The following is a 60,948-nucleotide window of genomic DNA, read 5'->3' as shown; positions in this document are numbered from 1 at the left end:
TCTCTTCAGACCAAAGCTTGACAGGAATTCTTGTTAATATGTGATCAATTTGCAACAGGAAAAAACTAGCTCAATATTCGTTCTTCCTGTCACTGTTTCTTCTCAATTAGTAGGCCTATAGCCTCTCTCGATCTCTATCTCTATCTCAGCTCCCAACTGCTTTTGCAGTTTTTCTACATTTACAGCTGGCTCTTCTCGTCATTCTTCCGTATGTTCATCAACTGAAGAATCTCTTCAATAAGCCTCTTCTGTTCTCGCTTCTGCTCGCAAATTTCGACTGACAGGCGTAGAATCATCTGCAATAATAATATTCTATTTGGCAAAAACACTTATAATACGGTTCTAGGGGCTGTATCAAAATTATACTTGACAGATAGTCATATTCAAAATGAGAGAGCTGTAGCCATAATTTCCGCAATATCAATATCTTACATGGCAAAACAATGATTCATCTACATCAATACAGTAGAGCAAAAATATTAATATCATAGGTATGAATGCCTGTTAGGTTTTCTGTAATTGAGAGAGTGAGAAAACGACAGCAAAAATTTTTCACATTTTTCCTACAAAATCAGGACAGAAAAGATTGAAGTGTGGGAGCAAGGTGCAGATTTTCAGAGGGGTAGGTTACAGTCATATTTTACTTTTATTCTTAACCTTTTGATGACGATCCGAAAGTTAATCCTTCCCAAAAGCTGCTTAAGACAAACAAAAGCTTGCTTTAATACAAGATAAAGTTCTCTTACAAATTATGATGATCTACTGCTCACTTTAAATTACTTAAATGCTAAGCTTATTTATCAAGCTTTCTATAAATTATTAGATTTCCAGAGTCTTAGACCAACCATAGGTTAACCCCCTCTACACCAATCTCGTGTAAAAGCAAAATTTATATAAATACCAAATCCATGTTGTATGGTACCCAGCTTTATCATCAACATTTAATCCCCTTAAATAAACACTTATTGGTAGATTTTCCAAAGGTAAGTCGTGGCTTCAAAAAGCGTTGTTAAATCCAAGGAGTCAGAATCCTTAGCAAAACACTGTAGCCTACACTCTGAGGAATAAGAAAAAAAATATTTATATGGGAATTAAAGATAGCCTATGCACACACGAGCACTCCCCATTCGCCTACACCACGGTCTATCAGGCCACATAAAGACAAAGTCAAAGAAAAAAACTACGACGGCGAAAAAACATACACACGACAGTATAAAGATAAGAAAAAATATCCTTAATCCTATCTTACAACGGTAGATGTCCATCCATTTAAGGCAGTTTCTTATAATATTTTGGTTGCGCGGATTAACTTCCCCTGAAGTCCATCCAATAAGGGGGTTTCAGAGCATCTTCACAAGGCAGAGCACGGCTACGTCTGTTTCGAACGGTTCATAATTATCCCGTCCGACAAGTGCAATAACTTGTTAACGTATGGGTACCGCCCCCAACTCCCCCGGACCAGTACTACACACGGCGAAGGGACATTCCATTTGGCCGACAACAAACAAATGCACCGCCAGTGTCAGAAGCCCTAAAAGTGTAGAAAAAAAACAGTTTCCAAGGTATTGTACTTGCCGGACGGGATAAGAACCGTTCGAAACAGACGTAGCCGTGCCCTGTCTTGTGAAAATCGCGTATGGAAACCCCTTGTTGGATGGACTTCGGGGGTTAATTACAGGTTAATTACAGCCGACGCCCCAAAAATAACATTAAATTGTAAATAAGCAATCAAAATACTATAAGAAACTGCCATTTCTCGCTAAATACCCGCCGTGTATCTATTACTTAGAAATACCCTTACAACAATCAAATACCTAAACCTAACATAGTCATAACATCAATGACGAATATATAATGCTTTAACGAAAAGTATGTATATAAATCCAACAGCGCAGATTACCATCGGTAACCTCCGTAGTGTCCGTAACAAGACAGCGTTAACAATCAATCAAAATATAATTCTTAATATACGCTTACCGGAGGTAAAGTCTCCTTACGGCCACTGTAACTCTCCACAACAGCGATGAATCCAATGAAATTGCCGCGAAGGTCTAAAGCCTTGGTTGCCGCAAGGTGAACACCGTGATCCATAGCTTCCGCTAGAAATAACTGTGCCCTCATGCGGCACTAGTCTCAAAAGGTTCAGGCACAGGCGAAGAATCGCTGAGTATTGTCCTGCAGGCAGCAGCAATCTCAACAAAGCTGTAATATTTGATACACCTGCCGCAAAGCACAAAATGAGCAGGCAACGGCCAAGATAAAGTGGAATAACTTGGTATTCCACGAACCACACACAAGGACAGGCAACGGCAAGACTGAAAATGCAGCTGACCATTCGCTCAAAACACTGGGGATGGACCGTGGCCACTGCGGGACTGTTGGAGGTTGACGAATGGACCATATACTGTAGACCATACCTCCGCTGAATCACCCAACGACTCAAAAATATGAAAATAAAAGAGAAAATTATCCAACATGAGTGCGTTACCAGTAACAAGCGAAACATCCGGTGGTGGGGAAAAAATTACAGCCCAAACCCTCATTATGGGCAAAAGGTAAACAAAACTTATGTTAACAGTTACATTGCTGGGCTAAAAAGATGTACGTTAACTTTTCATGGTAAACAATAGGAATATATTTGTGTTCTCTGCTAACAGGAACTTTGATTCTTCTTACAAGAGGAATTGTTTGATTATTGAAAATCGCATGATGTTCAAACTGATAAATTTTTTCCATACCTTTTGAATTTTATTTTTTGTATTTTTGAGCACTATTTCCAATATCTTTTCTAAATTTTACTGAGTAAAGTAAAATACCGAAAGCAACTTATTTTTTTTAATTAGTAAATCAGGAATTAACAGTCTGCGCTGACACAATATCCTTTTAACGAAGACCAATAAATATGAAAAGTGTGTTCACTATGCCAATTGTATTTTTTTTGCATCATATCCATGTTAACAGATAAATTTTCTTTTTGCCTAGTGAGCGCATAAGAGAGAGAGAGAGAGAGAGAGAGAGAGAGAGAGAGAGAGATACACTTATATTCCAAGAAATTTTTTGGAAAATTTCTAAAATATGCCTTCTGTTGGCAACCAGAGGCACAGCTGGAGACTGGCGTAGGTATTTGTGACAGGATGGGAAGAGGACAGACTCAGTCTTAAACTCCGAATTTAATATAGAAACTATAATAATAATATATCCCAATAAGGCAGTCCATTCTTGGGCTGCCTTCCTGGGAGCGAAGCAGGGCTCCTACCAGGCCAAAAAGCATACCCATAGTTGTGCCTCACCACAAGGGTTGGGGGAAAGATCTAGGGAAGGGATCCCTTGAGGAGCATCTCCATTACCTATAGAGAGAGCCATGGCACCCACAGCAGCAGCAAGATCCATCTCCAGGACTACCTTCCCAGGAGGAGGGCGGGGCTCTGCCAGAATGGGAAGCATCCCCAGAAGTAGGCCTCATTTCAGTGATGAGGGCCAAGGCTTCCTGGTGAACATATCCCTTGAGGAAGTCTTCCAAAAGAGAGGCAGCTCGCCCCTGGATGGGAACCCTCCTCCTGGAAGGATTTCTGCCAGGCTGGGAAGCATCACTAAAAGAAGCTTCTTACCAAAGGTTTGGAGCCAAGGTTTCCCTTAAAGAAGGTCTCTAGTTATTTCCACAGGGATGCCTTCCCAGAGGAAGCCAGGGCACTAGTGGAGGGGAGACCCCCCTCCAGAGCTGCATTTCCATGGGGAAGGCATGGCATCCCTTGAAAAGAGCCTCCAGTCCCTGCCTGTAGGTGCTCTCTGAACCAAGCCTGGAGGAGGGCCTCTTAATTGGAGTGTGGGCCAAGGCTTCTTAGGGAAGGCATCTTCCCTTAGGGAGAGCCTCTTCCACAGCTGCCTTCCCAGTAGAGTGGGAAGGCCTACCATACCAGGAAGCATCACCAGAAGATGGGGCCCGGGCTTTCTGGAGTCTCCAGTTCCTCCTTAGGGATTCATTCTCAGAATAAGCCGAGGCGTACATGCCAGGGAAACCCTTCTCCAGGGTTATCTTCCATGGGAAGGCGTGGATACACAGTTTCCTAAGAAAAGCATCTCTTTATGTGGGTCTTTAGCTCTCGTGGGTGTCCCAGGTCTCCTTTAACAAGGCAGTCAAGGAGGGAGTCCCCTGTTTGGCTGGAGAGCACCCCTTGGCTTTGAGATGAAGGCAGCCATGGACTTCCAGCTGGTTGGGGTATCTAGGCTCTCTAGGGGAAGGCAGACCTGAAGTAGGACCAGTTGGTTAAGTAGGCACCTTGCGATTTAATGGGAATGCAGCCCATAATAAAGGCCTCCTAGCTGGGCAAGAGCACAGGGCTTGCATGGGGAAGGCTGGCCAAGTAGAGGGCAATTATAGTAGTGGGCTGAAGCACTTTCAAAAGGTTACATGATGCTGTTTCATTGCGGGCAATTACTTCCTAACAGGCGTTCTGACTCTGATCAGAATACTTTGTCATTAATAATATTATGTGCCGTTTACTTCCAGTTTTGATCAGTTCATTTTCCAAAGTATGATTGTTCCGAGGAACCATCAGAAACTGACAGACAACGTAGTATGCACAGACATGTTCAGAAGTGTTGCGACATGACTGCATAGGATTTTGTTCAAAATTCACTAACTGGCAACTAACACGCTGCAAATTTATCGCTTATTTCAATGCGAAAACACAATCATATCTTAAAATAAGGCCATAATATGTTTCAGAACAGTGAAATCTGTAAGATATATCAAAACTGTAAGAAAACATTACGGGCAGCCAAATTTCAGAAATATATCTATTCATAAAAAGCAAAAATGTTTCAGTAAATGACGCTATATTAAATCTGGTACAACCATGCTCAAATATCATGCAACATGATTCTTTTTGTATCGTCCAAAATCTCAGATGCAACGGAAAATGTTGTGTGTTCCCAAGTAGTATTAAAACTTTTTTTTTTTTTAAATTCCAATGTCATATATGTCAATTCACAGCTACCATTATTTGCTTTATGGATTAATAGACATGATACTTTTATGCCCAGATATCATTTGTAAGTTACGTGAAATGATTTATTATACTCCTAATTTTTATTTGCACTGCTGAACTCAAAGCATAGTGTGACAAGGTTAGCAGCGCTGCCAAAGCCAACTCGCACAACTTGCCACAAGGCGTGGCCATCATATCTACCTACATAGCACATAACAATAGACCTGTAGGCTCAACAGTCATAACAAAATTTTCTAAATAGAAATAGAAATTACAGATATCTTTCTTAGAAATTTGGAGTCTTACGCTATGTTCAAACTGCCCATATGTTGCACTAATAATGTATAGGCGTAATAAAAATGTCTAAGGCTTCTGACATGCAATCTAGTTTACTAAAGGATTTATTTTTAGAGACTACTTGTTCTTTAATAATAATAAAATTATATCAAAAAGATAGTTATTGATTTAAGGTTATTAGTATTAATGTCAAGGCCTATGCAACAGCGTTTTTTAAACTCATGAAGAATTTTATTTTATTAAAGGTCCTCCTTCTCGATTTTGGTATATAATTGATTCATGAAGAAACCTGAAGTGCGAGAATACGTAGATAACTTAATATGCTTACCCGCCACAAACTGTTACTATAGAGATGTGAATGTTAAGAGTAATGTGTATTTAGCAAGCAAAGAAAACTAACACACAGGCCTGGGAACAAAACCTTGGCGTTAACCAAAGTGTAAGTGCAAAGATGAATTTTTCCTATAAAACCATTGTTTTTGAAGTAGTTAAGAAAATACGAATATTCCCATAACAAATATTGAATAAATATAAGCAAGATCATTTCATTGTCTTCACACATTGTAGACCTATGTTCCAGGTGGTTCATGTTGCCGCCACTCAAATGGTTGCGTCACACAGGCCATCCCCACCCGCTGATACAGCCGGTGATGATAAAGAGATCGTTAAGACACACATTTCCAAGCAAGCAAATTAATCATCTCTTGCTAACAAAATCATGACAATCATATTAAATTTCAAAAATTGCCCTTGAGGGTAATTCCTACTGAAGTTGACTGCAAGACACCGAGAAATTTTCTACGTTAGAAATGAACCTCAAAGTGCATTAAAGATAAATTGTTGTCATTTATATTCTTCATACAAAATTAACCAATTAATGATAATCCCAGAATAATCAATTACAGTTATCTTTTGTCAACGGAGGGAGGAGAAACAATGGACCAAGTGCTCACTCCCTGCTGGCTAGACCTATATGTGGATGTTACTTCTTCGGCAACATTAATGAAAAGTGAAACCGCTAATAAATTTGTCTCCTATTATATTGAAAGCACTTGCCTGCGAGGATCAGTAAAAGGAGTTCTATAAAAGTTGGTTGTTAAGGTACTCTTACATAATTATGCATATGGAACAAGCGCATTTCCCTGCGTACCAAAATCAACATGTAAAAGTGTTGCAATAAAAAGGCAAATATAAGATAAGAACGAATTTAGAGATAAACCCGCATAAGAGGAAAATGTCAGTGTGCCATCTCTGATTTGATACAATTCAGACTTCTGTGAAATGCTTAGTTTATAGCTCGGTCTGGGCAGTAACCTACGAAATTATCTCTTTCACGCGATAACAACTTGATGCTCTTCGCGCTGTAGGTTAATTTTGTCCGTACCTCTATTTTGAACGAAGGCTGGACGATGACATTTAGAATTCAAATTGTGATCTATAAAATTACGTTATATAATGGTAAAAAAAAAAACGAAATGTAATGGAATTTTTACACCTATGCCTCAATTTCACTCATATTCTGATGAAATTAGAAGTTTTCTTTCATCACTTAAGTAAACAAATTAGACCGCATTGGTCTAACTTGTTTACAGTAAGTCGTTTATCTGGCTGTTTCGTGAAAGACCGAGCGGATATTTGTGATTGGTGATTACTTTTTGGATATCTATTTGTTTTGTCCAAATGGGTGAGAGAGAGAGAGAGAGACTTATAACACATCACTCAAACTGGCAAATTTCCTAGTTCCTTTCAATAATGACATAACCAGCTAACATATTCCGTCAAGAACTTCAGATCTGATAGATCCAGATTTCCCTCCATTCAACACAGCCATCTAAACATCTAAATGTTTAGAAAAAAATCTAAGCATAAATATTAAATTATATATTTAATTCTATATGAATTCTATTTGCCACAAATGCTGCAATTCCTAGTCAGTAATGGCATAATATAGGTTTGGATTTCCATCACAGAGATCGTCTGCTGGCTGGCTTATTACGTTCTCAACTCTGTAGTACTTCGATCTTTAGAAGAGGAATATGGTAATTTAATCATTTATCCTGGTCCATCAGATTGTGACTTTTAAGTATGGTTTATCTAACATGACATTAAGCTGTCCCATTTCTGACAAAATTTAATATTAATCTCACTAAGCAGCAGTGAGATACTGGCCATATTTCAGATTGACATTTTCTTTATGCTACTTTGACCTTTCATTATTAGTATCAGGTGGAATACAAATTGCACACAGGTATATATAGTCACCCAGCCACGATACTTTGCCAGAATTAGTACTTCGTCTCCTGAAGTGAGAGTGGTAAGCCTTGGCTCTGCCTGTTGTTAGTCTCTTCGTATCTAGTGTCACTTGTTTTACGCGAGGTGGCTCCATTGCTAATTTCCATCGCGTTGACTGGTCGCGTTTCTTTCTCTTTTCCTTTATGTAAATGAAAATACTTAGCGAAGGTATTTTCTACTACTCCATAGTTATAAAAATGACATATTAGTTTGTACCATTATTTGCTCTTTCTGAACTTTATTACCCTTAACTGAACTAAACTGGAAGGATGAGATTCTAGGAGCAAGTGTTTTAGGAATGAAGAGTAACTATATTGAGAGGCTGGTCCTTTAGTCATATTTATCAGAGGAATTAATCTCCTATTTTTTATGTACCCCTACCAATGGTGTTTAGAGCGGAGCCATGACCGGCCTAGTACCATCGGGGGATCTGCTAACTAAAGGGCATTTCAACTGATTCAGTAGCAACATCTAACCCCGAGGGGACAGATGCCACGAAGAGTCCGAACTGGGGATGTTCTTGACAATTCACAGGCACGATACTAGAGAAATATTTCCAAACTTTAAGACTGATCTAAGCCTGTCTGAGTATATTTGTCACACACTGCATTGGAGGGCAAACATCCTTGAAGTTGAAACATGTTAGGAAGTAACAGTTAAGAGATTCTATATGCCAGGCGTTTGTCTTTGTTTATTCGTTTAGAATGAGAACAAACTTGATTTTGCAAATGTCATCACATTTTTTGCAAGGTCGAAGGCTCGCAAAGTGTACAGTGTCAAATGTAACTATTTGTAATAACATAATTATTATCATTTTGGCAGTTAATGGTAGTTGGTGGATTGATTTGGTTTATATGCTCCGTTGTAATGTGAATTTTGAAGTAACAGATGAGCCGTGTGACTGAAGCTTAAAAAATAAAAGTACTGTTTTCAATAAAAATATGAAAACCCAGTATTCTTGTTCGTTTGAACACTTTTACATTCCATGTACAACGTATTTTACAAATCAATCCCAGCATAACGTAAATCATAGTAAAAAAACGTTCCCATTAAAATTAATAAGAAAGACCAATCAATCAGATTACAATAAGAGCACCGCATATCCACGGGCGTCAATCCCACACACCATCAATCTGCATCAGACCGCGCTAGAAGAAAGACCGCAATACAGGTCATTATCATTCTTTAGACCCCTTATACCGTTCAGCCACTTGGCGGTTCAGGCAATGATTTCACTGTTGTTTCCCACATTTACTAACAAAATCCCTTTCTGAAAACTGTCAGTGGATTCATTAACATTGTCTCAATTCATCCAAGTCAGTTCGTGCCCATTCCATTCGCGATTAGCTTGCTATTTCATGAGTAATATATCATTAAATTGGAAAATTATTACCAAGTCCAGGTTCCTGATACCAAAACCAGATATTTACAGAAGTTGGAAGCTCATCAGAAAAGTAAAGCCTGACTTCTTTCTCAGCTGGGGTGTCTCTAGTACACTGTTAATCTTTACCACCCCGTCACTTCTCATTTCTTCGTTTTCTAGCTTCTCACGCAGCAAGATCCCCAAGACCACCTAAGCATCTTTATTTCTCTCGCTCTAGCTTTTCTTCCTTATCCTTTCTTAATGCCTATACGAGTAGGCCTATACATGGGTCTGATTACAGAGAATAGATCTTCATTTTCAATTTATTTGGCATTCTTATGCAACACACCTCCCCGTCCCGCCACCTCCCTCCAATTCCCCCAAGCTTTCTTTATCCTACTTTCATCCTCAGCTTCACTCCTTCCTTCCTGGCTTAAAGTAGATCCTTAGTATTGGAAACTCTCAGTCTGTTTTGAATCTAGGCCTCTTCTATCCTGCATAAATAACGTGTCTCTTCCATGCTTGCTGGATACCATAACCTCAGTTTTACTGACATTTACATTCATACCACCCAAGCCAAGAGATTCCTGCCACTCTCTTACCCTTCTTTGCAACTCTTCTTCTGTCAATGCCCGTAAATCCCAAGATCATCTGCACTTGACAATTCCCATAGATTTCCATTCATAATCCCTTCACCCAGTGCTTCCATAATAAAAAAAAAAAAACAGAAGTTGACTAAGTACCGATCCTCGATGTAAACCAACTTTAGCTTCACACACTCCTGTTTGCTGTTATTACTGCCGCCCTTCTTCATTTGTACATTGTTTCAACCACCCTAACCAACTTTTGCGACCCTTTCGTCTTCCTTAAACACCAAAACACTACCACCCTTTTTACCTCAGACCCACGCCCTGAAATGTAAGGCTGACTCAGTGAGATCTTACAAGCGACTTTTTGATTATATATTTTACTGTAGACCTTTGTTATAGCAAAAGAGGTCCTCAGGGCTGAGAGAGAGAGAGAGAGAGAGAGAGAGAGAGAGAGAGAGAGAGAGAGAGAGAGAGAGAGAGAGAGAGAGAGAGAGAAGGATCAGTAGATGTAGTGACAGAGTATAAAATTATTATATATAACAAAAATGAAGGCTCTGCATGATATAGCGGAAAGTTGCTTTCTTCATCATATTTGATATCTCAAAGATTTAAAAACCAAAAAAGTAAAGCCTGACTGATGGATAAACCTTCAAATATATTAATATGGTGTCTTTTCCTTTGAAATGTGAAAATGTACATCCTGAGAACATATATCTCCTTTTATACGAAAACACTTTTAGGAATTTCATAAATATGTCTTTCTTTTGCAGTAAATGCAACAATGACTCGTGGTATTCACGTGTTCCTAGTGGTATCGCTGATAGCGGGTACATTTTCGACTCTCCTGCACAAAGATGTCCAGGAGAAAGCACAAGATCATGTGAGTGCACCTGCCAACTAGCAAGATAAGTTTCCTTTCCCTGGTAGACTGATGCCTATAGTTTTAGTTTGATGCAAATAACTTTCCACTCTTGTCGGTCCACGATTGATCTGCAGTCACTATATTTCCAAAGTGTCAAAAAGAAAGAAGAAGCGGTCATCACTAACAGTACATTTTTGATTGAACCACTTAACTATCAGTAGACAGATTGGGTTAGACTGAACAGAACATTAGGCCAAGAAAATAAAGGAGGGAGACAAAATGAAGCATTGTTGAGGAGTAAATCGCAGATCAGACTCATTTGCTATATCTTATTACCCACTTTATGGCCATTAAAAATCAGTTATAAAAAATCACAGTCACATGAAGCCTGGAGAACTTCATTTCGTTGATTAGAATTTGGAGGTATTAACCCGGTATGTATACACCGTCACCTCCGAGGTGCTAGCACTAAACATGGCGGAAGCTCAATGGGACCCCGTGTTTAGTACTAGTCCCTCGGGGATCAAAGATATCGTTTATTAATATAATTTGTCGACCACACAATATAGAAATGGGTGTAAATAATACTTTGATCCCCGAGGGGCTAGTACTAAACACGGCGTCCCATTGAGCTTCCGCCATGTTTAGTACTAGGACCTCGGAGGCGACGGTGGATACATACCGGGTTAATACCGAATCTGGATGCTTCAGGCTCTCTGCTTTTCATGAACTGATGTTGAATATACAATTGTCACTTCCTTGAGGAGGATTGTTTAGTCTAATTCATAGTTACCAACCCCTGAATGTATGAGGTCAAAGTTTCGTATGATGGAAAGGAGTCGGAAGAGTTTACTGTAAATTGTGATGCGAAGCAGGCAACTGTGCTGATACAACATTATTATATTTTCCTACGTGTTACATAATGTATATAAAGGTAATAAGGACGAAGTCTACCAGTGTTTTACAATTAATGGTTGAATTTTGATGTCAGGTTTCAAATAAAGACAAAGGTCACCGATTTATGTGACTTTTATTTTTGTGCTGGTGATGCTGCTAATGTTACACCAGATACCACATTCTTACAAATGCCGCTCAACGAAAATTATCGGAGGCACGCGAAATCTTTGGCATCAATCACCATCAGGTCTACAAAAACAGTTGTTATGCAGCGGGGAGTGGATTAGAGGAGGAATTTTAGCCTAGATGACGAGTTCATCAAAATTAAAACTTTTTTTTTCTTGCTATCTTGTTTCTATTCTATCTTCAAATCACAGTCTTGAGGAAGGAGTATCTACCCCTAGATATAAGTAATCACAATAGAAAATGAGATGCACAACGTATTGTACTAGAGAACGATTATTCATTCAAAGGTAATGGCCTCTTCTTGATTGACTCCCTTTCTAATTGCCTTTTCAGATGCTAATCTTTCTCCACATGAAAATAATCAACATATTTTCTTGACTACCAGGCTGAGGAGCACTGACATTATTGCAGTAATAATATCTTCCTTTTTCTCACAGTGTACCCGTATTAGTTATGGTTATCATTGTAATTGAAACTGAAAATACCAAACACCCCCTAAAATAAAAAAAGATTTGTATGATTAATATTTCTAATAATTAATTTCGTACAAAGATTCCTTGCAAATGATAGCTGAAACCAAAACTTAATTTAAAGATCAGCTCTTCAGCAAATTTATCCATATTAAAAAATCCGGCATTCACCTCCGCAGTAAACGGTCAGAATAAAAACGAAAACTCGCCTTTAGAATCTGCATCTATGGCATGGAAACTAGAAAAATATATTTTTCGCACCGTCTTCCTGTACTATTTGACATAACCAGATAGTTTGTGTTATTAGTCTAGTGATGTGATAATTTTGTATTTAATATCTACATGATGTCTGGTGACATCTTAGATGAAATATAGTATAAAGTGATTTACAAAGAGGAGTACAACTCTGAAATCTAAAATAACGCATTCATGAAAAATAATTAGAATTATCTACAGATTTCGTAGAGTATAGATAGGCCTAACATTCTGCATTTTTAAAATCGTGACTAGAAAACAAATTCTGTTCAAATAGCATTCGTCTCAGTGCTTTCAGTCATAAACTGCTTCCCTTCGCCCCAGAAGGACGCCGACACGACCTTTGGTGACTCGGAATCCCTACAGGAGGAACTCCAAAGACTGAGGAACGAAGTTCAACAGCTACAGGAAGAAAATCAGGACCTCCTGAGCGCCAGCTCAGAAGTCAACAGGTATTAAATACGAGCTTGTTGGCGCGCACTGCGTACGCTGGAACCCGGCGCTGCTGTCTCCCTTACCCTCCCGATCCCCTTCCTACCCAGCCCCGCCCGGGGCGAACAAATAGGTTTGCAGGAGAGGGTGGGTGTCTCCCCTACACTCCCATTCCCCTACCTACCCCGCCCCCATCTGGGGAGGACAAATCGGTTTGCAGGGGGTGGGTGGCTGTATCATGTCTCCCCTTCTGTTGCCCCGGGCGAGGACAAACAAAATCCACTCGGATTTTATTATTAAAGATTACTTGACTATCTCTCCATCTGCAAGGAGTTAGTATGAACACTAAACAAAACTACCATTTTTGGAATAATGGCATTTTACGAAATACAGCTACAACACTACAATGATTTACTGCAGAGTAGTAATACACGGAATCGACAATAGTATCCGAAGCATGCCTTCAGTTAGGTACGAATAACAATTCATCTATGAGCCTAGCTACTTAATAACTGGTCCGGAAAAGACTGAGGAGAAAATGAGTGAGATGCAACCAATGGGGCAAATCCTACGCCTCAGGAAAAACAGAAGCAGCATCAAAAGTGATCTCATGTTGGCTTGTCAACCTCGCACTTTCACTGATACGATTACTATCTTACGCGAAGATGCATTTTAAAGAAATAAATTTCAAATAGCGGTAGCTTGCATTCCACTTTAACTTTATCAGTAAAGACCTCAGTTGCCAAATAGTTCACTTATCTCAGCTGTGTGAGAGCCACGTCTTAAAAAAAATTTTTTGGCAGTGCGCTTTTGTTTGCTCCAGTAAGCCTATCCTAAAAATAAATAAGTAAACAAAACAAAAACTAAACAAAAACAAAACGCGAATAATCTTAGTTTAAAAAATTTGTATGTTGAAATATTTCGCTTTTTTCAATCCAGACATTTAATTTCAGAAGACTCTCCCGAGAGCACTCAAGATATCTGACAGGATATAACGATATTAATGGATTCCGAACCTTACTCATTAAAATTCTTGGGCTTTTAGAGTGAATGTATGATCAATTATTTTGATGTTAATCTTCGAAACTAACGTATTAAAAAGATAATTATTTAAATATCATTTCGACTAGAGAACAAGGATTAAATGTTGCACTTTTGGTGTTCAAGTTTGGATTCTATTTTCAGTCGTGATATTGTGCATTACTTTAAGAAGGAACGTGTCTAGATTCGCTTTCTTTCAAGATCAATAAGATTAGCTAGTAATTTAAGTGATTAGTTTGTAATTTAAGTTATTACCATTCACCAGGGAGTGGAACATACCCCACTTGAGCTAAAATCGGTCTGAACAAGCATTAGCTAGCCGGGGTAGGGGCGTGGTTGGAAATACATAAAAAAAAAAAAATCAACAGAGAAGTAATTTATTTCTGTATTTATTCAGTAGATGAAACCTATTCATATGGAACAAGGCCACGGGGCCATTAACTTGAAATTCAAGCTTCCAAAGAATATGTTGGCTTCAACCTCCCACCATAGACTCCACACCGCGGCAATAACTGATCATGATAGAGCCAGCGATTTTTCGTCTACCTTGGGGAGATGCGATCTCATGACATCTGTGTGGCATGCCAAGACACTAACAACTACACCAGAGACCAGTACTGGTCGTGAGATATCCAATAAATGACTAAATTCTTCATCTGACAGCCAGTGGCTTTATTATCTAATAGAATTAGATCAACTTACTGTAGAAGACTGAAGTGTTACAGATATCTATAGATAATCAGAATACAAGAAAAACGTTTGCCCTTTATAATTTAGTACTATATTAATGAAACTAATTTTTACCCATTTTTGTCCACAGGATACTTGCTGTTGATGAATGGAAAACGAGAAATGGAACCTCATTAAGGCAAGTTGCTACTCTCTATATGAGAAAAATAGCAAGGAAACAAAAAAAAAAAAAGGATTTTCCTTAAAAAAAGATCAGTTCCTCACTTTATCTTTACACACACACACACACACACACAAACACACACACACCACATAAACACACACATACACACACGGGCAAAGACACTAGGAGAGAAATTAACTTTAGTTTTCGCTCATTAAATTGTCAATTACATTAACATCATTACTTATTCCTTGAAATAACGGGTTTACAGTGTCATGTACACACACACATTTTATACATACATACAAACACACTCACACACATATATATATATGTAGTATATATGCTATAGGGAATATGTGAAATACATGGATTTCACGAAACTCGCTTAGGAACATTTGATTCCTGAGAGCTAGTACTAAACACGGCGAAACAGTGATTCATCTACAGTTTCGCCGTGTTTAGTATTAGCCCCTGGGGGGAAAATGTATTTCGCCATGTTTAGTACTAAGCCCTGGGGGATCAAATGTCCCTACGCGCATTTGATCTCCTAGGAGCTACCACTAAACATGGCGAAACACATTTGACTCCCAGGGGATAGAACTAAACACAGCGAAACAGTGTGGATGAATCACTGTTTCGCCGTGTTTACTACTAACCCTCGGAGTTCGAAAGTTCCTAAGCGAATTGGTCATTTCACAAATTCCCTAGGGATTTCGTGAAATCCCTGATTTCACATATTCCCTGTAACATATACACACATACATATATACAGTATATATGTACGTATTTATCGTGATAACAGATATCTTATCATGCCTTACATACTCAGCCCACACTTTGCACATCGTAGCATTTGTGACTTTACGGAGTTAATGCTGCAAGTTCTTAAGAATGACATTTTTTGTAAGACTTTTATAAAACAGGTATATTTTTTGTAATACTGTTTTTTCATATGTCATATATTTTTTCATACGTCATATTTTTTCTAAGTGAATTTGATCCGTGAAATCTGACATGCTGGTTATGAAATTTCCACATGCCAGCACATGCAGTTATGAAATAAACTAACCTAACATAATTCCCAGATTCACCAGCATATATATATATATATATATATATATATATATATATATATATATATATATATATATATATATGTATATATATATATATATATATATATATATATATATATATATATATATATATATATATATATATATGTGTGTGTGTGTGTGTGTGTGTGTATGTGTATGTGTAAATATATATATATATATATATATATATATATATATAATATATATATATATATATATATATACAGGAAGTCCCCAGTTTACAACAGTGGTTCCATTCTTGCTCCACATTGTAAACTGAAAATCGTCGTAAACCAGAACGACGGCATACGAAGCCAGAAAAATGTATAAAAATTTAAACAAAAGTTATGAAAGCCTTACTGTGAATTCTTTGGGTATACTGCATGTTGTTTCTTAATGTTTTACTTACATTCTGATGTAGTGTGTATCCAAAAACTGGTGGTTCACAAACGTAAAAATTTACAATTTAGTACAAAGTATGTTACAGTAGTGCACTGTACACTAGTAATTGTAAAGTCCTGTATGCAATAAAGTATGCAGTACTGTACATATACTGTACAAGAGTAAAATACATTTTGTTATACAGTAACACAGGTGTACAGTACTGTAATTTATACAAAAGATAAAAAAAAGTGAATTCCTTACTTTTATTTTTGAAACTCCATGCTGCTTAACCCTGGAAAAATGTTGGTGTGGCCACATGATTCAGGGGATTCTGGAATGTAAAAATTTTCTATTAGTGTACACATAGTCCTGCATGCAATAGAGTATAAATACTATTTTACAGTAGAATACAATGTATAAAAATTATAAAAAGTTAGGAATTCCTTACCTAATTTCAGTGATTTTCAAAGCTGTTACATCCGCAGGCTAGGTTGTGGGAGATGGAGGTGTGCATGTGTAGGGAGCCTGCAATGATAAGGATAAAATTACAGTGCTGCAGAGTATGTGTACAAGTACACTGTTCAGCATTAGTTCAGGTATTTCACAAACCTATGTTCAACGGTACAAAAATATCCTATAAAAATAAAAAAAAAAATGAATTCCTTACCTAATGTCAGTGATTTTTAAAAGATGTAGGCTAGGATGAGGGAACTCTAGTAAAGGTGCTGGGCAGTCTGGAATATTAGAATAAAGCTGTACAGTAAATTACTTTACATTTTATCAAATGTACTGTACATATAACAATTTATAACATTAAAAACAGTTGAGAATTCCATACCTTTAGTGATTTGAAAGACGTAAGCTACACAAGGAATGGTATGCACAGTTACAGCAGAGGTCAGGTTAAAGGTGCATGTCAGTCTGGAATGATTATGTACATGATAAAGGTTAGAATAAAGTACTTCTGTACAGTATAAATATTACATTATTTTATAAAATGTATAACAATTCATAAAATAGAAAGTGTTCTTACCAAGTTCTAGTGGTTGGCTTGCTTACTGGGGTGGGCATATGGTAGATGAGAACAGGTGGGCTATGGTGTGGAATCTGCAGGTGCTTGGGAGTCTGGAATGAACATACTAAAGCAGTTCTGTACAGTATGTACAAACAATTTCATGCATAAAAATGATAAAAATGAAACACTTAGGAATTCCTTACCTGATGGAGCTGGAAATGCTGCTGGGGAGGGTACAGGTTCAGGTTCAGGTTCAGGTTCAGATTCAGAGTCAGGTTGAGGTTCAGGGGAATGAGGATTGGGCGTCACTTCTTCAGTGATACAAATGATAAAATTTATTGGGTCATGCTGTGTATGTACAGTAAATATAAATTGCAGTAAAGTGTACACTAACAATTTTATAAAATTTATTACAATTTATGACATTTTATATTACAGCAGTAAACAAAAATAAAGTTGAGAATTTCTTACCTAGACTAGGAGTGGCAGGTGGTGTTGGAGACTTCTTCTGGAAGAAAGTGTCTAGCCTAGACTGCACACTTCTCTTCAACTGCTTCTCCTTCAACGTCTTCTTGTAGAACGTTGCAAGATCCATCATCCCTTTCCGGATCTTCTCAAACCTGGCAATGTTAGGGTCCTCGGCCTCAAAAGCTGCCAAACATTTCTCCAGGTGAGCAAAACCCTCTGCCAAGCCCTTGGCTGTTAATGCTCTGATGTTTGGTTGTGGGGCCTCTTAGCCCTCCTCGATCATCTGCTTCTCCAGCTCAATGAGGTCCTCCGATGACAATTCCCCTGTGTGGGATGCCAGCAGCTCGGTGGCATCCTCAGATTCCAAGTCCAATTTCAGCCTCTTGCTCAGCCCAAAAATTTTCCTTGTCACAGCCTCTACATCTTCTGCCTATTCAAACCACTCAAAACTGTTCACAAACTGCGGACACAGTTTCTTCCATGCCCCATTCAAAGTCATCACTTTTACTTCGTTCCAAGCACGTGCAATATTCCTCACAGCATCTGCAATATTGTAGCCATTCCAAAATTGCTTTAGAGTCACTCCTTTTTACCTTCAACGGCCCTTAAAGCAGAGCGTATTGTCCTCCTCAGGTAGTGTACCTTGAAGTTAGCAATGACTACCTGGTCCATAGGCTGTATCACTGATGTAGTGTTTGGTGGTAGATACACCACCTTCACATTAGGGTGTATTAATCTAAGGTTTGCCGGGTGACCAGGGGAATTGTCTAAGACAAGCAGGACCTTAAAAGGTAGACCCTTCGAGGCACAAAACCTTTCCGCTGCTGGCACAAAGTGGTCATTAAACCAGTCCTCGAAGACCAACAAGGTAACCCAAGCTTTCTTGTTGGACTTCCAAATGACAGGGAGTTGACTCTTGAAAATGCCCTCAAAGGGCTTAAGCTTCAAATCACCACTAGCATTGGCCCCAATGAGTAAAGGCAGTCTCTCCTTACCAACTTTATGGCCTGGTGCTGACTTCTCCTCCTTGGAAAGGTATGTACAATTTGGCATTCTTTTCCAAAATAACCCTGTCTCATTTACATTAAATACCTGGTCAGCAGTGTAGCCACCTTCCCTAATTATTTCAGCCAAACCACTGGGGAAACTTTCTACTGCTATGCTATCAGCACTAGTAGCTTCACCTTGCAACTTCACATTGTGCAAATTTGCACGTGACTTAAAGTTGTTAAACCAACCTCTACTGGCGGAAAATTCTTCACTAGCACCACCTTCCCCACTCTTCTTCACTACTGCTCCCTAGCCTTTTCCTGAATCACACTTAGGCTCACTGGAACAAGTCGTTGGTTCTGGTCTTCCAGCCAGATCAACAATAACTTCTCCATCTCCACCACGTTCTGACCACGTTGCTTCACGTTAACTACCGCCGCCTTCATTGGTGCAGCATCTTGCACATGCTTCAGAACACGCTGCTTGTCCTTCACTATGGTCACAACCGTCGTCCTGCTAAGCCCCAAAACACGACCTATCTCGGTGTTACTCTCTTCCTCCTCCGAGCGTTTAATTACGTCGTACTTAACTTCCATGGCGATGCTCTTCCTCTTCTTTGATGCACTAGCATCAGACGAAGTATTCTGCCATTTTGGAGCCATAGTGAAGGTACAATAACGAAAAACTGCAGCAATGAAATGCAACAACAAAGTAGAGAACCTAGCGCCGCGAAGGCAAACACGGAGTGAGTGGTTGTTTGGTATTGTTACATGCGCCTGCGTCATCGACCCAGGAAGGTCATTGTCCAGTCAACTACCAATGCGGTTAAATACAGAGTGCAGCTACGCTAAGAAAACTAGTTCCTCTTACGACGCGGCGTAAAAAGCGTCGAAAAAACGTCGTAACCTTGGAATGTGTTTTATATTGTAACCAGAAACTGATTTTTGATGAATACTGTTAAACCAGAAACTGATTTTTTTATAAATATACGTATTCGAAAAACATTGCAAACTCTGAACGTCGTAAGCTGGCCGCGTCGTAAATTCGGAACAAGCATCATAAACTGGCCTGGATTTTTTTATGAATATATTTGAAAAACCATCGTAAACTCAGAACGTCGTAAGCCGGAACCGTCGTAAACCAGGGACTGCCTATTACATATACTGTATATACATCTATTCAATTATTTTCTATTTTCAGACCTACTGACTGCACAGACCTTCTGATAGCTGGCGTAACAGAGAGCGGTATTTATCAGATCTATCCATTTGTGTAAGTAAAATAAGTTTTCCAGCTATGTTACTCTACTCTTTCACTTTCCTTTGTCATTTTCTACAGTGGGAAAGCTTAAGAGGTCATTGCACGATGCTTTGTGTTATTATGATTTTGCCTTTAAATCTTACTCTTTCTATTTATTCCTTAACCCTTCACTTCCAATATGACAGATGGCAATTCTTCATATCATGAGCATGTAGTCTGGACATAGCTTAGCCTCCCGCAAAGACTGTATTTAAAATAAACTCACAGTGAAGTTTTGGCTCTCCCGATTGGCATTTTTATTTCTGTTTGCCCATTACCTCTCTCTACCTGCCTTCCTTCTTATACACGTAGAGTAATTTCATTGGTTAACTAACTCTTTACACAATTATATGTTTCGCTAGTACCTCCATGTCTCTTAATACGCTTTGAATGGCATACTTATGATAATTTGTGGGCCACTAAAATTTTCGCGTTCCTTTATTCAAGCCTTTTGCTAAATTCTTTTTTGTTGGAATTTTTCGTCACAAAATGTAAATGGGTTTACAAAGTTTATTAACACTTGATTTTTTTATATGTGCAAAATGCACAAACCTCGTTAATTTGTCATTTGAAATTGATTCAATTGCCCTTATATTTTTGGTAGATTGTTAAACTATTAAAACCTTTTGATTGAAAGGTTCCATCAAGCATTGCTACTCACCACACCTTGCTTCCTCAACACCTCAACACCCTCTCCGACATTGTCTCCAAAGCCTCTAGTCACTTTCTTCTCAATTATTTATTTGCAATGATATACAATAGGCTCCTAAGAATCTGAGTAATGAAAGGAGGGCTTTCAGCTTTTCTCTTCCCTGTTTTTAGTTCTCAATATAATGTTTTCTTTAGCCAGAAAGTGCTCTAACGTCAATCTTTTACCTAAGTCTTTCATTATTCTGCGAATTGATAAAAGAAGTCCAGACCTTTCAATTCCAAAGCTTAATCATCACAAGATCAAGAATAATTTCGAGGGACTAAGCTTTTTCAATCCTCATTTTCTGTGGCCGTCCACCTGTGCAAAAAGCAAGTCATCCCTAGATGGGGCTGCTTGGCCACTTCAACAGGACTAAAGGTTGTTGTCACTCTCCCAAACCAATGATCATCAAACTGAAAGCCTTTGTACGGGCTATGGAGACTGGAAGTTGCTATAAGCTATCCAGTCTGACCTTTAAGTGGAACTACCTTCTTCAGAAACAGGGAAATCTGGAGAACTAAAGAACAGGCTCATTGTGACTTCCACTCTGACGGATTTGAGGCCCTCTATTGTTTTCCCGAAGTATCCACAACCGTGCCATTGTTTCGGATTTGGATGGGGACTGGGGGCGGGAGAAGTCCCTTAGCCTTTGTCTAAAACAGCATTCAGTAAAATAGTAGAGCTGCACTCTTTCTAGGGAAGCTTACAGCTTGAAAACCGGGCCCTAGGATGACCCAAAAGTAGCTGCAATACAAATAGGTAACTTCCTAAACTTTAGCTGAAACTTTGCAACCGAATGCAGTTTATTCTGATGTTCAACCTGAAAAGAAATAAAACAACACCGGAGTGCAAACAGTATAAATTGAAATGTATTTTGTCTATAAAGCTTCATTCTATGTTGTATGAAGTAAAGAAGTGTTAATAAAAGAAAATAAAGTCTTTCAACAAGTTTTGGGACCCCAGAAACAACTGGCTTCTGGAAATGGATTCCATGTAACTCACCTGGCATGCAGAGGTTAATATCCATCCAGAAACAACAGGTAAACTAAATAATGGCTGTCTCTTCAGATGCTCCTGCTCATCACCCATCTACGTCTATTGTGACATGGAGACAGACGGAGGTGGATGGACAGTAATTTTAAACAGACAGTCACAAGACTTACGCCTGGACTCCGGCCAACTGAATTTTAATCGATCTTGGGAAGAATACAAATATGGCTTTGGTTCCATAAGCGCAGAACATTATCTAGGTAAGGAAACTGTATCATAACTTTCCCATGACTGTCTGTACATTGTAAGCTTTAATAGTATTTATTCGAAGGGATATGAAATTTTTGTCATTAAATTAGCATTACACTAAAAATTATATGAAAATTGCTATTCTATTGCTGTTTAACTGAAGATCATAAAATTTTGCCATTTAAGAGTCTAGTTTCTTGTAAAATGCTGAATGTAAAAATTTTCACATAATGTGCTTACCGCAGATTTAGAACACTTTTAAACTTTTGATGTAATAGCAACAAGGCAGTCCAGCAATATCTGGATTTTTGGAAACATTAGCCTACTGTGTTTTTGTTTGTGGGACTATCTTCCTATAATCGTTTATTGCTAATAATAACCAAGCAAGGTCAGACAATCATCGTAATATCTGTTACTAATAGACTTGTCATCCTTATGAATGTTAGAACACTTTTGTTTACTATAACTGTAACAGTTTCAATACCTGTCTCCAGACACTCAAACTTATCTTATTGCCAGTGCTGGAGAGGGTGGTAAATTTGGGTGCTGTCTGCAAATTATAAAAGTTGGGGCGTTCTTGTATTGAAACCCTTGAAGAGGCTGTTATACCTATTAAACTAAAACATGATCAATATCCTGATTATTCTTCAAGGTAATATAGGCACAAACTCTCCAGTCTGTATTTTCGTAAGAGACAAAAGAAAAACCAACAACGATATAATCATATTGTTTATGTCCTTTGCAGGAAATGAATTTATTCACCGTGTGACGAACAGTAGGGCTTACACATTTCGAATGGATATGTTTGTTGCTAATGGTGAATTCAAAACCCTCGTGTATGACAACTTCCGAGTAGAAAATGAGGAGTCAAGGTAAGATAATAAGCCTTGTGTAAGAATTATAACTGACCCACCTGAGCACAAATTTAAGTGGTGGGCATAACTAAAAATATTACCTCAGCGAACCTGATCTTTAACACAGTCCTTACCTTTACTTTGTACGGTGTTTTGGTTAATTCTGGCATTATAAAACAGTGCATATAGTTGATACGAAAAATAAAACAGGTATCGAGACTGTTTCTAGTAGTGTTGTGATGTGTGGTTTTATTTCCCAATGACCGTACGTGCCTGATCGTTGTCTCATCGCCAAAGTAAATGTCATAGGATTTTCGACTGTAAAAATAAAGATACTGTCACTAGTCACGTTTAAACATATCAAGGTTAAAGATTTTTTTAAATTATGACTTTAAGACATTTTGTTAAATAAATTAACAATTAGATACCACTTGAGCGCATAAATGATCGCCGACCTTGCATATTAACTCTATTATGGCAATACCCTATCCATTATGTAGAATGAGATGTGGATTTACAATTATATAACAAAATTATATTTGTTTCTCCCTTTAACCTCTTATCTCTATATCTCTTCTGTCTTTTCTTATTTATATTACGAAGCCATTAGAAATATTACCCATAACTCTGACTAAATTTTTAACTTATGCTGAATCATGTCTAAGGACCAAATCCTATTCACCGAATGCGTAAGCATGTTCCATTTCCACTTCACACTTGACTTAATTGTAGTTATTCGAATTCAACAGTCGGCTTGTGCTCACCAGCCTGACAAGCAATATCATGCGCAGTACTCATTATAAGTAAACCAGTGATTGCAAGTGACATAAACTACTTTTTCCCATTGTGCTGTCCTCATCATGTGACAATGAAGCAAGTCATCCAAGTAAAGGTATAAGTTTCAGGTATTTTTCACAAATTTATCAGCAAAACGATTCATCCAGGAGAGTCTGGCCGAGCGCTGATTGGATGGGGCCAGATCCTGGGAGTTCTGCTGATAGGGCACGCTGCCTGAAGTAGCAGGTGGCTGAAGGGATATCTCAGGGGCATGTCTTACTGTGCTCCTGATGGTGGTAGGCAGAAGGGTCTCCTGGCTCACGTTCGGTGACAGTTTCCATTGGAAGAATGCAAGGACCTCCATATATCAGAATTGGCAATGGTTGATGTCGCCGACCAGTATTTTTGTGTTCCTTACAATCTGCTAGTACAGGGGGCCACTGCCCTGTTCTCTAATGTAGTGCTGGTAGACTGCATTTTCATGCTCTACGTAGGTGGATGGTGTAGGAATGGCAAAATCTATTCTCAGGGCACAATACTCAATACGCCACTCCTCTCCTCATCATGAGATCATTGCTATCAATGGGATTGTTTCTCATGAGGTATTGGGCGGTCTTCCAATCCTTGTAGTAGATCATAAGGTCAACTTTTATGTAAGCCATGGAGGGTTTTATACGGGATTTGATAATATTCTTCAGTGCTGCCTCATCTTTCTTATATTTAGTGTTCATGTAGTCCTGTAGAAGAGTCTAATGGTCCTCTCATTCTCGCAAGGGGTATGGTCCTCTTGATGGTACCACCTGTCGATGACACTTCTTACCACCCTGGTAAACCAACAGTAAGAGTATCCATTCTTCGCCATGGTTTGGGTGACACGTTTGAGCTTGTCGGAAGTTGTATACAGAAAGAATAATGTGAGAGGGCACAAAAAAGCAGGCATTTAAGACTGAGGATTGGAATTTTTCTGAACATTCACCAACGCCGTCGAGGCAGAGCCCAATGCTGGTTGGCTTATGGTGGGCCTGCGTGTGAAAGCCTTGGGGGAGTGCTAGCGACACAAATACCCAAAAAAGGAATGGTGCCATCTACACTTTTCTTACGCAGGAAGTGGAGAACTGATTCTTCCTCAACAGTGCTTGTAGGTGTCTCCAGCTCATTCTCGCCAGCGACATTAACGAAGGTGTCATCGACATACCAAACACATACAATTGGTCTGGGGATCCTGCTGAAGTCATGCTGCCATGTAAAAGTTGGCGAACATGTCTTCAGCGGGATCCCCAGACCAGCTGTACATGTTCAGTATGTCAATGATACCTTTGCCAATATTGCTGACAAGAATGAGCTGTAGACACTTCAGCTCACATTTGAGGAATAACCAGTTCTTTGCTTCAAGCGTGAAATAAGTGTAGATGGTACCATTCCCTTTTTTGGACATCCATGTTGCCAGCACTCCCCAAGGCTTCCACTTGCAGGACCACCATAAGCGAACGGGTAGTGTTTTGGGTTAGTAGTTTGCGACGCAATTGTTGGCCCTGAAGATATGTCTTCAGACAATGCAACTCTTGTTGTAGTTCTTCACTCTGTAGTAATGTAGAAAATAAAGTGGCTACAGTACTATCCTTTATGGAGACTTAGAATGGATTGGTAAGTTTTATAGTAAGCTAAACAAGTAGCACCTTACTAATTCTTGAGGTGCAGGCGCTACCGTGGCTATTGAAAGTGCTCTACTGAAATATAACTTCTGGAAGAGGACCAAACAGAATGCTTCCTATTATGTCCTAAATGCTAATTCCCATTGCTAGAATAGAAAAAAAATGCAATCACCATACTGAGTAATTTTGCTTAGAACCTAAAGATCCTGGGAGCCTGTAGACAAACACGAAAACATATTCAGGCAATAATGAGATAAAAAATTTGAAGCAAGTCACATTAACGTCATCATCTCTGTAAATGTAAGGAGACTAACAAACAATACCAAGCTTTCTAGTAATAATGTATTGAATATTAAGTTTCTTAAGCCCAGTGGAAAGAAGATTTTGAGCATTGAAAAATCTTCAGAATCAACTTCAGTATTACTTAAACATAGTGAATCATAAGGTATGACCACAGTGCAAGACTGGGTGATCAATATGAATTAAACTTTGCTTGAGTTTGGCCTCATTCCCAGGTGACTGTACCACTGATCCATTTTAAATCTCTACAAAGGACAGCAGCAACATTAAATCTGGGAGTTCTTAATGCACAGTTCTCCTATTGTTTCTAACAGGTGTTCGGTTCATTTGGTCAGAAAGAACATTTCCGAATGTCCAGAAATATGACTGAACGAATTACTGGAAATCTGTAAAGATTAACATAAATGGTTTCATGTTCTGAGGTTGTCACGCACTAAAATCAAATTTCCATATTCCTTCAGGTACAAGCTTATACTAGGTAACAAGATGGCTGAAAGCTCAACCAGTTATGATTGTTACTACTACAGCAAGAATAAGTATTTCTCTACTTATGACAGGGACCACGATCACTGTAAGTAAATCTCTGTCTCTCTGTCTCTCAATCATTTTGGAACATTCTCTTCTTTGTATGCTATATTACGAAGAGTATTTCTTGACAACTGATCATTCTGCCAGGCCACAAATGTCACATTCATCACTGCCAGGTACGTTCTACGTACACAATGTTCAACTACCCACGGTTTTATATAGCCTACCTAGTAACCTTACATCGTTTCAAATGGAAATCACCACCTCTTTTGAAACAGACTGAAACATTATGCATAACCAGGTCAATTAACTTTTTATTTAGAGTGGAAAGAGAAGTTTCTGATTCCCATTTTTACCTTTAAATATGCAGAAATGCCAGAAAGTTTTGATAATTATAGTCAAAGAAGAGTAACATTTAACTAGTGTATATGGTTTTTCATTTGCCCACATTTATGATTATTATCCTTTGTATCATTACCGATTTCCCAAGTTTGTCCTTGAATTTTCTAATGGAGGACAGAAGTACAAGGATGTAAACATCAGTATTTCTTATTGATGCAGAAAAACTCAGATATGCAGCGAGAAATTAGTGAATATCTACAGGAGTGTGCAGTTTATAAAACCAGACATATGATGTAAATTACACGATGTGAATGACAATGCAAATGGATGCTGAATCAGTTGTAATTGAAGGTGGAGCTTTGTCGTAGGTAACAACAACTCCAGTCTCTCAACTTAAAAGCTGATAACTGACACCCGAGACCTGTAGCTCATATCTGTTTGGGGTATCTGGACGATACTAGATCAGATGAAGCGACAGCAAGACATCATTAGACGTATCTTTGCATGGAGGTATCACTAGTACTTCAGAGGATTTCCACTCTTATATAACCCTGGTTACTGTATGGGCACTAACTAGGTTCAAACAGTCTTGTGACTTTACTTGCATCACACCATAACACCTCCCCTGCTATGAAGATTTATCAAAGCTTATATATCTTGGGTGTTCTTCATTGTGTTGTGTCGTTATCTATGAGCTTTCTACAATGCCAGGTTGGCCCTCTTGGAAATATATGGGTGTTCATACTGCCAGAACCATTACTTTAGTGACAGTTGTAGAAATCCAGCAAGACAGTCTCCAGTTGTGGTCCACAGGATTGGATAAAGTAAGTGTGATACCTTTTTTTTTTTTTTTTTTTTTTTTTTGGAAAAAGTGAGCTGATTTTAAGGAAAACTTCTGAGCCATTTTAGTATTCTCTGGGAGAGTATCCAAAAACAACAACCCTTGAAGATGGCAAAGTTAAATGAATTCAGTTTTGTCACTAATATTGATATTTCTTATAACAAAGTCTTTCATTTTGAATTTAGCTCCTTTATGTTGGTTGTTGTCATTGATGTGCAGTGCACATTATTTAATTTTTCTTCAGACTTCCATTTAAAACGCTGGTGGTACTGACATTCAAAACTTAGTTGCACATCATTCAAGGAGACTTAATTTTGATTTTTGATACAATGATAATTTTGCCAGAACAACAGGGTTCCCTAAGACCATATCCATTAATTATTGTCCCAAAAAGGCAACTGATCTCTGGTTCTAAATAGAGTTGTTGAAAGGCATCCTTTAACAGTGACTTACAAGCTCTTCAATACTTCTGTCAAAAAAAAAAAAATGGCTTCTGTGTCAACCTCGAAATTAAATTCCGAAACATAATGCTGTCTGTGATGCCTGCAGTCTTGTTGTGGCTCCTTACAAGTGGTTCCCAGGATTACAAAATTCTTTTATTTTTGTATTGCTCCTTCTGTATGTGACTTGTTTTGTAGCAATAGTTGCAGGTGGCAAACTTGATTTTATAGTCCCTGGTGGCATGATTATTTCATTCAAAACATTTGAAACAAGTCCTATTATCTTTGTCTTTCATCTGCTTTGTACAGAAGCTGTTCAGGTCAGAGACAGCAACTTCTAGGGGCAATTCAGTTTTCATCTAAGTGGGTAATTTTGTGCAATGTCAGCTTTGTCTTGACCGTTTCCTTGGCAAAACCGGCTGTGTCTCCAACTTCTTAAGCTATTTAAATTGGACTGCTGAAAGTTAGATTGCTCTTTTGTACTGTGAATAACCTTTTGACTATTGCTCCATTATTGAGTGAACAAATGAATCATGTGCGCATGACTCTGTCTTTGGGATCCTTGTCTGGAGTGCACTCACACACACCTGAATCTTTGTGAATTTGTTCAGCTAGTCCTTGAAATGTTTCAGATTCATTTTGACCAGGCATTCTTGGCCACATGGGTCAAGAATATGCTTTTTTGGGATTTTAAACTGTTCTGTCAGGAAAACAAGTCTGTTTTGATAACGTGTTAGAATGTTGACATTTATGCTGCAATGCAGTTGAGGTTGGTGGGTTAACTGACATGGCAGTCAGTCAATGAATATGGTGTTCTTGGTAGATGACTTTCTTGAACTTACTTAAATTGCTCATATTGTGGCACTTCCTCTGTTAAGTCTGTTCTGCTTTCCTTTCTTCCCGCATTCATCCCGCTGTTGCTGAAAATTACTAGTTGGTGCTGTACAAGCAGTTGAGGTTGGTTTTAACTGACTGGCAGTTATAATCACGCTGAAATAATAGTGTTCATCTTCTGTAATGACTTTCTTGCTCCACTGTTCATAGCCAATTTGCTGCACATTGTTTTTCTTGCTTTCTTCCTCTGTTGGCTCAATATTTGTTCTGTGATTTTTAGAGGGGATTCATCCCGTAAACAGTTCTGTTCTGTACTCAGCAACTAAAAGTTAGAGAAAAAACTGTTTTAGTGTGAATGATCGCGGGACTGGATGTAAAATCATTTGTTCTCAAAGTAGTGTCTTTCTCATAGATAGGACTGACTCTTCTCTCATTTGGCTTGAATGACAACAATTGTCGCTGTAGTCTTGGTATGCTTACTTATCTCTGGTGGTTCAGAGGGTACTGGGAAGAGGTGACATGACAACAAAATGGTTGATCTGGAAATCGTAGAAGTACTTCAAACATAGGAACATTACTAACACTTAAATCAAGTTTCTATCTAATGTAACTAAAGTATCATCTTGGCAACATTAGGCTTATCCACAGGGAATGAATGTTCTTGTGCCTTTGATAATTACATAATACTAGAGCACTATCTCTTAACTTGTGTGTGTCTGTACCCAGTAAACTACACAAATGATTCACAGCTGGAATTATCCTAAAATTTCTATAGTCAACTTTGTTTACCTTGTCCATTACAAAAACCTCACACAATGATTTCTGTTCTGATAGTTCCTAAAGACTGCACGAGACAATTTTTCATCACATAACTTTCCATATAATTTTCTTGCGCTTTTCAACCCTCTCCAAAGCTATACCTGATCTCTTCAATCACTTCACTTTCCTCATTACTCGTGATTATTCACATCTAAAATAATCATGTAGTTTTCATTGATTAGTTTTGTTGGTGCTTGTTTGAATTTCATTATCATCTGTGGCTGAGGTATTAATGATTGATATACTTTCAAATACAACTTTCCATTTTCATATTTTTAGTGTACTTATATCCATATTCATTCCATTTATTCCATGAACCGTAGTACCGTAATTTTACCAAACTAAAAACTGCCAAATATCTCACAGGAATAAAGTGATATAATTTTTGCATCTCCACAGTTTTAACTTACTTTTTTAGAGACTAACCAAAGAGGGAAAACTTATTTTGTGTTAATGCAGTTGTTTGGCACCTTGTGGTATGATAATTAATACCTTATGGTATGATAATTAATAAAGATAAACTTACGTACTCTTAGAGAGAAACTGATGTTGTTATATCTCCCAGAAGCCTTCTTCACACTTGGATGAGCACGTGACAATTTCTATAAGTCAGCAACGAGCGGCAATTTGTGCACCTTACTAGCCTACGAAAATGCTAACTCTTATCTTAGGCTCAAACATGGATGCGGCAATTTGTGCACCTTACTAGCCTACGAAAATGCTAACTCTTATCTTAGGCTCAAACATGGATTAAAATGTGTTCATCTCACTTACAGCCAGCATAAACTGTGCCTCAGAACGTGGAGGGGGATACTGGTACCACGACTGCCGGCTTTATTACCCTCCTACAGGACCATATGAAGGCCACATGAATAACACGTGTTACTACACCACTGAGAGTTATAGGCTGTCGAACCTCCAAATTAAGATTCGGCCATCGCTCTGCGACACCACCTACAAGAAGATCGTCGTGGCCAACAACTGCGCCAGGGGCAGCGGCAGTGCCTGCGGCTCTTCATCGGATCATCTTCCTATTCACGTTAATCCAGGACAATAAATTAAACTTGTATGCATGACCACTTAGGTCTAGTAAGCTAAACCAATAATGCCATACTTCTTTTGCCAGATATTGCTTTTTCTCGTTCGTTACACTTCTGGTTAATGATGATTGACAACAATATCTTATTGTCATATTATAGAATTGTTAATTGAAAAGCAAAAATTTTGATGGTTTGAAATAATAAATAAATTATAATTTGCCAGTTTTGAATATTTGTTACAGAATTACCATAGAACTATAGTGTTGTTTTTTTAAACAAAATCAGTATATCAAGTTACTCTGCTTATGAAGATTAAGGTGATGTATAAGACAAATAAATGAGCTTGTGAAATTAGGAAATTTACTCATTTACAACAAGCAAATAATTAAAATCTTAATAGCACAGAAATTTGTTTTAATTGGGAATATTGTGGTGCTGTAATAATCACATCATAGAGCATATTCATAAACCTTGTGTTCAGTCCTATTTCAACACAAACAGGTACAGGTAAATATGACGTTATTACATAGCTTTTTGTGGCGCTTGAATTGCACTTCATTTCAACAAAAGTGATTCATATATCCCACTATGTAATTGTCAATTTGAATACGTGCATTCTCGGCAGGAAAGCATATGTGAACGCTAACTATAGCCTCTGTCCGCTATGAGGCACCATTGTCTACAATCCAAAATGGAGTCCTATGCATTTACATCGTAAGGTGCACGATGATTTTATGTTTTTCAGACCTTCCCTTAATTTCTATTATAGATCTTATACTTTTTTGTACTTCAAAAACAAATTCTATCCATCCGATTATCAGGATATTTTGCAACAATATTTGTTACTGTACAAGTTCATAGTTAGATTCTATCTGTGGTGCTTTCTCCGGTCCTGGTCGTTTCGGCCGTAAGTCAGTTAGGCCGTAACATCCAAAACACTGTAAGACGTTATGTTTATGGTATTTACCGTTATGTTTATGGTATTTACCATTATTATTTCATGTTTTAGGAACATCCCCAAGGGGCTGGTACTATACACGGCGCCCATTTTGCACGTAAAAGTGCTTACGGCCGAAACGACCCGAATGCCCTTTCTCACATCAACCTACGGTGCTTTAGTAGACCTCGTCATGAACTTATGCGCAAGACAGAAATGAGCTTTTTGCCCATTAATATTAACATCCCGTTTTCTTAAATACAAATAAATACACTGCAAACAGCTGCAAATTTAGATGATCAATGGAGAGATTTACTTTGTAAAGCCTCACTAGGTGAATAAACATTGGCTATATTTGGTAGAGATCATTTTAAGACTTGATTGAATCGTATATATATATATATATAAATATATATATATATATATATATATATATATATATATATATATATATATATATATATATATATATATATATATATATATATATATATATATATATATATAAACGTATTTAACATATATATTCATCTACCTAAATAATATATTTTTCATATATATATACCGAAGGGAAGTTTTAGTTGATAATAAGTTCGTCGTCCCGTGGGCTCGAACTTATTATCAACTAAAAAATATATTATACGAAAATATATTATTTCCGAAGGTAGTTTTAAATTGATATTAAAGTTCGACGTTTGTTGCTTAATGCTTGTTATCAATCAAAATGATGTGATAAAATTCATATATAATATATATATATATATATATATATATATATATATATATTATTATATATATATATATATATGAATATATATATGTGATAAAAAAGGATAATCAAACAGCTGATCAGATAAATGTAATAAGAGATTTACTTTTCAGTATTATCAGCTCATCTTACATCACGTGCCGAGAGAAACTACAAAAATTCTGATAATTTTTTTTAGCAATATTAACAAAGTAATACGTTTTATAGGAGAAATTCTCCATTAAAAAATATCCTGAAAAACAATGTTTTAGTGGAAAACGTCTGCAGAAAAGGTTCTGACAGAGATTTTTGTTTTGACACTGTTGTAGTGAAAAACTGATTTAAGCAATGGCTGCACCAAAAATTTTTAGAAGTTATCGTTGCGTAATATTGTTGGATACTTGACTTTCAGTTCAAGTTTCGGATGAAATAGCTTACTTTTAATGTGCCGGCATTGTACCATTCTCGAAAATAATTTTATTTCAGATTTCTTCGGGATGGTTCATTGGCTGCGTTAGCTATTGAGCAATAGGCTCTACTCAGGAAATTCTTCCTTCTAGGGTCAGCTTTTATGTTAGTATTAGCCAACCGGCCCTTTGAATGACCAGCCCATCGGGCAAAACTTTTGCTGTGTCCCAGACGGACAATCTACCCCTGGCTGATCGGTGCGATAAGCCTAGTCTAGTCTACAGTCAGGATCCAGAGAAGTTCTCTGGATCCTGTCTACAGTAGTAATTAGTTCGCTACGACCATGGCTTTTTGTGCTAAGCAATACTAAGGTTCCTCTGTATTTGGGTGGTGACTGCACCACCTCCTGGGGAGGAGAAATTCATCATTGAATATATATTTCCCAGAATTAAATGGTTAAGCATCATCTGCCGTCACAACTGCCTGTCACTGGAGTCCATTTAAAACAAGGAATAAAAACCACCGGTAGGGCAAAGTCTGGACACTGCTGTAATTCTCGAAAACGACCAGAGAATAGTCAATGGGAATTAAATCTTGTTGTACTGAAGCTCAGGTATCATAACAAGAAATGGACAATGCCATGATACCCCATAACAAAAGACAAAAGACAGTGATAAGGTCAACGAAGAATAGTAAAACTCTCGTATTAAAAAGCCTCTGTATTACCAGATAACCAAGCAGTAAATGCTGTAAATGGTTAAGAAACGAAGACCGGATATCATTCAAAAAGTGTATTGAACATTGACAAAACTACTTGAAAAATAAAACCTGACCATCCTCCCTCTCCTTCTTATCGGTTTAATCACTGGTCGGGGTAGCTGTTTTTCACGAGCCTTTCCCAGGCATATATATCTTGTTACCCTAGCACCTACTCACCAATGATCTCTCCTGCAACATCAGGTACCCAGACCATCTCAGTCTTGACTCTTAGGCTTCCTTTGACAATTCCTTTTGCTGAGCCTCTGGTATACTCATTTCTTACCCTGTCACCTCTCGTCATTCCGCACACCCATCCGAGCAGTGGCGTATCTAGCGCTAGTGGCGCCCGAGGCGGACTCTGAAAGTGCCGCCCCATTCCCATGCTAAAAAGTACTCAAGTGGTGAAAATTAAAAGCACATTTTAAGTCTTAACATCTCAGTCAGTCAGTTTATTTCATAGTTCTAACGGTCGACACGGCCGGAAGAGACGAGACGAGCTCGCGCGACCCAGGAGGAGAAAGAGGCCAGGGTTGCCGTTGTCAAAAATCGCTTACTGTCCAACCGCAGAGTCGATAAATCGCTGTTCAGTGTTCTGATCAGATGAAATATGCTAGAAAATCTAGAATTACACCAGACCAGACCAGCTCAAAAGATGCTAGAGTGTCGCCCTGCCCCGGACAGTGCCTCCCGGGACAGACCGCCCCCAGCCTTAGTTACTCCACCAAATCTGAGTATCCTCATTTCTGCCACAGCTCACTTGTTTAGTTCTAATTTCTTCGACGGTGCCGCTTGAAGCCCAAACAACTTAGTAGGTCTTACCACTCCCTTATGTACCTTGCCTTTCAACCTAAAAAGAACATTTTCTGTCGCAGAGCACGCCTGATAACCCCCTCCAACTATTCCAACTGGCTTGAATTCGGTGGTTAACTTCCTTATCCACATCACTCACTGCATCTATGTTCGAGCCCAGATACTTAAAAAACTCTGTTCACTTCTCCCACATTAACCTTGGTTTGTATGTCAGTATCCATCCTATTTGCCATATCATGTGGATATTATTATCAACATTATTCACAAGATCCACCCCATTCACATAGAACAAGCCGACAGTGGCCACTGATTTGAATTTACAGCCTCCAAAGAATATACTGTTCATCTGAAAGAAACTGCAGAAGATGATGGGAAATAAGGAAGAAGGTAAAATACAAAAGGTAAAATACAATTAGAACCTCAAATGAGCTTTTGAGGTTCTAATTGCACAATATCCTGCTCAGCAAATCTAGTCACTCTCGGCAGTAAAAGAGGATCTGGAATCAATTGTGATAGCGAAAGTTCTTTGTTAATATACAACTTATGAAAAATTGAGAAACAAGAAACCATCCGCTGATGGTCCAAGTCATAATTGCTGATGTTAGGAAATAGAAACCTACCACCACGAACCACTGTCTAAAGAGAAAAATCTCTGGTAAATGCAGACATCCACACCGGAGAACAGTATTTTAGTAAAGGAAGGACAAATGACCTAAAATAGGTCGAGGTGGTTTTATCATTATTATAGATAATGAGGCCTTATGTATAATACCTAACTTCCACGCAGCATTTGCTGACACTTTCATTAGAAGTTTCTCAAAAGTAAGATGTGAGTCAGAAGTTACACCAAGTATGGTCAAAGCTTCAGACTCATCCGCTTGAAAAGGGGGGGGGGGAAATAGTGTGGATAATCTGTTCAAGATCTATTAATCACTTATGTCTTCGTTTTACTGTGGAGTTCAGCCTCATACCCTACCGACAACACCATTCGTTAATCTGCTTCATGCCACGGTTGAGATTAGGGGCAGCATCATTTCCCATAAGTGGAGACTTTACTACACCCACAAGTGTTGCATCATCGGTTTACTGAACAATCTTGTTTTCCAAGTCAAAAAGCATACCACTTGTTTACATCAAAAATAACAGCGGACCATGAACGCTGCCACGTGGAACGCCAGGCACAATAGGTCTTGGTTCGTTAAAGATCCCATCGACAGCAACTCGATGCTGCCCACGTGTAAGGAAATCTTGAAGTAGTTCGTTGTGGTAGGTTTCTGTTTCCTAATTTTAGCAGTTATGACTTGGACCATCGAAAGATGGTCTCTTATTTGTCACTTTTTCTCAAGTTGTATTTTAGCAGGGATCTTTCACATTCACCATTGATCCCTGATCCCCCTTTCTGTAAAGAGCAACCAGATTTGCTGAATAGTAGCACCAATATGCAGTAAATGTGCCTCGCTGTAGAACTTCTCAGTTCCAGAGGTCCTTTATTCCTCACACCGTTGGGCTGTGGAAGTCTCCCTGAGGATGTCTTACAATTGGAACCTTAAAAGTTCAAGCGAAGATACAGAGCATTACTACCCTAAAACAATTCTCCTCGTACTTCAATAATTTACTTACAGTTTTATCCATTTATTTATTAATTTATTTTTTCTTTTCTAACAACTGGCCTCTTATTTCTGTATTTCCCATTACCGTGTGTTACTTCTTCCTAATGAAAACCATACTCTTTGGAAGCTTGAATTTTAAGTCAATGGACCCTGTGGGCTTGTTTCATAAGAATAGAATCATTCTTATGCAGAATGATTTTATACATGTATTAGATTATTTGAACGTAACCTAATACACGGACATCAGAGTCGGGTATGGTAGGATTACTGAGCATAAGTACACATTTTTTTCCTTTACAATAGGCTCGTAAACATGAAGAAAATCATTGCTATAGCGAAAAATAAGGTTCAGGCATTGAAGTGCCTTTTATCAAAATACTTCTTTGCAAAATCCACGAATAGTGTAATTCATCGTTGATTCGCTTTTGGCTTTTTCTTTAACTTTCTACCTTGCAATCTAATGTAAGCTTCGTCAGCAAGAGGAACTATCAGAATATCCGAGGCTCGTTTCTTTCAATTTTTATAGTTTCGGTACGAGTAGCTGATATCTTGTGTTAAAATATCCAGTTTATCCTCTTAACCAAATGTTTACTTCGGGATTAACTGGAATTCTTCTGCTTGTATAACTTTTCTTCACCTTTATTTTACAAGAAAAATGCAAATGCTCGTCTTTTATTTCCTTGTCCTTATCTGTAACTTGTGCCTTAACTGAAGACCTACCTAAGTTTTCACGAAAATAAAGTTAGGCTGGTTTACAGTTTAGTTTTGACAATGCGATAGGAGTGAAGTTTCTAAAGTAATATCTTCAGCCAAACTTTATGAAATGATTCATAGATGGCACGATACTGATGAACCAGGTGGAAAATTTACAACCTACTAAACTAGTTTTCGCATCAATCTGATTCGCAATAAAAATGAACGCAACTGGCACTCGTCCTCATCCGTTACTCCTGAAGACCAATTGGACTGCTTCCATTTCAGTCCATCAGCAGTGTAAATTATGTATAATCGACCATAACCATGAAAAGACTTCTCTATTAATCGCACGTTCATTATTTACAATCTGCAGACGCAAATGGTCCGTCTTCTGGAGATGAATAGCCAACTATGCTAATTATAAAATGATCTCAGAGCAAATCTCCCTTGGAAATTGATACACAATTTGACTGGTTAATATTGGCATAGTGAGTCATAAATATTCTCTAACGTTAGTGAGTGACATTTTGCACCTGGATGAAGACAGTTATTTCTGTTTGTTTGTCTGTCAGTCTATCTATCTATTTTTCTTTCAATCGCCTTCGTCAGATGGAACATGGTTGACGTCGTGGTCCATCCAATAAGGATTTGCAACAGGTAAGGAAATTAGTTCTGGCAACTGAATGCCCTATTTCTAGTGTTTTGTTGGTGTAAGTGATATTTGTTGTTGTATCACACTCCATATCTTAAATCAATCTACCAACTATAATACTGGCACTATGCTAATATGCACATAATAGAATGCTGTAACCACTATGTAAAATCTATAACTAATTAAACAATTTGTCATTGGAATAATGTTCTTCTCTACTTGCAAGAACAAAACCTCGTACGATTCGAAATGCGTCAGTGCTCTTGATTCTTGACTAAAACTATGAAATGAAGAGACAAGCGGAAAAATAAGTTACCTGAAATAAAACCACAGTCAAAGAAGCGTATGAAGAGAAACCAGATATGTGGAAGTTTAAAAGTTTCACTGCATAAAGACTTCATTGCTGGTGCTCCAAGAGAAAGCACGGAATGACTTTGAGACTAAAAATTCTGAATGCAGAGGGAGCGAATATATTTCGCTAGGCTGATTAGTGGCGCCATTGACGAAGTCTCCCTTATCGTTGTACTTGGCATGACGGTGCGGACGTCCCATAAACATTTCAAGACCAAATTTGGACATTTTCGTTGTCTGCCTCGCTTTCACATATTCAATGTAATTAAATAATGAACATAAATATAGCTATCTTCAACCGAATTTGCCTACATGCATCAAATAATACAAATGTTTCAAGTCACTGATCCACAATTCCAACTATATGCCAATTCCTAAACAAATAGACCTATAAAACAGCAATATGGTAAATATTTTCAGCTGAAAGATGCCACAGAAATTCACTATTTCATTTGCATAAAAAGAAGTGAACCATTAGTTTTCTACGACCTGTAAGTACAAAAATAGTAATTCGACAGATTAAACGATGCCACAAACTTTATCATTCTATGGAATATATGTAAATAATGTGCATGTACATTTCTTCCAAAGAAAAGCGAATAAACAATCGTATAGAATCCACAAGTGAATACTACCATGCATATAATGTAAATACTATATACAAAGATTTCAGCGCGCTGATAACAATACATTTGTAAGGACGGGACTGAGTGACGTACTGGCTGGGTGTTGACTGGTTTATTGGTGGTTCCTTATTGAATGAATGTACATGTTGTTTCAGATTTAGCTGGCCTTGTGCCAGCACGGGCTCTTGCTCCTAGAGCAGCCCGTAAGTGAATGTACAGAATCTTCGAAGTTGTTATTAGCTGATGCGAGCCGCAAAGTAGCATCTACACACAGACAGAGCAAAACAAAGGTAATGTTTCGGATATCTGTGTTTGTCGACAGACAAACAGATGGCGATTGTGAGAGACATAATAAACGTACAGTGATAAAACATATATCAATGGAAAGGCCAGAAATTCCACATATGGCAATTTGCATGAGATTCGAGACAGATTAATGAATACAATGCAGTAGCATAATATATGTGAAATGGTGAGACGTTTGGCGTCATCACAAATAGAAACATACATACAGTTCAAATAGAAACATACATACAGTTTGATACAGAAGATTCGGTGGAACATTATGAGTACATGATTAGAAAGCTTGCATGGCAATGCAAGTAGTGGTGATTGTACATAAATCGAGACAACAATGGTTAGGGAGAAACAGACGGAAATATTGTATGGTAGAAGTTGCATTCCTTGAGAGAGAGAAAACGGGATGCTCTTGTTTTCGTCTTGTCCCCTCCGATGGATGACGAACACACACGTGTGCTCGAAAGAGACCGCGATCGGTGGGTGGGTCTCTTACACATTTGCGTCAATTATTTTACAATTATATCTATTACTCTGAACTTTCCCCTTTAGGGGGAGAAGCCGACCCAACTCATTGTCGGTCCCAACCCCGGGTAAATAGAAGGGGTTGGAGGCATGAAGGGCATCCGTCCGTAAATCTTCTGGCAAGAAGCGGGAAGATGCTCATTAACAACAGACCGTAGTCACAGACCTCGACTACGGATGAAGCTGAGAGGAAGACTCTAAACTTGCTGAGCATAATTCCAAAATAAACATTTGAAGTACTATAAAAAATAAAGTAAATCTAAAGACGATTAAAACTGTAAAAAACTAGGGAACAAAGCTCTGCACCTCACGCGAAGAGAGTAGTGTGCCGCAACTGCGCTTGTGGAGTGAGCGCTTAAGGAACCAACCGTGTGGAGTGAGCGCTTAGGGATAGGAACCAACCGTGTTGAGTGAGCGCTTAAGGAACCAACCGTGTGGAGTGAGCGCTTAGGGATAGGAACCAACCGTGTTGAGTGAGCGCTTAAGGAACCAACCGTGTGGAGTGAGCGCTTAGGGATAGGAACCAACCGTGTTGAGTGAGCGCTTAAGGAACCAACCATGTGGAGTGAGCGCTTAGGGATAGGAACCAACCGTGTTGAGTGAGCGCTGAAGGAACCAACTGGGAACCCAAAAAGGATTGCCATCATGAGTGACGGCAAACGTGCAGTGAAAAATGAATATTTCTAATTAGATTTGGAAACACATAGTAACAAAAGATATGAACATACACATACGTAGACAATTGAGCGTCGTTGCGTCACAGCCCTTCTCAAACTTACGATAGCGGGAGACCAGTCGTTAAATACAATATCTTGACCCTCTTCGTTTCATTTAGGTCGGTAACCTAACTCTCCATTGAGTGTTGTTGTCAGTTATTCTTATTCTATGATAGGATTTAACTTAGTTAAGGTCGTGTTCATTTTTCAAGTTAAAAATATTCTATATTGAACTAAGGATCCTACCAGCACCATCAAGCAACAACATAACTTGAAAAAGAAAAGTAAGGAACGGTGTTGCTTTGAAAACAAGTTGTTACTGTACTTTGTGATGAAGGACTCAAATCACACATCGGGTTTTGATGAATAATATCTACCAAGTATGTTGTCTTATCCTGGAAAAAATAACAGTTGGCTTGAATATTAGGTCAAAATGACAAGTGACACACAAGTACACCACTCTCTCTCTCTCTCTCTCTGTCTCCCCTTGGGACTGACTTGATAAAATGTTCCTTAACATCACGACAGAATTCTCAACTAAAAGAAAAGTGATACACAAGTACACCTCTCTCTCTCTCTCTCCTAATCTGTTATTCATTTCCACTACCAGATTTGAAAGTTGATAACTTTAGACTGACTTGATAAAATGTTCCTTAACATCGCGACAGACTTCTTAACTAAAAGAAAAAATTGAAAGATCCATTCTCTTTCTCTCTCTCTCTCTCATTTCGACCAGTTTAGCCAACTCCAAATCTCATACTATTACGTATAACGTGATATGTATAGTTTTAATAACCACTTTAATTTAGTCAGTCTAAAGTAAAATGGGGGATTTTTTCCAATTGATCTGGTTAACATTATTCATTTTGAAACTCCGATCAGCTTACGAGGCACCGGGAGATATTGGGTCTGTAATAAATTTCGGTTTTCGTTCCTAACTAGATGACTAAAATGCCGACGTATGATTACCCCTATAATGAAAAATTCATATGTGTTTGCCTGGTTCTGTTTGCGCATGAGCTTGCGTCGATTCACCACACCCACTCACAAATGTTTACTGGAATATAAATAGTTGGGTACTGAGGAGTCGCCTTTAGATTTCTCATTTCAACAGCACAGGTAAGATTGTGAGGTCTTCAGTCGTTTCACCTCATTTGATATAATCAACACACACACAACTCAAAACACCAAAATACTGAATTTACTTCGGAAGTGGAAACCAATAACAGTTTAGTATTCCTCGACGTGCTTGTAAGTAAACAAAGTGATAGCACTTTTTAGTCATCAATATACAGGAAACCAACACTTACAGGACTCGCATCTAAATTTTCCTCATTCATTCCTATAGTGTATAAACGTAATTTAGTCTCTGCGCTCGTAACCAGTGCCTTTAACATTTGTCTTAGTTATTTTAGTCTTCATTCATATTTTCAGTTTATGAAAGAAATGCTTCATAAAAACGGTTTTAATACTGCTTTCATACATACATACTGTTGGCAAACAGCTAGAAATGTTATTGTTCCAGAAAGTTTCTTTTCAAAAGCCAATAAAGCGGTGCTATATTTTACTATGTTTTTTTTTTATGGTAATAAGGGTTTTTCTATTATAAGAAAATTTTATCCCCAAATTAACGCCAGGGTAGTATTTAAACCTAAGTACACCACTGGTAGCTTGTTTAAGTACAAAGACATCGTACCCGCAGATCTACAATCTTTTGATTTTATAAATACGAGTGTAATTGATGTGATGCAATTTACGGGGGAAAAAAAAGCGCCAAGCATGTGTACGATGGTTTGAATATCTGGGAAAATCTGTGAGAACAAACAGGCTTTTAGCCAAGCCGCCATTTAGCGTCACAAGGGATCATCCAGAAAATAGTGATCACCGTTTATGCTAGACTCATTTTCTGCTAAACTCATTTTCTACTATGTCTTGTCGAGTGGCTCCCATGGTGCGGAATGCCTTTACACTCTATACTGTAATTGAAACCTTCCTTCAGTAACAACGAGAGGTCCACGGTGATGCTGTTTTTTAATTTTAGTTAATTTATGTGTATGCCTTCATGTCGAAGGTATTTATTTGTTTTAGTATTGCTTTCTTTCGTGTTTTATGCTTGTACATTACCAGTTTTTTTATAAGCGTTTGTGTAAATTATGTGATCGTTTATGATTTAGTGATTTTTCAATTTTTCTTTCCGTGTTTTTGTTGTCAGCCCTGATGATGGAGACAGTTACTCCGAAACCGGTAGTCAGCACTGAATGAAGGGTGTTTTATGTACAAGTACTGGTTTTAACCTTTATGTATACATATATATGTATATATATCACTAAGTACACGTCGGAAAGCGAGTGAAAACCGGGACTTTGAACAAGTACTTTCGTAGATATTCTCAAGCATGCGTTCCCTTCTGCTTTTGTTATCTTTAGTCTTCTTATTTCTCCTTACACTTCCCAATTACAAGTCCTTCTGACACTCTTTCCTCTTGCATTCTCCCTTTGGGACCAAATCACCCCAGAAAACACAGATCTGCCTTTCACCCATAGTAACGTTTTTGCTAGATTTTCACTCCGCATACCATGCAAAATTCTTCCCAGTATCTTTCGCCGTCTGTTTTTTACTCACATTCCAGTCTCATACTTCACTCACATTCCAGTCTCATACTTCACTCACATTCCAGTCTCATACTTCACTCAAATTCCATTTCCAGTCTCATACTTCACTTGTCCAGTCTCATACTTCACTTTCCAGTCTCATACTTCACTCACATTCCAGTCTCATACTTCACTCTTCACTACATTCCAGTCTCATACTTCACTCACATTCCAGTCTCATACTTCACTCACATTCCAGTCTCATACTTCACTCACATTCCAGTCTCATACTTCACTCACATTCCAGTCTCATACTTCACTCAAATTCCACTTTCATACTTCACTCATATTCCAGTCTCATACTTCACTCACATTCCAGTCTCACTTCACTTTCCAGTCTCATACTTCACTCACATTCCAGTCTCATACTTCACTCACATTCCAGTCTCATACTTCACTCACATTCCAGTCTCATACTTCACTCACATTCCAGTCTCATACTTCACTCACATTCCAGTCTCATACTTCACTCACATTCCAGTCTCATACTTCACTCACATTCCAGTCTCATACTTCACTCACATTCCAGTCTCATACTTCACATTCCAGTCTCATACTTCACTCACATTCAGTCTCATGCTTCACTCAAATTCCACTTTCATACTTCACTCATATTCCAGTCTCATACTTCACTTTCCAGTCTCATACTTCACTCAAATTCTCATACTTCACTCACATTCTCTCACTCACTCATTCCAGTCTCATACTTCACTCACATTCCAGTCTCATACTTCACTCACATTCCAGTCTCATACTTCACTCACATTCCAGTCTCATACTTCACTCACATTCCAGTCTCATACTTCACTCACATTCCAGTCTCATACTTCACTCACATTCCAGTCTCATACTTCACTCAAATTCCACTTTCATACTTCACTCACATTCCAGTCTCATACTTCACTCACATTCCAGTCTCATACTTCACTCACATTCCAGTCTCATACTTCACTTTCCAGTCTCATACTTCACTTCCAGTCTCATTCCAGTCTCATACTTCACTCAAATTCCACTTTCATACTTCACTCATTTCCAGTCTCATACTTCACTCACATTCCAGTCTCATACTTCACTCACATTCCAGTCTCTACTTCACTTTCCAGTCTCATACTTCACTCAAATTCCACTTTCATACTTCACTCATATTCCAGTCTCATACTTCACTCACATTCCAGTCTCATACTTCACTCACATTCCAGTCTCATACTTCACTCACATTCCAGTCTCATACTTCAAATTCACTTTCATACTTCACTCACATTCCAGTCTCATACTTCACTCACATTCCAGTCTCATACTTCACTCACATTCCAGTCTCATACTTCACTCACATTCCAGTCTCATACTTCACTCAAATTCCACTTTCATACTTCACTCATATTCCAGTCTCATACTTCACTCACATTCCAGTCTCATACTTCACTCACATTCCAGTCTCATACTTCACTCACATTCCAGTCTCATACTTCACTCAAATTCCACTTTCATACTTCACTCATATTCCAGTCTCATACTTCACTCAAATTCCACTTTCATACTTCACTCACATTCCAGTCTCATACTTCACTCATTCCCGTCTCAAACTTCACTCACATTCCACTTTCATACTTCACTCACATTCCAGTCTCATACTTCACTCAAATTCCACTTTCATACTTCACCCACATGCCACTTTCATACTTCACTCACATTCCAGTCTCAAACTTCATTCCATTCCAAGTCTCATGCTTCACTCAAATTCTACTCTCAGACTTCACTCAAATTCCACTCTCATACTCCACTCACATTCCATTCTCATATTCCACTCACAATCCACTTTCAAACTTTATAATTCATACGGAATAATTGACCCTACAGTCCCATAATATATTGCAGCTTTCACTTCCTTGGACATTTTTTTTCTCTTTCAAATTTATTACGGTGATTATGCTAACTTTTTTTCCTGTATTCCGTGATTCACTTCTTTCACCATTCTACCTTATCCGTTATAGCCTACCTATTCCCTAACACCTTTACAAATCAGCCACTTCCACTTCTCCAACGATAATATCATCCACTTCCTCTTTTCATAGTACCCATTTACCCGCATAGACCCGTACTTGCTGGTATTCTCTTTCAACTAATCATTTTACAGACAACGGCAAATACTCTCCACAGCCTAAAAAGCTTATTAATTTTTACAACAAATCAGTCGCTCTTCTCTACTGTTGCACAGGATTCCCTCTCACTTTGAAACTTTCTAATCGCTCTCTTCGAATCACCTTCTACGCACATACATCGAGGAATCTCCATCATTTCTGCTATAGGCTTTCTCTGTGGTTACTCACACTACAACCAACTCTTTCCCTTAACTCTCACGTGTGTGTTTTATCTGATGATTTAGACACTCTTTCTCAGAGCAGGTTTTCGTCATATCATCTTCTTTATTCACACGGAACAAGTTAAAGAGATTATCAACTTGTGAAACAAGCTTCCTCAGAACAGATTGCCCATATGTGAAAGAAGACAAAACTGAGAAGAAAATGGCAAGTAGATAACAAATAAATCTGGCTTCTCCCAAGCTTAAGAGCACCGATCTTATCAACACTGACAGAAAGCCTTTCCAGCATTGCATAGTAAATGGAACGAAAACCCTTTGAGGAGTGAGAAACGAGGTATCTCGTAACATGTGGATTGTCAAGCGGTCAACAACTCCTACTTAAGGCACTGGGCAATCCGCCGGTAACGCCAGTCAGGCTACTCTTTACCTCCAGTGCTTCCCTTCTGCTAGCAAAGATTTGTGCTACTAAAAACTTATAATATGCAACAAAATATCTATTTGCAGAATATCATTGGTACATTAAAAGCTTTAGGCGTTAATCTTGATATAACAGTGTCTTTAACGATTTGGTTCTATCTTTGTTTTGTTTCCATCTTGCTGCGTTTTTTCTGTTATGCGCATTTGAAAATCGTTGCAACAGCGTATATGTAACCAAGAAACATTTAATTTTAATGGTTTTCATTTTCGAAATACAAATTTATTGACATCTCAAAAATCGAATTAAATGAGTTGCTCCTAATTAAATAAAAATTTACTATTTACCCTTTTTCACAAAACTATGGAATTCAACAGCGAATTAATAAGTATTCTACCGTAATAAAATATTTTGTAAACGTCATCCTTCACCTTTCTGATTTCACTCTGTAACAATTTACTCAATATTTTTTCTTACATAACAAGCTGCTAAATGACAGTACGCACCAAACTTTTTGGAGGACCACTAAACCATTCTCCAGGTTGCTAAATATTATTTGCGAGAAAATGACTTGACAAGAAACTAAATATCATCTGACCCAAATCTGAAGAAAAACAAAGCAGGGAGAAGGCAAACAAAGGAAAGTCTAAGCCTAGGCTTTAGAAGCAATTGTGTTCTGCTTCAAGAAAATAACAGAAATAAAGGGATAAAAAGAAGCGGGAAAGGAAACAACGTTCGAGGGAAAGAACGAAATGGTTATGAAAACAATGACCGTTCTCTTCTTTAACGCACATTTGATAATGGTGATAATTAAAAAATACTCAGTAGCATGAGTCTAAATGGAGAAACAAATCCACAGCTATGTATGGGTACGTATATCCAGAGAGCTTTCGGGAATCTGCTCGAATTCCCCTTTTCAAGAGATTGAAAAGGGGGATCGAACAGATTACAGAAAGCTCTGTAGAGATTTATTTTAAAATATATATGTACCCATACTTGTTTCTCCAGTGGTGATATTGATGTCATAAATTCACAGATAACTGAGAAATTATTGGTCTCAGTTATCAGTCTCCCAATTTTTGTAAATCTCCATAATTTGTTTTGAAAATCTCGTTTGTTAAATATGGGTTACAAGTCTTAACGTGACTTGTTACCCAAGGTCTAAAGACCTTGGTTAAGCCAGGCCTCATAAAAAATCTAAATTATCCTAGAGTATTTATGTTTCTACAGCTCAATAATAATATTCTTTAACTTGCTTATTCGTCATTCATATAAGAGGAACTGACTGATTTAATAATATGGCCTAGCTGCTACATTGTTTTATAGAATAATTCCCATGAAAGTTACATAATTTATTAAACGTTTTCGTCGTTCAAGATCTATGAGATTCATACAGAAATATGGAAGCCGGAATCTAAAATAAAAATCGACCTATTTTTCATTTGCAGAAAGAGAATCAATCATGAGGCCGTTGCATCTTGTGCTGATACTGACTTTTGCGTCGGTGATGGTGTGTTCTGCAAATGCTGTAGAGAAGCAACCACTTTACGAAGTAAGCAATATATCTTGAATACGTTATATGTTTCCTTTTGTACTCTCGTAAAATAAGTCTAATCCTTCGGGCCAGCCCCAGGAGAGCTGTTAATCAGCTCAGTGGTCTGGTAAAACTAAGGTATACGTAACTTTTTCCTCAGCAATAATAGCCACAACAATCACTAACTGCAGTAGTTGCCAACAGAATTGCAGCAGATGTCATCCGAGTTCCTACACTGTAACGGAATCCATTTAAAAAAAAAGTCACAGGAAAAAGTCACATTAACCTTCCTAGATAGTGACCAATAAGGGTTTGAACCCGGTTTGTATGCACCTTTGCAGCGTGTTTAGTTCAAGCCCGTTGGGGATTGCGGTAAAAAAAAAAAAAACTATAAATATCATAAAGATAATGACCCCCAAGAAATATTAGTCCTAGATAACGACCCCCGAATAGTCCTACCTAGGAAAGATCCAAAATATTTTCTGTTTTATTACTTTAATTGCTTTAATTGCCACCATAAGCTAATGTGACTTTTTTTCCCAGCCTAAACTGTGACTTTTTTTCCTGTGACTTTATTACCGGCCACCACTGCAAAGTGGTTGACTGGACCTTATAGTTTAATCTTAGCCTCCGGAATTTAAACAGAAATTTATGTGAAAATGATGTCAGAACTGCCAGATTAAACCGGTCAATACTTTAACCTAAAAATATGAGCGCCTGGATTTCCAGTACAGAAGGATTCTTCGCTCATTGGTCTAAAAGTATTTTTTCATCGGTTAGACTGAAAACTGACTAGTATGTAATTAAAAATTGGCATCCTAATGTTACCAACGGCTATATTGTTTTCTCTCTCTCTGACGAGAGCGAGATATATTTTTAACTTGTGAATGAAAAATTTACGGGGAAAATATGAGACACTTCGGACTATCAAATATGAAAAGGAATGGTAAAATAACTGGTATTGTGGAATCCATGCAAGAGAGAAAAATGGTAGCATTACGACCTCAGGCCTCGAAGGAAGCAGATATCCCTCCACTTATGAAATGAACAGGTTATGGGAATCAAGGAAAAACAGATCATGGGAGAAAATTCCATGGCTTGGAAACAAACACATCAGAGGAATGGCCATTTTTTTAACCTGTGTCCATTCGCAATTTCTCAGGATGAAGCTAGTGCCACCGAAGTCCTTCGCATGGCGCAGACAAACCTCCTAGAGGAGATCAAACAGCTGAAGAAAGAAAACAGGAATCTCGTGGCAGACAACACGGCTCTGAAGTCGTTTCAGAAAGAACAGTGAGTTCAAAAATACATAAATCTTCAGGTATTCTCTGATCTAGAGGAATCACTACAGTTTCGAGCCACGCTAGGCTCTTTTTCAGGCGAAGTACATACAGGAATGCAGCTTAGAAAGTCCGCCAAATTAGAAAGTATAAAACGAATATGAGTGACATCGACATGTAGATCACCTAAATGACATCAAACTGACCAGGCCGCTCAGTAATTTTCGTCAGATTGAACGCAAGTGGCCAATTAAAAATGACGATAGAAATGTTTCATTCATGCATGTGTCCGAAAACACCACACCATGACTGGAAAGAATTGGAAATGTTGTACAAAGAAAATTGTTAGGAACAGTAATATACAGAACAAGTATAATTAATGTTGTTGGAAGACTAAATGTCCAGTTTGGTGCGACTTACGTTATCTTCAGGTCGTTGACAGTTACTTGTTTTTTCTTTCCACCCTCGTTGACTTTCTTCGGTGCCTCCCCGTACAAAATTCGCCAGAATAGGAGCTCAGTGTTGCTCGAAATTAGTTTTTCCTCTAGATAAAAGGATGCCTCAAGATCACGGTATACTCGCACTTTTTTACATGTATAGTAAGTAATGCACCCATACAAAAGTACCAGATGGTAAAAAAATAAGAAAATGAGAATCAGGAAAAAAATTATATACACTAAATAGAATGGCTTTCTCATTGTTAACCAGTTTTTTTGTTATGGTTTCATATTTTCTTACTATTTGCTTCACTTCATTATTAAGGTTACTGATAGAGACGTTCAGGTAATGGGGTTCTTCCATTTACTTCAGTAATTATACACGCGACAGCTGTTTCATCAACCTATACGTATTGGCATTTTCAAGCATACTAATACAAAAGTTGCTGTTTCAGATTTAGCTGGTCTTGTGCCAGCACGGGCTCTTGCTCCTAGAGCAGCCCGTGATAATACAAGTGGTGTTGTTGTTTAAGATTTAGCTGGCCTTGTGCCAGCACGAGCTCTTGCTCCTAGAGCAGCCTGTAACGACAAAAGTGTTGTTGTTGTTTTAGATTTAGCTGGCCGTGTGCCAGCACGGGCTCTTGCTCCTAGAGCAGCCCGTAAACAAAAGTGTTGTTGTTGTTTTAGATTTAACTGGCCTTGTGCTAGCACGGGCTCTTGCTCCTAGAGCAGCCCGTAAGTTACAAAAGTTGTTGTTGTTGTTTTAGATTTAGCTGGCCTTGTGCCAGCACGGGCTCTTGCTCCTAGAGCAGCCCGTAGTTACAAAAGTTGTTGTTTTAGATTTAGCTGGCCTTGTGCCAGCACGGGCTCTTGCTTCTAGAGCAGCCCGTAACTATATGTTGATGATGAGTCTGTGAGATGGGTAGGTTAATGAAAACTTTATTATGATACATGAAAGTGATTTTGGTGGGGGTTACAAGTGGAAACGCATGCGTTTTGTGCCGTCATGAGGACGGAAAGGTAGTGCAGGTATCTAAAGACTTGGATTTAAGTATTTACATGAGATTATGGTGAAATATTGATAAAAATTAAGTGATGTACAATGAAAATAATGTACAGATTATACATGAATGTTTACTAATTACACATATGTTCAATATTTTTTATTATGTGTTCCTATCTATCCGTGTTCGCGGTCTTGTCCCACGTGGTTGAAGGGCTGTCTCCTACATGAGCCATGAGGGCAAGGATCTTTCCGCCTCGCGTTGGATGTTACGGCTGGGGCGTTGTATGACGATGCTGACTGCTTCTGCGATCAATAAACGGTTGTAGTTGTATTCCCTGTGTACGATTTTGGTGTTCGGGAGTAGTTCTTACAGGGATGGTTTCTTGTCGTGGGTAACTACAAAATGCTGATGAATAGCGCCTTGATTTCTGTGGGCCTGCATACGTCGTTTCAGTCATCAGTGTAGTGGTTGTGTGTCCGATATAGCATTTTGGGTGGGGGGACTGACATTGCTCGTCAGTACAGACAAACTTGTTCCATAACCCAGCCCAGAGGGACGACACACAAGAAAAAGACAAGGAAATAATAATATACCACCAGACAACATACAACAAACACCACGGAGATGAAAAGAAAGCCATCCTTGGTATATGCGAAGAGGAACAACCTCCGCAGCGCCATATAGTAAAATAGCAAGAATTTACAGTAAACCGAACCTCATGGCCTCATTATTAATGAAAAACAGTACGGCCCCGTCAACCGAAAAAGAGGTTTAATCTCATATAGTATACAAGTTTGTCTGTACTGACAGTAATGTCAGTCCCCCCAGAATGCTATGACGGACACACAACTGCTACACTGAAACGACGTATATGCAGGCCCACAGAAATCAAGGCGCTATTCATCAGCACTTTGTAGACACCCACAACAAGAAACCATCCCTGTAAGAACTACTCCTGAACACCAAAATCGTACACAGGGAATACAAGCACAACCGTTTATTGATCGCAGAAGCAGTCAGCATCACCATACAATGCCCCAGCCTTAACATCTAACGCGAGGCAGAAGATCCTTGCCCTCATGTAGGAGACAGACAGCCCTTCGACCACGTGGGACAAGACCGCGAACACGTGGATAGGAACACATAATAAAAAATATATAGAAATTGGACAAATGTGTAATTAGTATATATTCATGCATAATCTGTACATTATTTTCATTGTAAAACAATTTTTGTCAATATTTCGCCACAAACACTTAATTTTTGTCAATATTTCTCCATAATCTCACGTAAATACTTAAATCTAAGTCTTTAGATACCTGCACTACCTTTCCGTCCTCACGACGGCACAAAACGCATGCGTTTCCACTTTTGTATGTTACGGGCTGCTCTAGGAGCATCATAATAAGCTAAATCTAAAACAACAACACTTTTGTATCCAACCCACCATGCATCTCACAGATCTCATCATCATCATCAACATAGAGTTACGGGCTGCTCTAGGAGCAAGAGCCCGTGCTGGCACAAGGCCAGCTAAATCTAAAACAACAACAACTTTTGTATAACCCCCACCAAAACCACTTTCATGCACCATAATAAAGTTTTTATCTAACCTACCCATCTCGCAGACTCATCACCAACATAGAGTTACGGGCTGCTCTTGGAGCAAGAGCCCGTGCTGGCACAAGGCCAGCTAAATCTGAAACAACAACTTTTGTATTAGTACGCTCGAAAATGTCAATACGTATAGGTTGACGAAACAACTGTCGCGTGTATAATTACTGAAGTGAATTAGAGAACCCCATTACCTGAACGCCTCTATCAGTAACCTAAACAATGAAATGAAGAAAATAGTAAGAAAATATGAGGCAATAACAAAAAAGCTGGTTAACAATGAGAAAGCCATTCTATTTAGTGAATGCTGTATCGGTGAAAAACTGTGCCCTAAAAGTATATAATATATATATATATATATATATATATATATATATATATATATATATATATATATATATATATATATATATATATATATATATAAAAACGATTAACACACTGCCCCGTGATTTTTATTACAAAAAAAGAAGTCAACCAAAACTTGAAACAATGGAAATTCTTGTATCAACTTCCGGAAGAAGGGAATGTTCCCTAACGAACGCTAATAATATATATATATGTATATATGTGTCAGTGTGTTATCGCACTGTCACTAATCCACAAGTGCATTTTATCTAAAAAAAAAATATCAAGCCACAAATAACCTTCACATCAAGTTCCTAGAGAAAAATTAACACCAGAAGAAGATGATAACTGATAAGAGCATCTGCCCCGGCAAGGACTCGAATCCGTGCACTTATCAGTTATTATTTCCTCTGGCAATAAGTTATTCCTAAGGAAAAGTGAATTCAATATTAGTGGGTATTTGTATAAAAAAAATTAAACAATACTTCATTATACAAATAAGAATAATTCTTTCCAATCCCATCGACTTGCCTCCTTTACAGGACAGCTGTCGTTGAGAGAGCAGTCAGGAAGATGAATTTGAGCGACGCCAGGTAAGCAAGCGTTGAGAATATCAGTTGAATTTATTGAACTTTAGAGGAAAAAATGTTGGATGAAAACTTACTGGACTAAAACAAATGAGATGGCTGAATGCGGATGTCGGAAAATGAATAGGAAACGAACATCTCAAATTATAAGAATGAATGCAAATGTAAATCTGAATTTGGTATGAAATCAGGGAAAAGTTATATAGTACCAATATGGTGCATTAGAATGAATAAAAAAAGCCAAAAATGATGAAGATTTCTGTTCCTAACCAAAAAAAAAAACTAATAATTACCATCAATAAAACGTATAGGAACCGAAAATAACTCATTCATCAATAAATAAAAGATAGGGAACACCAAGATGTGAATTAGAAATTATATTATCATAGAAATATGATCTAAGTTTTACCAGGTTGTTCTTAGTAACTCATTTTCTAGTAGTAACATGAGTGATAATAATTTTAAATACATGATATATATATATATATATATATATATATATATATATATATATATATATATATATATATATATATATATATATATATGTATATATATATATATATATATATATATATATATTGTATATGTATCTATCTATATCTATATATATATATATATATATATATATATATATATATATATATATATATATATATATATATATATATATTGTACTGAGAGAGAGTCAATTGCTCAGCAAAAACATTTTATTTTACTACCCAGGCCAGCTGACTGCGCCGACTTACTGATGCTAGGAGTGAAGCAGAGCGGGGAATACAACATCTACCCATTTTCGTTAGTATGGTCCTTGATATAATTGCCTGAATATAAGGAAATTAAGACTACAATACTAACATTCGACTGAATACGCTGTTTTATATCTCTTTTAATAATTTCTTTTAAAGAAAAAGTAAATACACAGAAAAACGTGACCTAGGCTTGCTAACTTACATAATTATGTCCGGTTTCGCCTCGTAAGGGGGTAGTGCCGTCAGTGCACCTCAAGGGGTGCACTGTAGGCATTACTTAAGGTTCTTTGCATTGTCCCTTCGGCCCCTAGCTGCAACCCCTTTCATTCCTATTACTGTACAACCTAACCTAAACTAACCTAACCTTCATTCATATCCTCTTCTTTCTTGCTGTCCACAGACAATCCTAACAATTATTTCCAATTCCATTCCTACGTCCGGTTTAGATATCTATGGCTGCTAACTTACATATATCCGGTTTAGGGATCGAGTCTTTACATCATTCTCTGTTCTTAGAAGACTGAGCCCTATACCTTTTCAGAATTTCCGCTATGCAGAAAACAATTCGTTCCTGTTCAGAAATGCTGAGACTTACGTCTTTTTCACCATTCTTATAAATACTGTATCGAGACATTACTACGCCCTTTGGAAAGACATTTATCGCTAGATTTATTACTCTATTTGAATTAAGGACTAGCACTCTATCAAAATACTGGAGGTCATAGTTCTAAGTGCTTTTGTACCATATATATGATAATTTTATGATATAAAACTAAAATACGCTTGGAATGGCAAATACAGCAACAACAACTTAGCACTGTGCATCAACTGCTACTGAAAAAATTTACACTATCAAAACCCTATATGAGTCATTCAGAAACATAAGTGTGGGTGCCTATTACACTTTATTCACTTAGAACAGTTTCAGTACCGTAATCCGAAAGTGTGGTCCAATGTAACAGCTGCGGATGCGAGCCTCCCATCAGAGTGTACTGCGACATGGTGTCCGATGGTGGAGGATGGACGGTGATCATGACCAGAAGGAAACAGAAGACCCAACTTGACTTCAACCGAACTTGGGAGGATTACAAGGCTGGCTTTGGAGGGGTTTCAGAACAATGGCTTGGTAGGATGCTCGAAGTATTAGTCCTCTCTCTTCCCTTATGCATAATGTATAAAGGATGCTTCGTAATGAACTCTCCTCTCTCAGTCAAAGCTCCCTAGCATCTCTCTTTACATATCCTTCCCCTAACCCACTGTCATTGGGGAATTTCCTCTTTCACAAATCTTACCCTTTTAAATCTGACCAGTCTCCGTCTTCCATACAGCATCACCAAAACATTGAAATTTTGCTTTTAACATCTACCTCAGCATATTGTATGTAAACCTTCATTCCGACACCCCTCCCTTTTGTTGGGGGCTTTCACTGTTTTCCTGACAGCTCCTAGAGGTTATAATGGCTCCTCTGTCCTTGTCCCAAGATACTGAACACTGGCTCATATCTAAATTCATTTTTGTTTTACTGTAATCTGATCTATGAGATTCTGAGATTTTATTTTCTCATTACAACTAAAGGCAAAACAATAATAAATTGTCTGCGTAAGGTTACCGAGGTATCTGTCATTTATTGCAATATAATTACATTTTATTTCAAGCAAGCAGGAATCATTTTGTCTTTTAGTTACAGTGGACTCTTAGGAACAGAAAAGAAGTCTAGAAAGATCTAGAAAAGGGAGATAATAAATATATATATATATATATATATATATATATATATATATATATATATATATATATATATATATATATATCTTTGTGTGTGTGCATGTATGTATGTCTATATATAATATCTGTATGTGTGTGCATGTATGTATGTCTATGTGCCAGAAAAACACTGAAATGTATTGAGCAATTTTAACCAAACTTGGTATACATATGACTTACTATCTGGAAAAGAATACTGTAAGGATATGACATCACTGGCAACAAAAGGGGTTTGTGGGAGGGGGGTGACATGTAAAAATAACCTAAAACGACAGATATTAGTGTCTAATCCATAGTTTTTGAGGTCGCTGAGATGACAGTGACACTCCTGATGCCCTTTAAGTCCAAGTTGAGCCCCATTGGAAGGGGGAATGAGAAGGGGGTGACATGTAAAGATAACTGAAAACGATAGATATTAGTATCTAATCCATAGTTTTCGAGGTTGCTGAGACAAATAGTGACACTCCCGATGCCCTTTAAATCCAAGTTCAGCCCCAATAGGATAGGGGGGTTGGGTGGGAAGGGGGTGACATGTAAAAATAGCCGAAAACAACAGATATTAGTGTCTAATCCATAGTTTTTGAGGTCACTGAGATGAATAGTGACACTCCCGATAATCTTTAAATCCAAGTTCGGTCCCGATAGGAAGGGGGCGTGAGAATGGGTGGGAAGATGGTGACATGTAAAAATAACCGAAAACAACAAATATTAGTGTCTAATCCATAGTTTTGAGGTCACTGAGATGAATAATGACACTCCTGATGCCCTTCAAGTCCAAGTTCAGCCCTGATAGGAGGGTGGGTTGGGAAGGTCATGACGTAAAAATAACCGAAAACGACAGATATTAGTTTCTAATCCACAGTTTTCTAGGTCGCTGAGATGAACAGTGACACTCCTGATGACCTTTAAATTCAAGTTCAGCCCTGATATGAATAGGGGGTGAGAAGGGGTGGAAAGCTGGTGATGTAAAAATAACAGAAATCGACAGACATTAGTGTCTAATCCACAGTTTCCGAGTTACTGAGATAAATACTGACACTCCCAATGCCCTTCAAGTCCAAGTTCAGCCCCGATAGGAAGCAGGGATGAGAAGGGGTGGGAAGGTGATGACATGTAAAAATAACCGAAAACAACAGATATTAATGTCTAATCCATAGTTTTCTAGGTCACTGAGATAAATACTGACATTTCCAATGCCCTTCCATCAGAAGTGTCAGTATTTATCTCAGTAACCTCGGAAACTATGGATAAGACACTAATGTCTGTCGATTTTTACACGTCACCCACTTCCCACCCCTTCTCAAAGGGTCACTGAGATGAATGGTGAGACTCCCGATGCCCTTTAAGTCCAAGTTCAACCCCGATAGGAAGAGGGGGGGTGAGAAGGGGTGAAAAATAAAATGTAAAAAATGACAGATATTAGTGCCTAATCCTTACTTCCCAAGGTTGCTGAGATGAATAGTGATGCTCCCGATAAACCTTTAAGTCCAAGTTCAGCCACGCTAGGAATGGGGTTGAGAAGGGGTGAAATATAAAATGTCAAAAATGAGGGGCAATGTAACTGAAGCAACTTATCAGGAAGGAGAGAGAGAGAGAGAGAGAGAGAGAGAGAGAGAGAGAGAGAGAGAGAGAGAGAGAGAGAGAGAGTAGAAGGGATGTTGGGGGAGAGAGAGAGAGTTTATCAGTTGTCATTCAGTTTTCCTGGGCAGTGCTGGGTTGGTCGACTAGTACTTTATACAGAACAGCAGTTAAAAATTAAAGTACTTAAGCAGAGAATTTATGCAACAATCTGCTTAAATATAAATTCAGTGAACCTGAGTTAGTAAAGGACACACAAAAATAGTTAACAAAAATTCAATAAGACATACAGTTAAAAGTTTACCACAAAAATAAAAAGAAACAAAATTCAAATATACATTACAAACCTTAGAAATGTACATTGATATATTCATGTCTAATGTTTCACAGGTCTCAAAAACATGCACAAGATGACATACAGTCGAACCTATTCCCTCCGCATGGACATTGACAGGAAGGGGGCGTGAGAACAGGTGGGAAGATGGTGACATGTAAAAATAACCGAAAATGACAGATATTAGTGTCTAATCCATAGTTTTGAGGTCACTGTGATGAATAATGGCACTCCTGATGCCCTTCAAGTCCAAGTTCAGCCCTGATAGGAGGGTGGGGTGGGAAGGTCATGATGTAAAAATAACCGAAAACGACAGATATTAGTTTACAATCCATAGTTTTCGAGGTCACTCAGATGAACAGTGACACTCCCAGTGACCTTTAAATCCAAGTTCAGCCCCGATAGGAATAGGGGGTGAGAAGGGGCGGGAAGCTGGTGACATAAAAATAACCGAAATCGACAGACATTAGTGTCTAACCCACAGTTTCCGAGGTTACTGAGATAAATACTGACGCTCCCGATGCCCTTTAGGTCCAAGTTCAGCCCCGATAGGAAGCAGGGGTGAGAAGGGGTGGGAAGGTGATGATGTAAAAATAACCAAAAACAACAGATATTAATGTCTAATCCATAGTTTTCTAGGTCACTGAGATAAATACTGACACTTCCGATGCCCTTTCATTGGAAGTGTCAGTATTTATCTCAGTAACCTCGGAAACTATGGATTAGACACTAATGTCTGTCGATTTCGGTTATTTTTACATGTCACCCGCTTCCCACCCCTTCTCAAAGGGTCACCGAGATGAATAGTGAGACTCCCGATGCCCTTTAAGTCCAACCCCAATAGGAAGGGGGGCGCGTTGAGAAGGGGTGAAAAATAAAATGTAAAAAATGACAGATATTAGTGTCTAATCCTTAGTTCCCAAAGTTGCTGAGATGAATAGTGATGCTCCCAATGCCTTTTAAGTCCAAGTTCAGCCACGATAGGAATGGGGGTGAGAGGGAGTGAAATATAAAATGTCAAAAATGAGGGGCAATGTAACTGAAGCAACTTAACAGGAGAGAGAGAGAGAGAGAGAGAGAGAGAGAGAGAGAGAGAGAGAGAGAGAGAGAGAGAGAGAGAGAGAGAGTTTATTAGTTATCATTCAGAGTTTTCCTGGGCAGTGCTGGGTTGTTCAGTTAGTACTTTATACAGAACAGCCGTTAAAAATTAAAGCGCTTAAGCAGAGAAGAAAAGCACAGTATCTACGATTTATGCAACAATCTATTTAAATAAAAAAAATTCAGTGAACTTGAGTTACCAAAGGACTCACACAAATAAAAAGAAACAAAAATCAAATATACATTACAAACCTTAGAAATGTATATTGATATATTCATGTTTAATGTTTCACAGGTCTCGAAAACATGCACAAGATGACATATAGTCGAACTTATTCCCTCCGCATGGACATTGATACAATGGACGGAGACTCTAAGTTCCTTGTTTACCCAACTTTTCAAGTGGAAGGTGAAGAAAACAGGTACTGTGATGATATCTGTGTTTTTCCAATCCTTATAATAAGCAAATAAATTTGTCATCACGCTGTTCAAAGCTTATTTAAATTCCGATTCTTCAGACAGCCTGATCTTTTTCAGGGACCTGCGTTTGTTTTCAGAAATTGAGGATACTCTGTAATAATTACTACAGCTGTTTATACAGTACTTCAATAAATCCATCTGTCCCTGAAAAACAAAAGTTTCTCTACTATTGACAGGTATAGGCTCAACCTCGATGTCAGATCACAAGATAGTACAAATGGGTTTGACTGCTTGTACCATAACAGAAAGCGTGACTTCACCACTTACGACAAGGACTTTGACAGCAACAAGAGTAAGGCCTCAATAAAAGCTTCTTTTATCTCAAATGAGGTATCTGTCCGTAGTGCTACAATATTGATCCAAGTCTGTAGAAAGTAAAAACAAAACAGCCCAGCATACAAGATATTAACCCATGTATCAATTGGTTCTTTTCAGCTGTTAACTGTGCTACTGTGGCTGGTGGTGGTGGTTTCTGGTACTATGACTGCAGAACAAATTTCCCTCCAACAGGCGTATACACTGACCGCTTGAAGCTGAGTTGCTATTCTGATAAACCCTACGATGTGGTTCGTTTACAAATGAAGATTCGTCCAACTGTATGCCAAGCCACTTCCAAGAAGATCAACATATTCAATACTGCTTGTACCACCTGTGATACTATAATAGCAGTCTGATCTGGATGGAGGGAGGTTTAATGGAAGAATAGTTAATTGTCTGCAGTAGATTATTAACATAAGCCAACCAGCTTCAGGTGCTAGGTTCATTTAATTCCACACTGATGGCACTTGTGGCTACTGAAATTTAGGGTATTTTGGTATTAATAATTGCACCCAGAAAAGAATCTCAGTGGCAGGTCTTGGATAACTGATATTGTTTATTCCACCTACAATTCAACTGTGCACCAATAATTTGGAATAAAATTAAAATGAAATGTGAACTGCTCTCAACCCTTTTCAGATGCTAACTCAATAATGACTAATCCTAAAATTAAATTATTCTCAACACTGGTATTATATAAAATACCTCAACCTTGTGTAAAATGTCACAGGATGGGTGGCGTGTGGTGTAACATTCCTGAGAACTAGTTCATGTTCAAAAGCCTGCACCGCATCCATTGTTATCAATTTCATTTTTAACATATCAACTCACTTATTCATCCGTTCTTTATATTACACTCAATAAAATACAGTTTAATTTTATTCAGAATTGTTCCATATATTCTAATACAAAATTAAGTAAAGGCAAGAAATTTATGGTTCTAACCAGATCTCCTTTCTGCAAAACTGCAAAAGCCATTCATACCATCTTTATGGCTACCAGTCAAAACTGACCTTATATGTAATAACTATTGTAATGCCAACCTTGGACCAATAATGAAGGGAAAGTGAATCCTAGATGGCAAAAACTACATTTTCAGCCAACTCACCATCCACATGAGAATCCCCTTCCGATCCCATCCTTTGAGAATTACAGCAGCTTTTGCAGAGCTTATGGCAAGAACAGAGATTCTGTTCGTCCCAAATTATTTACTGAGCAGTCTTTATAGGTCATCATATGCAACAGAGGCAGCATCATTAGCAAAGAAAACATGATACTGTACTGTGAAATAAGTTATTTTTCTTTTGACTTGAAACAATCTGTTATTAAACAATCTTAAACCATTCTAAAATTCAAACAGACAACATCTTCATTTAGTGGGAAGATATGTTAAACAAGGTTCGTGCAAGTACATTTCCCTGTTTCATGACGTAGGTTATAAAAAAACTCTTACGGCTACACTCCATCACATGTGCGGGTCTCCATACCTTCACTAAATTTAGGTAAAAAAAAAAAGCAAGTTCTCCAATGTCATTTTCTACAATCTTGTTGGATGAGAAGCGATGCTTTTAACGTGATATGGCCGTTGGCTCTACTATCTTGCCAAAGGCTTTTGTAAGATATAAATGCAATGCACAGTGGGACAGACCTCTCACAAAAATACTTTATGCCTTCAAATCTTGGTGTTTAAATTTACATATTTCTATCAGTTATACAGATTTATTATTGAACATTTTTTAACTATTAACTTGGTTAACTCTAAGTTATCGATTATAAAAATTGTGTAATATTACATTTCAGAACTGGCACACCTGCATAAGTTTTTACGGTGATTTAACAGTTAGAAAGAGGATTTTACAGATTTTAGATTTTACCATTATACAGCAGAAACTAATAAGTTCCAGAAATTATCACAACAGCTATGTTCCTCGTGGTTAATGTTATTACAGTGAATAGTAAGTTAGAAAACCTTATCAGAGTGCAAGACCCTAGAACGCCGCATACCCACTCATGAAGAGGAGACATTTCAAGCTCTGGCTGAATGGGGTCCTTTATTAGCCACTCGTCCATAAGTGACTGTTTGTCATCGGCCTTTGACAGGAAACACCTGCCTGTTAACATAAAATTATGGTTTGCATGTTTGATAGGTGGAATATATAGGTTCAACGTATATAACTTGATTTCTGTAGTAGTAAGTCTAGTCACCCTATTGTGACGTTCACTGCCCTTAATAAATTTCTATTATATGGTCATACATTTATCTTCTGGTACATTTTTACTGGGTATCAGGGAAATACAGCAAAAAAGGAAACATTTTAATTACAAATGCAGTACATTGCACATTTACACAATGCTGTCAGTATCCACCTTCCATAATTTTGCACATAAGCATATCTTCATGTATACATACATATATGGTATGCGCTATATAAAATAGATGCTATCTATTATGTACAAGAAAAATATCGTTACAGCAATGAAACTAATGCTAAAGATCCGTAGCTGCTGTGGTAGAATACATTCACATATTTGTCATATCACACGAGACCAATCACATTCATTGCTCTTATATAAATATGTATGTAAGTACATTTTTTCAATATTAGACGTTTCCCCTAAAAGGAGATGACTCGAGAAAGAAAATCCAACACAACAGTCACTACCACATTTATACTTCAATTGTTGAATCATGGAGGAGTCCCTGTGCAGGAACTTCCACAACATTACCTGTTCCATTCACCTACACAGAAGGCTCGTTTGCAGTGAATCAACTCAAATACACACTGGGCCTCTCATTTCTCTCTTACACACACTTCTGCACTTCTTGAGATATAAAGACTTTTCCTTTCTATTTTCTCATCCATTCATCCATCCAGCACTTTCTATGTATTTTTCTCCTTTCTCCCAACCCCTAAGCAACCTGTCATCATCCATTCTTTCCACATGACTGGACTATCTCAAAACAATGTGAACCATCCTTTCACCGATGCTAACCTGTTTATTACTTCTGCCCATCACAGCATATCTCACAATTTCAATTCTTATGCCACATACAGTATACTATAAATACAACATTCTCAACGCCTTCAAAGTTTCTTCTTTGTTTTACATTCAACTTCAACACTTTACTTCCATAAAGGAGGGGTAGCTCAACAAT

The 60,948-nt window shown here is 38.0% G+C and overlaps 2 protein-coding genes across 4 annotated transcripts; both read left to right on the top strand.

Annotated features, from left to right (window-relative positions):
• The first annotated feature begins 7,568 nt into the window (after positions 1–7,568).
• On the top strand, positions 7,569–30,547 carry LOC136830781 (techylectin-5A-like). 2 transcript variants are annotated; one of them, XM_067090705.1, is made up of 9 exons: positions 7,569–7,599; positions 10,301–10,410; positions 12,528–12,652; positions 14,494–14,541; positions 19,684–19,755; positions 21,542–21,723; positions 22,458–22,584; positions 25,757–25,866; positions 29,876–30,295. In XM_067090705.1, exons 2-9 carry the CDS (start codon positions 10,312–10,314, stop codon positions 30,154–30,156), a joined length of 1,044 nt encoding a protein of 347 aa, XP_066946806.1. In that variant the 5' UTR covers positions 7,569–7,599; positions 10,301–10,311; the 3' UTR covers positions 30,157–30,295. The 2 variants fall into 2 exon arrangements, with proteins under 2 accessions (XP_066946806.1, XP_066946797.1); XM_067090696.1 differs by having other exon boundaries at positions 7,572–7,599; positions 12,525–12,652; positions 29,876–30,547.
• A 6,079-nt stretch (positions 30,548–36,626) lies between these two features.
• On the top strand, positions 36,627–58,659 carry LOC136838346 (techylectin-5A-like). 2 transcript variants are annotated; one of them, XM_067103258.1, is made up of 9 exons: positions 36,627–36,764; positions 46,109–46,212; positions 47,357–47,487; positions 51,423–51,473; positions 52,194–52,265; positions 53,182–53,345; positions 57,289–57,415; positions 57,650–57,765; positions 57,909–58,659. In XM_067103258.1, exons 2-9 carry the CDS (start codon positions 46,123–46,125, stop codon positions 58,145–58,147), a joined length of 990 nt encoding a protein of 329 aa, XP_066959359.1. In that variant the 5' UTR covers positions 36,627–36,764; positions 46,109–46,122; the 3' UTR covers positions 58,148–58,659. The 2 variants fall into 2 exon arrangements, with proteins under 2 accessions (XP_066959359.1, XP_066959358.1); XM_067103257.1 differs by lacking the exon at positions 36,627–36,764 and adding an exon at positions 44,506–45,529.
• The last annotated feature ends 2,289 nt before the right edge of the window (positions 58,660–60,948 follow it).

Source organism: Macrobrachium rosenbergii, chromosome 4 (assembly GCF_040412425.1).
Source record: "Macrobrachium rosenbergii isolate ZJJX-2024 chromosome 4, ASM4041242v1, whole genome shotgun sequence".
NCBI lineage: Eukaryota > Metazoa > Arthropoda > Malacostraca > Decapoda > Palaemonidae > Macrobrachium > Macrobrachium rosenbergii.
This window is presented reverse-complemented; position numbering and strand designations above follow the sequence as displayed.

Excerpts from the sequence above, each read along its gene's own strand:
- LOC136830781 (XM_067090696.1), top strand. The coding sequence starts at position 10,312 with ATGACTCGTGGTATTCACGTGTTCCTAGTGGTATCGCTGATAGCGGGT. Across the intron at positions 10,411-12,524 it reads AGGAGAAAGCACAAGATCAT|AAGGACGCCGACACGACCTT; the intron begins GTGAGTGCACCT and ends CCTTCGCCCCAG. Across the intron at positions 22,585-25,756 it reads GTAGAAAATGAGGAGTCAAG|GTACAAGCTTATACTAGGTA; the intron begins GTAAGATAATAA and ends ATATTCCTTCAG.
- LOC136838346 (XM_067103257.1), top strand. The coding sequence starts at position 45,490 with ATGAGTCTAAATGGAGAAACAAATCCACAGCTATGTATGG. Across the intron at positions 45,530-46,108 it reads AAATCCACAGCTATGTATGG|AAAGAGAATCAATCATGAGG; the intron begins GTACGTATATCC and ends TTTCATTTGCAG. Across the intron at positions 47,488-51,422 it reads AAGTCGTTTCAGAAAGAACA|GACAGCTGTCGTTGAGAGAG; the intron begins GTGAGTTCAAAA and ends CCTCCTTTACAG.